The sequence below is a fragment of the Bidens hawaiensis genome, unplaced genomic scaffold (genome assembly GCF_021521415.1).
Source record: "Bidens hawaiensis isolate Kalapana, Puna unplaced genomic scaffold, B.hawaiensis_p1.1 tig00066628_1, whole genome shotgun sequence".
In the NCBI taxonomy this organism is placed as follows: Eukaryota; Viridiplantae; Streptophyta; class Magnoliopsida; order Asterales; family Asteraceae; genus Bidens; species Bidens hawaiensis.
Window position 1 is genome coordinate 1 of NW_027501849.1, and position 57,170 is coordinate 57,170.

Sequence of the window (57,170 nt, forward strand, 5' to 3'; positions counted from 1 at the left end):
TTTGACTTTTGAAAACTAAGTCGGTCAAACCCTTTTTCAATCGTCAAATTGCTAACTAATTGATCTTCTGATGCTGACTTATCAGGATGGTCAACTTTTACATTGTTTTTATCACACCAATTTGAAATCAAACCTTTGACTGTGTAATTCGGGATTAGGTTTGTGTGTGAAAGTGTTTGACGGGTGACCGGGCATCTCAAAAGCCCATTATCAAGCCATTTCTGGATCGAATCCCGTTCATAAGTTTGACCAGTTGACACGATCACAGGGTCAAACATGAGCTGCAGGGTTAACAGGCAGATGAAATATGCAGGGACTGGAACACCATTAATGGTTTTAAAGCTTTCAAGATTTACCATGGTTTCCCTTATATGAAAAACAAGATCAGAAATATAACTGATTTGACTCGGTTGGTCAACGTTAATATACTCCTTTTCAACTGCAATGCTTTCTTTTAGCAGTTCTTGACTTGATGATAACCAAAACAATTCTATAATTTCCAATATTAGTTCTAAAGGTGGAACCTTTTGTTCTTTTATGAATGTTAGGGCATTTTCTAACTTCTCGGCTGTGGTTTCCGACTTTAAATTGTTTAATTCGTCCATGAAATGCTGAAAATGAATTATATGATGTTGTTATGCACTTTGAACCAAACCGACATAATTAAACAGTACAAAAATTAATAATTATTTTCCGGGTAGGCATAAACGAACCGAATTTTCAGTGAACCTTTCAGCAGGAAATTTGTTTATTTAAAAAAACGAACAAAAAATTAATAAAAGTTGTTTTTCTTTCAGTTGAACGAATGAACATGAACGTGTGTATCATTTGTTCATTTATGTTTGTGAACATTGGATCAAATTTCGTTTATGTTCATTGATTCATTTATTGATGTTTGCTACCTTACATTTGTTTAAGTTCGTTTGTTTGCTCCGTTAGCATATTCATTTAAACTTTGTGGGCCCATTACAATTTAATCTAGCTTTAGTAAAATTTTAGGCTTACTTTTAATTGATTTTAGCTCGATTATGTTATATTTGTTCATTTATGCTCGTGAACCACCGTCCGTTTAAAGAACGAACATAATCGAACATTTACACTTTCATTTTCTTAATGAACAAACACGAACAAGAAACCCACATTCATTTAGCTGTTCGTGTTTGATCTTTGCTCCGTTAAAGTTAAAAGAGCGAACAAGAACATGCTCCATTCGTGTTTGTTCGGTTTGTTTTCAAGCCTACCGGTCCTAATTAAAAATTATAAAGCCAGTAAAATATATTATTTTCATCTAAAGATGTGTGCTTTTTGTCAATCAACGTGATTCCAAGTTCACGCATACCTTAATATCGGCTAAAATGGAAGTAGATGAAGTTGATGATGAAGACTCTATTAACCCGTATACAGTTTCACAAATCTTGATAGAGTCTCTTTGAATTTTTGAAATAAGGTGTTTGCTTTGCACGACCTGAAAATATATTCAAGAGACAAAAGACATTTGTTGTCACTTTTAAATAATCCACCATAATTATGTAACAACGGATATAAACGCACCCCATAAATTTTGCTCATGTGAAAATTTCAATTTTCAATGAACTCCCGGGCCTCGTTTACAGCTACATCAAGTTCTTCTAACTCCTTACACAAAACTTCATCTGAGTGCATGCAGGATTGATCAACATTATCAAGTGCCTGTTTGAATAGCTTCAGTGAATTAGCAACATATTTGTAGTCGTGCTGACTTGGCAGGTTCGTGGATGCCCCAAACGTGACAAGATGAATGAATCGAGAAAAGCTGTTGGTTAGACATTTCAAAACCTTCTCTATATCCATCACTGTTACAGAAACACATCAAGTGGTAAAAGATGGTTATGTATCCAAATTCAAAGGTACATGAATAACAATTCAAACTGGTTTATGAATTACTAGCCTCTAAAGCTACAAACTTTATAATATGTATGTAAATTATGTAAAGTCAGCAAAACTTGTTATTTATTCTATCGTTAATATACAAACAAAATGGGGAATTGCATGAGTATCCGAGTATCAGACAATTAATCGAAGAACTGGTATGCAACAAAAACAAACCACTTTTTAGATACCAAATTTTGTAAGAAACCACTCGCAAATCAATGTTTATGATCAAAACTCACCCATTAATCACATAATAAACAAAATTCTGTTCTTCCAAGTTATAATTACATGAATTACATGAAAATTAAAATAACCGACAATTAGTCAAACAACTGGTGTGCAACAAAATAAACCACTTCTTAGATGCCAAATATTGTATAAAAACAGTCACAAATCAATGTTTGTGATCAACACTCTCCAATTAATCACATAATAAACAAAATTCTGTGCTTCCAAGTTATAATTACATTAATACACGAGAATCGGAGTATCAGACAATTAGTCGAACAACTGGTGTGCAACAAAAACAATCCATTCTTAGATGCCAAACTTTGTATAAAAACACTCACAAATCAAAGTTTATGATCAATTAATAACATAATAAACAAAATTCCGTGCTTCCAAGTTATAATTACATGAATTACACGAAAAATAAACTACCAGACAATTAGTCGAACACCTGGTGTGCACCAAAAAAAAACCCAAAATTCACACAAACCCAATAAAACATTTTAACAAATTCAACCACACAAACTAATTCCAATCATATTCTACAGAACCCCCAGCAATTATCAATTCAATTCCATACAAAACGACAAAATTATTAACAACAAACAAACCTAATGGTTGCAATGGTGCGAGTACAGCGATAATAAACAGATCTGAATGAAACCCACAAAGGAATTAAGACGAAACAGAAACACCCATCTGGGTAATTGAATTAGAGAGTGATTCATGAGAAGAATCAATGGGTGAAAGAAAAAGAACAAGGGGTTAAATTGGTGGGTCAATATAGTTGCAGGGTTTGTTTGTTGGTCTTATTATTATTATTATTATTATTATTATTATTATTATTATTATTAATTAAGTATATAATATAATATAATATAATATAAAGTCAGGTTGTCGTACAATAATATTTAACGCACAAAACCGTACGCGAATCAAGCTCAAGATAAAAACAAAACGCTCAAAGCCAGGATACAAAAACGCTCAAGAAAAATCATAATACGCTCAAAACAGGTTTCGTGAAGAAAAGTAAAAATGGTCGATTAACGATCTAAATATTTTTTTTTCAGTGAATCGATGATGAATTTGGTATGTATTGATGAGTCCGAGATGTTGGAATGCGATTTCATGGATTAATTTCGTGAATATATATATTCCGTACGCTAAGTTACGTTAAGGATTATTGTATTTTATCCTTTATAATATAATATAATTAAATTATTATATGATTAAAGATTGCAAAAAGTTTGATGGCTTTTAATTATGTAACGTAAGAAATAGACGTCCAACAAGATTCCATTTCAGATAAATACAATTATTTTTGACGTCTTATGTTGTTTGTTTGTATATATATATATATATAGGTCGACAAAGAATATGTGATTCTCGACTTTCGGCCAGCTTGTCCATAATTAACTTATTTGAATCTTGATGAGATTATGTTTAAGCTTAATTGGTACGAGTTTGTTGCTTCATTTAAATGTTAAAGTTCGTCAAGATAACTAAAATTTCATTTTAAATAAAGATGATTCAATTACAATAAATAGACAGGTAAGCGGGCAACAAGTTGCGACGTCACCTCCTTTTGAATGGCAAAATCGATCATACTGAAAACAAAATTATCGTTCTTCGACGTCGTTGAGTTACTGTGCACGACCCGCTGAACTCTTTTCAGAAACTTAGCAGCATATGGGGCAAGAGACCCAAATGTAAATGTCATATCCGAAAAAACCTTGTATGCGCACTTTTTGTTCATGTAACAATAGAAATTATACGTTTAGATGGCAAAATTCCATATATGTAAGAGAAACAAATTCGCATGGTGGGTATACTATTAACGTATTTGGTATTGTTATTAATTTATGCATAAAGTTAAACATGTATACACATAGATCAATATGTATTTTATCGATGATGGTGACCAAACATATTAAAGGACTAGAAAATCACAAGATTAATTGTCAAAAGCAAAAGGAATAAATACATGTTGATTGTTAAAACACGCATGTTTAGTCACATTGCATGAAGCAACTTAACCAGTTGTGAAACCACTACTTCCTAAGCCCACCAGAGGGGAAATCCATGTTAGATCCATACACGAATGTTTTCCTCCGATCTATCCAAACACTAAAATGTTAGTCAGCCGAATAGATGATCTTCCCTCCAACGAGTCAGCCAGGAAATTCACAGGTACTTTTTTAACAGAAGTTCCGACCCACCTGAATATGTCAAAGAACACATCTCGTGTCGTTACTTGAACTCCGAGGGCTCTTCACAAGTTTTAATAATATTTGTGTCTACACACATGGAATTTGACGAGATAAATAAGCATGGGTGAAGAACGTGATTGAATCAAAGTTGCTTAAAGTGAATTAACGAAGGACATGTACAATTAAAATTTGGGTAGAATTAGAATTAAGGATTTCCCGAATGGATCAATCATTTAATCAATTAAAAAATGTTGTAACATTTTAATACAAATCCCATCGATCTCAAGCATGTTCAGAGTAGTCTAGTCATCGTCTCTTATTAAAGAAACAAATCTATGGTCAATAATTAATATTTGGTAAAACAAGTTCGATTAGTCTTTGCATCTAATGTAACATATACAGACAATCATAGTTATTTTGGTATCTGTTACAAGTCAAGGCACTAGAGTTTTACATGGATATCAAACAACATTGATCAGCTTAAAATATTACATATTCATTCAGAGACCAAACAACAAATCATTGACTATAAAGTTTTGGGCAACTAATAATGACATGTTCTTCTTAACTCTAGTCTTATCCTTAAATTTTACTATTTCTTTTTTATTCTTTTAATTTTCACATCTCATCCGTGAAAATTAGGTACCGACTGATTGTTATTATTATATTAATTAATATAACAGTTACCTCTAAATTTGGTAACTCAAAACATATCATAAATCATAAAATAAAACTATACTAATTTTCACTTGTGGCCTACTGGTAGACGTAGGTGTCTTGGGTTATTAATTGAAGACTCAAGTTTAATATTTATTTATGTTATTTTTGATTGGTTATGGCAATAAAGAATTAGAGTTAGGACTGTATAGGATGCTAGAGAGTTTTAATTGACACTACAAATAAAATTAAAAAAATAATTAATACAAGGGTAAAGTTAAAATAAAAAGGGAGACAAAAATTAGAAGTGTCAGCAGGGTCGTCTTCGATAATTTATATACCACGGTCGAGCCAAAATAAAAAGGCCCGTAGGCCTTGATGAAAATTTTTTATTCGTTAATGTACATGGATAAAACTTTTATCGACCGATTTATTATAAGCAAAAACCATTATGAGCATGTAATTATCCCATAAACTATTGCAAATAACCTTATTTTTAACACCAAAAAACATATATATGTAATACGTATAAAAAAGTTTGTGCCCTCGAAACTTATGTGCCCCGGCCGATTGTGCGGCTTGCACACCCACCGAGCCACCCCTGAGTGTGAGAGCGAATTCTCGTCACACAAAAAACTCCTCAACAAAAAATTCAAAAGAAAAATAATAATAATTCAATATATAAAAAACTGAAAAAAATTAAAAAACAAAAATGTTTCCCCCGTCATTCTAGTTCAAAAAAAACTCCAATGAAAAGACACAATGTCGAGAAAAAAGACGCAATGCCGAAAATGAACAAACAACATAATGATAAATCAAAAAAGACACAATTGGTCGCAAAATTTAACACCATGCCGAATAAAATATAACATAATTAAAAGAAAAAAAGACATAATGTAAAGTAAAAAAGACACAATTAACGACTAAATAAACACAACGATGATAAATAAAAAAAAATATTGTTTGTTTTATCCTAAACATCGTGTCTTTTTTTTAAAAGACGAAGAAGACGGTGGAAACATTTTTACGTTTTTACATTTTTTAATTTTTATTAAATTTTAAGTTATGATATTTTTTATTAATTTTCATAACTTTTAGTGAGTTTTTTGTAACTAAAAATCCTTCTCGTTATCATTATTCTCATTTTTAATTTTTTATCCTATTTTGTATAATAACTTAACATTTAATATTGTTACCTCTAAACTTGGTAACTGAAAAGTGAAAACATTAAACATATAATAAAAAAACATGTACTTTTCCTCAGTAGTTTCGTAATATCTTTAGTCAACATATGTTCCCAAAGACCGACAACACATCACTTTGATCCACCACCACCACCACCACCACCACCACCACCACCAACAACCTCTTATAATTATCATTAATAATAATAATATTATTATTAGGGTTTGAAGTTTGAACTCCAATCTTCACCATGGACAAACTCAAACTGGCTTCATCCTCCTTCGGCGAACGCCTACTCACCGGCAGCCGTCTCGTCGGCACCAAACTCCACCAAATCCTCCAAACTCCAACACCAGAGTCCAAAACAGTCGACGATGCCACGTCAGACACTCTAGAGTCACCCAACTGGGGGCTTAATATGCGAATATGCGCCATGATTAACGCGGAACAGTATAACGGGACCGAGATCGTGAAGGCGATTAAAAGGAAGATATTGTTGAGTAAGAATGTTGTGGGACAGAGGCTGAGTTTGGATTTGTTGGAGACGTGTACGTCGAATTGCGATAAGGTGTTTTCGGAAGTGGCGTCGGAGAAGGTGCTTGAGGATATGGTGGCTATTGTTAAGGATGAGAAGACGGATGAACGGAATAGGGTGAAAGCGGTTAGGTTGATTCGGGCGTGGGGCGAGTCGGACGAGCTTGCGTATTTGCCTGTTTTTCGACAGACTTATTTGGTCAGTCAGTGAATTGTTTTTTCTTATGTTGTTTGTTGTTGTGTTGTGTTGTGTTGCATATGTTATGTTTGCTAGTTGTTTGAGTAGATGAAGACAAATTAAGCGCGATAAGTGTTAAAAGTTTTAGGATTTATTTAATTAATGTTACAAGCCAAACAGAAGAACTCAACCCTTAATTAATGTTACAAGCCAAACAGAAGAACTCAACCCAAAAGACTAGTCTGATAGGTTAGGGAACTCATTTGGCTTATAAACCCCACATCGGTTGCCCATACAAACGAACGAACGAACGAACGAGGGTTTTATAATTGGAATGAAATTAGGGATATATAGCCGGCAGGCGGGTCCGCCGCCGTTTGCCCGGACCTAGGCAACATGCAGCCAAACAGGGTGGGAAAGCCCTGAGAGGCGATGAGGTTGTCGAGAGATCGGCCTGCTTCAATTTAGCCTACTCATCTAAAATTAGTAGGCTGGTAAACGAATCGAGGGAAGTTCATTTATGTTCATTTATCTAAAAACGAACGAACGTGAACACATTTTCGTTCGTTTATTTATGTTCGTGAACGTGTCTGTTTATGAATGTTCGTTTACATATCAATAGAAAATAATTAAACATTATCTGGAAGAGTTATCTACTTAGTGGTTTTATATTTGTTCATTTGTGTTCATATATGTTCTTTCATGTTTGTTTGGTTTCATTTGCATTTGTTCGTATATATGCTCATTTCTGTTGTTTATCTTTGTTCAAATATGTTCATTTATGTTCGTTTAGATTTTAAACAAAAGAACATAAATGAACACAAACATGTTCATTTTTTAACTGAACGAACGCGGACACAAAATATGGGTTCGATTAAGTGTTCGCTCGGTTTGTTTTCAGGCTTAAAAGTTAGCGTATAGTTGTAAGAATTGTGCCTAGGTCCCCGAGTACTTGGCGAGTCATCCTTGAGTACTACCTAACTAAGGTTGAGTATTCGCAGCTCCCCAGTCGACCGAGTTGGCAGCGCCTAGCGACTTTTGCAACCTTGAAAGTTAGGACGTGAAATTGAAATATTTAGATATTTGTCTGTTTGCCTTACCGTTAATATTCTGCATAATATAGCTAAGGTTAATGATAGTGTTGTAGAACTTGCTAAGCGCTAGTTAGGTGGTGGAGTATTGCAGTGGGGTACCGACTATCGATTAATAGGGATTAATATGGAATTTTATACGCACATACGAATTTTCTGAAAATTTTATATATGGGTTTTTAAAATACGTATAAATTTTCAAATACTTCAAAAATTTTGCCCAATTGACTAAATTTCACTGAAAAACCATTCGGCCTCCTAGGAACAATTTGGACTGATTTACGGCAATTAGGTCTGACTAGTGATTATCTTGTCTAATTTGCTGAAATCGCATCGGCTAGCCTCCGATAACCGATTAATTGGCGCCTAGGAACGATTTTTATAACATTGCCTAATCAATCAATCAATCATGCCCAGTAAAATCCCACCGACAGCAAAGCTATAAGTAGGGTCTGGGGAGGGTGGGATGTAGGCACACCGTACCTCTATCCAAAGGAATAAAGAGGTGGCTTCCAGAGAGACCCTCGGCTCTAGGTACATAACATTGCCTAATGACTTTATAAAAGTTTATTAACTGTTTTTCGCATTTAGGTATTGTTTTTTGCATTTAGGTCTTTTCATGTTTGATTAAATTTGTTTTTTCCTAATTGTTTGAATATATGAAGACAAATTAAGCACAAGTGTTATAGGTTTTATGATCTATTTAACATTAGAGGCCATAAATTATCATCTAAACTAAGAATGTGAAGTATTTAGATATTGTTAATGACTTGAGAAGCATTTTTTTTATTTTAGTTTTAACAGTATTATCATTCATTGTTAGTCTTTTAATTTCTTTTTGGTTTTTTGGAGAATCCAATGTTTGTGAAGTTAGAAAACAATCATGGAAATGGAATAAAGGTTTTCTAGTCGATCATTGTTTTTTGTATTATATACCTTTTCGTTATCAAGAAAGCATCTAGTCATCGACGCCATTATTATTTATTAGACTATCACACAATAATTGCAACTTTTGGCCTAATAATTAAATGGATTTGGTCAAATTTAAGCAAGATACCAAGAGCAATAGGAGTATTTTTAATCAAGTTATAATATTTGTTTCCACAAAGATTATTGTGTTGGGCCTTAGGAGTCTAATGGACCAGTTCCAGCCTTTCCCGGGCCCAAATCTGAGCTGCAAGCCTGCAGCATGAAGGTAGCTCGTCAGAACTCAGAATTGACGATATGTATCTGCAATTGTGTGTTTAAACTTTTAAATTATAATATAGAGAGTAATAGATGTAACATTTTGTAGATTTCGTATAGCCCGAATATCTTTGTGAATCATGTGTAGCCACCCATGCCCATACCTTGAGCCCGATCCTGACACGTCTTCTGTGGTCACACTGACTTAAGTAACAATGATGCTTTAAAATGAGGAAGCGGTCTACGCCCTTGTCAAATACTACTTAGATCTTAGAACATCCAGTTTATTATTTATTTATTTATTTATTTTAATATATATGTATTATTACATTAAATACTTAAAATTTCAAATAAAAGGATCCAATTAATAGAGAGGCAGGTAAGCGGGCAACAAGCTGCGCCACCACCCCCTTTTGAATGGCAAAACCGATCCTACTGAAAACAAAGTTATCGTTCTTCGGCATCGTTGAGTTACTATGCACGAACCGCTGAACTCTTTTTAAAAAACGTAGCAGCATCGGGGGCAAGGGACCCAAATGTATCGAAAGCAAAAGGAATGAAGGCGTGTTTATTATTATTATTATTATTATTATTATTATTATGCACTTTCTTATTATTATTATTATTATTATTATTATTTTGCACTTTCTTATTCGAAGAGTTTGCTATATCCCTATGCATGTAGAATAGAAACGTCTACACATTTAATAATAACAGCATCATATGCATGTATATATTGCAGAACCTAAAGGCCGACGGGATCCCAGCAAGATCACAGGGTGGAAATTCAAGCCCCGGGAATCAATCAATGGAATCACAGGTTTATGAACAACCTATACCAGCTCCTGATAGATACCCGTTGCCCGATATTGACTTAATGGGATTAGAAGACGAGACCGCTCCATATACTTACAGTGGTCAATCTGCGGAACAAAAAAAAGAACTGCTGTTGGTTGGTAGAAACAGTCTTGAACTTTTATCAAGCATACTTAATTCAGGAATGGAGCCCATACCGATTAATGTAAGATCTTTGATGACCTTGTCATGTAGACATAATTTATCATGTTTATGTTGGAATTTGCAGTGCATATTATAGATGCTGGGTGGACGGTTCATTTTGTGTACGGGTCGGTTTTGGACTTGAATCGAATCACCGATTCAAAAACCGAAAATTCGGGTTTTGAGTTTTTGTTTTTCAGTTTTTGGTGTGGTTTGAGTTTGGTCTGGTTTCGGTTTTTCCGGTCGTACTATTTGTGTTTAAAATTTTTGGGTTAAAAAGAATATTGGCCCAAAATACTGTAACGGGCCTAAATCGTTTTTGTTAAATAAGTGACATATTGATTACTATACATGTGGGCCTAAAATAGGTTACGCTGTTTATTAAATTCGTATAACTTATTCAAAATAAAAAATGAAACTCCATAAATATGGTTAAGTTCGGTTTTTACGGTTTTAGTTACATGCAAAACCGAACCGAAAGTTCTTACGAAAATATAAAAATCGGATTTTGGGTTCCATGCCCTAATTTATGACGTGAGGTGGCATAATATGCGGGTCAGGCTTGTTGCTTAGTCGATAAAAATGTGTTAGTTTTTGTATGAGTTGGGTCGGGTCAACCTGAAATAAATTCAGTTAATTTTTTTTTTGTTATTATTTTTTTGTTTCATAAGGTGGTTATATGCGCGATAAATACACTTTGGGGCTTGGGCTACATTTGACCCGTTTGGCTCGTTCTGCAGGATGAGTTAACGGTTAGCATGTTGGAAAAGTGCAAGGAATCTCTGCCCGTGGTTCAAAGAATAGCAGAAATTACAACCGATGACGATGCACTCCTTTTCGAAGCTTTAAATCTGCACGATGAGCTTGAACACATCATTGCCAGATGCTCAGAAATCAAAGAGAAAGCGGGACCAGACACATCAGAAACCGACACTATGAAACCAGCAGAAACCACTTTGACTAGTGAGGTCAAAGTCAAAGAAGAAAGTCAAACTTCATCGACTTCACAGGTCGAGAACAATGAGCAGGAAAAAACCGTTTGAAATACGTAGTGATCGGATTAACGTCCACGTATATTCAATAACCAGTAGACTTGAACTTTAAATCCCTACAAATAATTACTTTGAACCTTCTTGTTATTAGTAATGTTAAACTTTTATCCATGAAATGCGTAAACCCGTATATATTGCTTTGGATATGATACATAAACAGTTACATAACCGTCTCCTAGTCTCTACATATGATTATCTTTCATATCTCTACGTGTGATTATCTTTCATATGCACTAAGGTTTTTGTTGAATGACACGTATGAGGGGTTATAGGTTTTTGCTGTTGTCTACTTAAAATTGATTTGTGTGTTAACGTGTCCAGATAGATGGATCGGACAACATTAGGGATGACAATGAGCCGGGTAAAATTTTAAGTTTTGTGAATAGTGTTTTTCTAAATTTAGGTGCACTATTCATCAAACAATATATTTTTGTTAGGTTTAGGAAAGAGAAAAAATAATAAATTCAATGGTTGTGAATGAGATACTATAATATAAAGATGAAGAATGATATGTCGGAGGTTAAACAAAATTTAGAAATCAGTTTAGAGAAATGTGATGTTTAACTAAATATATAGATGAAGATGGAGTCATGGAGATGCTCCTATGAATGATCTTAGGGGGTGTTTGGTACAGAGAATGGAAAAGGAGAGAAAATAGAAATGGAAATGGAATTGTAGAGAAAGAGAATTGGTATGGAGAATGAGAATCATTTCTCTTGTTTGGTACACGAGAAAATAAACAGAGAACTCTACCATACCCAACCCCACCTCCACCCAACCTGACACCACTCACCACTGCAGCCCCACCACCACAGCCCCACACCACCAGCACCACCACCACAGCCCTTTCTTCAACCACAGCCCACCACCATCGGCTGCCGCCACCAAATCCTCTTCTTCAACCACAGTACACAAGAAATTAAAAAGATTCAAATTTTTGGAACATAAGATATAGAAAAAGGAGGCTCAGATCTGTCATCACTGCCTCTTTAGAGATTTTGTGGTGGTGGTTGTGGTGGCGATGATGATGATGATAATCAGATGCCACCTGCGACCACCGCCGATTTCCACCACCACTGTCACCCACCTGCGACCACAATCACCCGACCATCTGAAAACCCTAACCTACCACGAACCACCACTTGAAACCCTAATCTCCGTTCACCCGTACCACCTGCAACCTACAACCGGTTACCATCTCTGTGTTCACCACTGCGGACGGCGGAGACGGGGTGGTGGTTGCAGACTTGGAGACGAGGTGGCGGTTGCAGACTTGGAGACGAGGTGGTGGTCGGAGACGAGGTGGTGGCCGGAGACGAGGTGGTGACATGCTATGAGGAGGCTGCTGAGAAATGGATTTCTCTTTGTTTTAAAGAGAAATTGAATTCTCTAGTTTTAGAGAAATAGAAATGAAAAGTGGAAAACAAACAAAAGAAATATTTCTAATTCCATTTCTCCCTAATCAAATCCCTCTACCAAACACCCCCTTAGTTGTTTACACCCTAGGGCCGCCCCAAAGGGAGGTTGGGGAAGGCGACTACTTCAGGCTCAGTCTCCCAAGAGGCCCATAATTATTTTAAAAAAAATAATATACACTTTATATATAAATTTGTTATAAAACAAATGTATGCAAATTGACTCATTGGTACAATGAAAAACATGATAATCCATAGAACCATAGGTCATGTATGATATTATTTTTTCTTTTTAAGAAGAAAAAAAAAAGCTTTCTTTTGTTTCTTATACGGGTCATTTTATTAAGTTGTTTATTATCTTTATGTTTGTTTTGATCCATATTGAGTTTTGGAAATGCAATTCAATTGGTAAAGTTAGTCGAATTATTTTTAGTGGTTTTTTCTTTTAATAACCCCAAAATTTTAAGGTATTCTCATGGATGACCCTGTTTGCGCCATGAAAATTTTGTAAACTTATATTTTACTCTGATCTTGTCCCGTATAATTCGGGGTTTTTATTCCGTGTATGCATATCTTTTATTTTATTTTTTATTATTTTTTTTTTTTGAACATACAAGCTTTCCTCCTACTATTTACATTATACCGCCAATGCCAGGAATCGAACCCTGGACCTCTCACCAAAAGGCCAAAGCCTTTACCATCCCACCAAAGTGGTGATGGCCCGTGTATGCATATCTAGTTGAGACGTCTTACTCGAAACAACTTTTGTGTAATTATCTTAACAATAAATAGTTTCCCAAAAAACATTATTTATTAATAAATAAGTAGGGCCTCATGGGTAAAGGGCCGTTGGAAAAGTTGAATTTGATGGGACAAAAAACAGATAGATACAATGAATGTATGTATAATTGTAAATGCTTGATCTCATTAACAACATACCACCTTTATGCATTTACTCTATTCCAAAAGTCCAACCAAGCCAAGCCCTAATTTAAGTGATGCATAAAGCTTTGAATGCATTGAGGTCCCAAAGTCAAGTGTGGCCAACATAATGCCTCATTATATAGGTTTCTATTTTGGGACTCATATCAATACTTATCATCTATATTAAGTCTTTTTAATATTTTAATTCATTTTTTCGAGTTTTTCGACGTGCCCTTTGGGGGTAGTAGAGGGATGTTAACATTTCTCGAGTGTGATCGATGTTTAAAGACGGATGGATTTGTGATAAGATGTATATGCATTAATTTCGGCTCATGTGATTTAAAGTGAATCCATTTGTATATTATTAAATTAAATGCGTACTGGTTTTAATAAAATTTGAAGAAAGCTGAAAAATACGTGTTTTCAAGTTTTAATGTAGATATAAACTTAAAATCATGAGATTTGGTAAGACTTCTTGTTATATGCATAACTACGTAGAAAAGATTGACACAACTACTCACTATTTGATTTGAAGTTTTAACAATGTCAACTCATGGCTTTATTAGTTTTGACTTTGACCTTACTTTATACTTTGACTTTTTAACCTAGTAAAAGATTCTTGTAAAGTATAAATTAAATCAATTAACAAAATAATCTTTTGATTCTTCTCTATGAAAATATTACATAAACTTAACAAGTAGTGAAAATTGTTAATTTTCTTATTAAATCGATTACAATTGTTATAGTAAACCATGACGTGTGTTCGATTTTCTTATAAAACATGATGAAACACAACCTAAATAAAATTAAAGAATAACTTAATATCCAATGACACTCCTCAAATTGGCACTACATTACATATATATGTAGGTGGCCTATGCTAGATCTCTGTCAACGATTTGGTTCCTTTGACGGGCATGTGATGTAATTTTCGACATTAAATCTTCTTTTGGGTCAAAGATGATCGACGAGATTAAGGTTAACTCATTCGTATAGATTAATCAGAGCTATTATTGTTAGATTAGCCCGAAATCATAAGTTAGAATTTGAAAACTTTCTTCATCAATGCTATGGTAGGGGTCATACTTTATAGCATGTTCTGTATCCAGTTGGGTACTCTTCGATCATTAATAAATCATTTATTCGATTATTTTAGAATATATAAATAATATTGCATTCTTTAGTGAGTTCTAAGTTATAGAAACATAAATATTTAACATATTTAGAGGCTGAAGAAGAGTAAGAGTAAGATATTACACACCTTTTACTTGGATTATAATATAGAATATCAATATATCATAACAATTTACTCAATAATAATCAAGTTATATGGAGTTTTCTAAACTTTCACATACTATATAGATTATAGACTAAACTTGTAATTTAATCTTATATAGAAATAATAGAAAAAGAAAAAGAAAAAGAAAAAGTAAATATAGGGTGAAGCTAATATTTGTTCATATTCAAGATCCAACTTTTGCCTTTTATTCATGATGTCCTTGGCTACTTTTTTCTTTTAATACTTTTTTCCTTCAAGTTGTACTTCTTTCTAAGCCTTTAAACATTAAAAACTAAAGTATTTCTATTAAATATATCCATATTTTAAGCAGGTTATATTCTTCTTCTTCCTTTTTTATTAACAGCCAACGATTTTTCTAAATGAACAACGGGCTAAACTCATCACATCGGGATACACTAATATTCCAATATGGTAAAACCCTCATATAAGACCAATGCACGTAAACACTCGCCCAAATGCACGATAATGCGGTGAGATAAACCCGTTTAGTTCAAGGTCCAATTAATCAGCGTCACATACTCACCTAATTTTTCATTATACCTGACGCTGTCAAAACTAAATAATAAAAAAACAGAAATCAAACTTAGATCATATAAAACACCAAACACCAAATATCTTTCTCATCACTTCACCACAAACTTATTAACTTATTTTTCTTTTAACAATATATAAATATAACACACTTGATATAAATTAATTCACGTGACTATATTAATAACTCGTCAATGTAAACAGGCGGTGAAAAAATTTAGATTCCATATAATCAATCATATTTTATTATTTTATTAACAAATATAAAAAACCGGCTATAATATAATAAATTATATCATTTTGTATTTAAAAATAAATAATAAAACAACAATTTATTAAAAAATAAAAACACACTTTTGACATCATTTTAGCTAAATATTAAACTAGCCACTCCTTTTAAAACCTCATCAACCACAAACCTTTTGCACCTCACCTATAATAATAATAATAATAATATTATTATTATTATTATTATTATTATTATTATGACCGATCCAACAGTAACCTCATGCGCCGCCGTAAACCCCACCGGAAAACGCCGTAAGCTTTCCGACGACCACCACTCTCTACTACCAGGCCTGCCGGATCACATAGCCCAAATTTGTTTATCTTATATCTCACCTGCCGTCTTATATTACGTTTGCCGGTCATGGCGCCGGCTTATTTATTCCGGCAACTTTCCACCGTTCCGGTCACTTTACACCCTCTCACTACCCACCGCCGCCGCCGTGGACGGTGGCCAAATGATCACAATGTTCTCATTCGATCCGATATGTTCGAAATGGATCGCTATCGACTCGCCACCGTTACCGCCGGATATCCACCACCTTTCGGTCCGGCATCCGTCGTTTATATCGCGTAATTTGCCGATACAAGCGTTGTCGGTCTCGGGCAATCTCGTCGTCCTCGCCGCCACCTCGGTCCACCGGAATTCGCCAATTCCCGCGTTCCCGCATCCTTTGATATTTAATCCGTTGTTAAATGCATGGTTCTCCAGTCCCCCACTTTCCACCCCCAGACGGTGGTGTGCCGCTGGAGTGGTAGGAGATACCGTGGTTGTTGCCAGCGGTATCGGGTCCCACTACACCGAGAAAGTCGCTCGGTCAGTCGAGAAACTGTCGTTTTGTAATAACGAATCCCTGTCTGGGATTTTATTACCAGACATGGAATTCAAAATTAATACAGTCATTAAATCCTCAGCACTGTCTGGTTTTAATATAATATTAAAACCAGACAGGGAAGTGGGAAATAATGACAATATTAAAACTATTAAAACACTGTCTGGTTTTGATATAAAGGCAAAACCAGACAGGAGACTGGGAAACAATGCAATCATTAAAAGTACTTCAAAATGTCAATCAAATGATGAGAAACAACATTCATATGGGAAATGGGAGACAATGCAATCACTAAAACACTCAAAGCTTTGTAGATAAGCAATCGACGCGGTCGGATGGAAAGGGAAGCTTTGTATGGTAAACGTAAAAGGCGATTACGCAAAAGAAGGGTTCATTTACGATCTAAATACCGATGAGTGGGCGGATATGCCCGTGGGGATGTTAGGGGGTTGGAGAGGGCCAACCGCGGCAATGGACGAAGAGACATTGTATGTGGTGGATGAGTCAAGGGGGTGTTGAGAAGATACAATGAAAATGGGGATAATTGGATGGAAATTATTGCGGATAAGCGGTTAAAAAGAGCGGAATATATAGCCGCGGGTGGAGGTAGAGTGTGTGTTGTTGGTGAAAAGGGTGTTGGGATTGTGGTGGTGGATGTTGTGGCGGCACCGCCGCAGTTGTGGGTGGTGGATACGCCGCTGGAACTTGATGTTTTGTCTATTCATAGTTTGCCTAGGATGTGTTTGCCGGAATTTAAGTCTCCGGTTATTGTTACACAATCCAAATAATAACTTTTCAATCTTGTATTATTTTATTTGTTTACTTATTTTTTTTAATTTGTATACGTTTGTTTTTTAGAATATCCAACTTTGTTTGTTACGAACATGGGTTACGAACCAATGGATATTGATGTCATTGACTCGATGACTCATTTGCTTATCTTTTGTTTATTTAAAAAATTTTAAAAATTATGTAGGAAATCTAAACAATAGTTTACACAATGTTTGGGAAATTGAATTGGATCTATTGAAATCTAATAAAATATTGTTTTACTAAAAACTCGGTGTTCATGCTTGAACCGGTGAGTTGAATTATGCGTAGTGGTTTTAACTTTTAAGATATTGTTAGTGTTGAAGTTTACGTTAGTGTTATGTAGAGAGTGACGTTTTAGTTAATCTATACTTATATTTTGGTGTAGTGATTTTAACTAAGAATCAACTGAAGAAAAAAAATGATAAAAATAAATGTGATTGATTGGTTGGGGACGGGCCCCATCTCTCGAACCCTTCATGTTTGTTAAAGCATTGGTGGATACTGGATAGGCCCTTGGCGGCCTCTATTGGCACACGTGTAATGGCGTTGGCTATGTATAATTGTTGAGGTGTAGATGTTGGGCGCCTACTAGGCATAGCCTTATATAAAACTCAGGTTAAGATGAATATTATCGTTGGTTAAAGATGGATTTAGAAAGATAGCATTAGGGAGAATCAGTCATGAACCTCTCGGCACTGAAATAAAGGACGTATAAAGAAAGTAGGATGGGGACATAGACAACGACTGAGAAAACTAGTACTTATAGATAGGTGGACGGTATTGCAATTTGCAAAAGTTGTAGATAGACCGTTATGGCTTTCCCAATCATTTCATCTTCAATGGATTGTAAATTGGTTCCTTTTTAGTAAAGAATACTCAATACTGGTTGTTTAAAGAAAATGGTAAAAGAATACTTAAGACTGGCTGTTTAAAGAAAATGGTAAAGGACAAACTCGATGCAAGAGACTCCTCTATACGTGAAGTGTCCTATGTATCAGACTGGCTTGAGCATGAAGTTTACATCTTTACCCTGAGCTTCTGTAAAAGAATAATGTTTTTATTACTCAATTCATAAACTTTTAAAGGAAGTAAAGAATTCTTAAAAGTAAAAGTAAAGAAATAAAAAGTTTAGATAAATCATAAAAGATAAAATAAATGAGAAGTCATGTGACATAAAGTGTTAGAAAGGTTTTCGTTTTCTAGAGTAAGCTAAAAGTTTCTTTTCTTTCCTTTTTTATTATCATTAACTTTGGTTCAAAAGTTAACTAAGATGACCATCATTTATGTAACATGTGATTAAATTATTTCATTCAAAACGATTATAAAAGAGTGATATGTTAACGGATAACAACCCGTCACATCACTTTTTTATAAATTACATAACCAAGTCTATTCATAACAAAAACTTTAAATCTTAAGATCGAAAAAAAAACTATACACGACTCGCTGAACTTTGTTAAAAAAACCATAGCCTTCGAGACTAGAAAACTAAAGCATGGTTTGACGGCGACAAAAGCTTGTTGGATATTATTTATTTATGTGGTTTAACAAGTAAACACGGAAATGTCAAAATATAAACACATTAAGATAAGGACGTCTACCAATTTTGTAATAACCTTGAATATTATACACAACCCTCAACTTAAATATTATCGCTTACATCACCCACACAATATACCGGATCTATGAACAAATAAAAAAAAATAATAAATATCTCAATACTAATCAATTCAAAATGAGCATATCCCCTCCTCAATATCAAAAACTTTTAAAACAAAATAAAAAGTGAAATTACAATGTTTATTAAGTGTTTTAAAACCGGTTCAACCGGCCGTTAAACCGGATTTCGCATAGCATGCCGGTATTTTGAGTCCGGTATTTTTGGCCGGTTCGCTAGAACATCGTACCGGCGGTTTTTGTCTAAAATACCGGTTTTTACCGGCAAACCTGTTTTAAGTCCCAGAAATATTTGATATTTGCGGCTCATATTTTTTTCAAAATTACTTTTAACCCAACAATTAACATTTAAACGTATAAACTTTAAGGATACTGTTTTAAAAAGTGAGTGTTTTATATAATTTTTTTAATATGGATTAACTTTTGGATTAATTTTTGTTATGAGATCATTTACTTTTGGGTTATTTTTGGATTGAAGTTATATTTATAGGAAATTATAAGATAAACTATTCAACCGATTGAACCTCCCGGTATAACCCGGTTCAACCGGTTGTACCATTTTTAGTCAAATCCGGTACAAGTAAAATACCGGTTTTTAAAACATTGGTTTATTTGGCTCCTAATGACTCAAAAGAAAACTAACACACCATTGCACTAGTTAGATAATAAGGAACACACTATGATGGGCAACACTTGGTTCTTCTTAGGGGGGACGGGGCGGTGCGTGATAAGCCACCCATCACGCGTGATGGGTAATTGAACACCGCCGCCGGTCCTTTCTTCAAGCGTGATGGGTATGGTTGCGTGATGGCCATCACGCAAGTGATGGGTTTGAGTGATGGAAATCTCTCTCTCACACAAAAACCTATATGTATATATATACACCCCAAATACACTCCTTTCACTCACACAAAAACCTATATGTATATATATATATGTATGTATATATACCAAAACCTATCACACCACACCACACCACACCTTCTAAAATCCATCAAATGTGATAGATTTGGAGCTAGTGATGTGGCACACCACCATTGGGTGGTGTGTGTGAGGAAAATGGAACCACCCCTCCCCCCTTATGGCATCTATATAAGTCTTAGTGAAACACCATTGTGGGCACCATTCTTCAATGTTCTTATTAGTAGGTACCGACATTTTTGAGGGACCGATAACCCATCTTAGACATACCCCAGTAGCAAATGTGGTCCTCATTTTTAGAGTGAAAATCGAGTGACTTAATTACTTAAATGATGTATGTGTAGAGTGAATATCCAAACTGGTCAATAGGGATTTCTAAATACCCCAAACCTTGAAGGGTTTTTCATGCGAAGATGGATGAAGGTGAAGAAGTCGTGTTTGGGCTATCAGAGGCGCGCAAAAGCTTGAAGCTTAGTATGGTTTGCAATGTGGAATGTAGGAGACCGAAATTGTAGTGTCTTGCCGAGGCTTCGTACACCTCCTGGCGAATCTCAACATTGATTTCTTCACAAGCGTCCATGGATAAACCGACTCCGATAACATTTGACATGTACCAATTGCATACCATAACTTGAAAGAGAAATATGGTCGTTTTTATAGTCTTAAAAGAAGATAAAACCGATCAACTAATCAATAAACTGAACCCATCACTACACAAGATAATATCGAAAGTAAAGTTTTGTTTTGCATATCACTTTCATAGTTTTGAATTTTTATTCAAATAAATAAGAAAAATATTCAAATAAATAAAAAAGAAAGAATCGCTAGAAGGAGGGCTTGAACCTCCGGCCTTGACTAACAGCCACACGCTCTAAGTCTCTAACCAACTGAGCTATTCTAGCTATAATGCTTAGCTAGTCGACTCGAATATTAAAAATATGTATGTTAACATGTGGATTGGGCTATAACAAGATTTGTATTGGGCCGCTGATAATCTTAACATGGTCATAGAGTGCAAGTGTTAACATACACTCTATGTTAACACTTGCACTCTATGACCATGTTAAGATTATACACAAAATACTTTTTTTTGTGTGCAACTGTTAAGTGAGTATACACAAAATACTTTTTTTTCAACTTTTGAGCAAATATTATAATACAAATATTCACCTGTGAGTTTTATTAATATATATTTAGCATTAATTTGAAAGTTATATAAATGTTATTGTATTTGCTTAACTATTGCTTGTTCTACAGCTTAGTTTAGAGTTCACTTGTATAATTATTGGTTTCTTGAACTAGAAGTGATTAGAATAGAGTATGGAGTATGGACTGTCGAAAATGAAGACGCGAATAAGAACCTGCCCAATATTGGCCTAAATAATCCTAGGTCCGATCCTTTGGCTATTATTTATTTATGTTTTCGGACTGATCTGATCCGAAACACAATCAAGGCAATCCACATTCCCGGTTTAAAAAAATGTGATTTTTTATGTGTTAAGTACATTTATAACAATTAAATTTTAGAAAATTGAAAACTATAGGTTACTACAGTGATGGTAAGTTAAATCCCTGATTAGAAAATATGTCAATTCGGGTTATATCTTTTGTTGCAAATAACCCCTAAATCATTTGCCTTCTACTTCGATAAAAAAATTATATATATGACTCACAATTTATATGTCAATTCGGAATTGAAACTAGCGTGTATATTTTAAATAGTTTATAAGAATTTAATAAATATGTAACTCAAATATTTTTAGTCAAATATATAATAATCTATTAGTTAACAATGAACAAAATTACTTATACTTAAATTCATTATTTTTTGCTAACTTTTTTTTTTGGCCTCAAATTTTCAAGCTAAAATGGTAAAAACCGAACAAACCGAAACACCGAACCAAAACCGAAAACCGAAACCGAACGGTTTCAAAGTATCAAAAACCGAAGTTTCGGTTTTTTTGTTTGATTTTAGCCTAAACCGCACCACGCACACCCCTATTAACACGATACTAGCAAGGTACAATGAGCTTTTTTATTAGACTGGTAAATTTCTCATACATAAAAAAAAGTTAGCTAACATATGTTCCAACTAAAAAACTGTAACTCATTTACATCCTTAGGTTGATGACATTTTGTACATATTAGAAAAACAAAAAACCTTACATGTCTACAAATAAAACAAACATATATAATAAACCAAAATCAACACCAACTCTTGAACACTTACTCAACTTAATATGTGTAAAGCAACAAGCCCATACAAGCCATGCAAGCTGCAACTTGTCTCATTCTTTCTACCACAACTTCCTTATGTGTCAATCTTTAACACTCCCTCAGCTTCTTTATAACCACCATTACCACCACCACCACATCCACCACCATTAGCCACCATGTCTATCCTCTCACTCTCACTAGCCTTCCTCTTATTCTTCCATGCCTGCCTTGCTCTCTGGCCATTCGTGCAACAAACCGAAAACGAGTGTCAGATTCAATCCATCAATGCCCTTGAACCTAATGTACAAGTCACTGCTGAAGCCGGTGTAACCGAGTTCTTTAACTCTGGTGACCAGCAGTTCCAGTGTGCTGGAGTGGAGGTTATTCGCCACCGGATTAAACCACAAGGGCTTCTTTTGCCAACTTACTTAAACTCTCCACTTGTGGTCTATATTATCCAAGGTCATTATATTATTAATTTAATAACTTACTATCGGGTTAAAAGTAAATATTAATTAACAATCTGATATCTAATCCTACACTGTTTCAAATAACTGTTAGATTAGATTATATCTGACAACCGTTTTGACTAAAATAATTCAAAGTTTGACCCCCTAGGTTAAAGTTGTCGTCAAGATATTGACTGATGGCCGTTCTTACCAATATTTTTTAAAGTTTGACCTGACCCCATGTGGTTAGAACGGCTATACAGTCATTCAGACCTAAATTTTCAAAGTTTGACTTTTTGTTGGTTAAAACGGCCGAGTGAATGTTTTTTTGGATGGCCGTTTTGACTAGAAAATTTTGAACTTTTACCCCTATGTTGTAATCCAGGATATTAGTCAAAATGTCATATGGTCGTACCGACCAATAATTTTTAAAGTTTGACAACAGCCGTATGAATATTGTTTGAACAACTTTTAGTACAAAAGTTTGCAAGGTTAAACTTTTGTGGACAATTGTTTTGACAAAATATAATAATAATAATAATAAATAATAATAAAAAGTCAAAGTTTGACCCCAGGTCAAATGACCATTCTAACCAACACATTTCAAAGTTTAATCCACAATTGTCTGAAGTCTGAACAGGGATATTGTTTAAACGGCCATTCTGGTAAAAAATTTGACCAAAAATGTTAAAAGTTTATATTTAAAATTGTTTTAGGGAGGGGATTTCAAGGAGTAATGTTACCCGGGTGTCCGGAAACGTTTCAGTCGTCGCAACAAGTGGAAGAGCACGGATCGTTCCAAGATCGCCACCAAAAGATCCGCAATTTCCAAGAAGGCGATGTGATTGTCATCCCTGCCGGAGCGCCTCACTGGATGTACAACGACGGGCAAGAAGATATCGTTGCGGTTGTCTTGCTTGACTCCACTAGTGCTACTAACCAGCTCGACCAGTTCCATAGGGTAAATGTGTAATTATATAATAAGTTCGTCGCAAATTTGTGACCATTTTGTTATACTTTTGGTCGTTAAACTTTGCTACCATTCTCATGCAAACCGGTTGTTAATTTTGCTACGAAGAAACCAGTCCTGATTTCTGGACTGTTACTATTTCAGTCAAAATCAGTTGTTAATTTTGTAACATTTTTATTCCAGTAGCAAATCGGTCACTATGTAAGTTATATATATGCTACCGTTATTCTTTCGGTCGCTAATTTGGTTAATTAACCTTTCTAATTTTACATGAATACAGTTACAAATTCCGTCCGAATTTTGCTATATTTATGAATACCATCATAATTTGTTACCGTTATTATTTCGGTAACAAATCGATTACTATTTGCTAACATGCAAGCGTTAAACTTTCAGTCGCTAATGTTACTAATATCGTCCTTATCATCTTTGGGTCAATAATTTTACTAATAATCCTTTTGGTCATAATTTTGCTAATTTCTAGCAGTACTAATTAATTGTTACCATTATCATTTATGTCGCGTATAGGTCACTAAATTTGTTACGGTTATCATATCGGTAGCAAATCAGTCACTATATATGCCATTGTTTTCTTTTTCGTCGCTAATTATTTTTTATTGCGGTTGGTTCTAATTTTGAATTTTGATGATTGTTATTTTAGTTGCAAGTTATCAATAGTCGCAAAGTAGCAGCCAATTTGCGACTATTATGTTTTAGTCGCAAATACGCTGCCTGCTGATAATTTTGCGACTGTTTTTCTTTCGCAAATTCTGGTCGCAAATAACCTAAAAGATCATATTTTTATCCCCAAATGTTCAAAACCTATTTTTTGATGGTTACAGAGATTCTTTCTCGCTGGAAACCCGAAAGACGGAGAAGTAATAATGGGACAACAAGGCGGACAAGAGTCACCAGAAGAGGGTTCCGCCAACATTTTGCGAGCATTCGATCTTAAAATGCTCACGGAAGCGTTCAACGAGGACGAAGAAACCGCTTCAAAGCTTCAAAGCCCAGATGACACAAGGGGTCACATTGTGATTGTGGAAAATGGTCTTCAAGTTATCCGACCACCGATCCAAATTCAACAAGACAATGGTTTAGAAGAAACCCTTTGCTCACCTAAACTAACGTTCCACATCAACGATGTTTCGCGTCCGGATTACTTCAACCCGGAAGCCGGTTGGACCACTCAGCTTAACGGTTTCAAATTGCCTATTCTTCAAACGCTTCAACTTAGTGCCGAAAGAGGAGTTCTGCATAACGTAAGTAGTAATTATCGGCTTTCATTCCGTAAGAAAAGAAAACCGTCAGTGAAATGAGTTACCGACGACAATCCGTCGGTGATGCTCTATCAGTAATTTGATTATTGAGTCTTCTCTTTTAGAGACTCACACCGAAAATTCGGTTTTTTAGTTTTTAAAAACCGTTAAGTTTTGGTTTTCTCAGTTTTAGTTTCTGCTAAAAAAAATTGACTTGTGCCTCTTAAACTTTGATCCTAAATATGTTTATTTGTTAATGAGATATTTAACGACAATCTAATCTACTACTAGTTAATTATTAATTAACTGTTATACATTTGAGCTATAATATATAGGCTACACTATTAACATTTTTATAAATTATGTAGCATTTAAATTAAAAATGAAAATAAAATCTATAAATTCAGTTCAGGTCAGTTTTTCAGTTTTAATTACATGTGAAGCCGAACTGAAATTCAACTTTTACGAAAAACTAAAACCAAGTATCCTTTGGTTTTTGTATGGGTCCGGTGATACTTATTTGTTTAGTACTGACATAATCGACTCAAAATGTTCTCTTTGATCCTTTTGAATAACAGAATGCTATGGTATCACCATACTGGATTACAAACGCGCACGATGTCATCTACATTACACACGGATACATGAGGATGCAGATCGTAAGCAACGAGGGAGAAGCGGTATACGACAACGTGATCCAGGAGGGGCAGGTAGTGGTGGTGCCACAGAATTTTGTGGTAGTGAAATATGCCGGAAAACAAGGGTGCGGATGGATATCGTTCAGGACTAATGACAACGCGATGATCAACACCTTGTCGGGGAGTTCATCGGCTGTTAAGGCATTGCCTGTTGGTGTGATCATGAATGCTTACCGGATGTCGCCGGAGGATGCGTGGAGTTTGAAGAATAATAGAAAGGAGTCGTTGATGTTTAAGCCTAGTTTTAATTACTAACTGAGCTAGGAGGTAATGGCAATCCATGTGAGGAATAATAAGATGTTTAAGCTAGTTATGTGTAATGTAACAGTTTTAATCTATCTATGTTGAAGGAAATAAGAGGCTTTTTTTTACAAAAGTAAAACAACCGAACCCAGTAAAATTCACACCAATAGCACACATATTAGCAGGGTCTAGGGAGGGTGAGATGTAGATAAATCGTTTTGTTAATCTAAAAATCAAGCAAAACAGTTTTGTTATAATGCCAAGAACAAACCATCGTTAGTCTTTATCATAGAAGGGGGATTCTGCGATCAGCCTCCAGTGCGAGAATAAGTAGCTGTTCTTAAGGGGTGGAAATGCAAGGATCGATTGGAAATGTAAAGTGTTTTAAGTGGTGAGTATGAGAGTTCGAGTGTGTTTCGCTCGAGAGCTAAGGGCCATATTTAAAGTGGAATTGGATGGGTTCGTCACATCTTCGTCTTTCGTGTATCTGCTACTCGTCTTTCTGCTCGTGCAAGGTCTATCCTTATCCTTTTGGTGTGAGTAGGCCAAGTCGCGGCAATTTACTTATTCCCTAGATGTTGATCCCTTTTTTGTCGGGAAAATGGCCAAAATTGCCCTTTTGATAAGATATATTCCTTGACTAGCCTCCCTTTTTCTAAAATTCCCAAAATAGCCAATCTATAAACTGTCAGTTCAAACTGATTAGAACTGATAGCTGACTGTTTATACAGTCACGTCCAGACAAAAAGGGAGGCTAATCAAGGAATATACCTGTCAATTTGGTCATTTTAATCATTTTGTCAAGTTCCTATTTTCGTGTCTTTGACTTTGGATAAGTTGAAATGCTATATTATACTATACTTTTACGGTTTTCTGTTGACGTGGACCGTAGCGTGTACATTCGGTTTGCTTGTCGAGTAGAAGCGGGATCGTTCCCACGTCATCATGTGACAATAAATAATTATGACTTGATACAATGATACGTGTCTATGTTTCAGTTTGATTCATACACGATGTAATAGCGTCGAGGGTTACATGAATGAATTGATTGCTACATGTATATTAAAGTTATGACTTGATACGTGTCTATATTTCAGTTTGGTTCATACACGATGTAGTAGTGCATATGATTACACATTTACATGGATTGATTGCTACAGATATCACAATAGCGTGTGGTGTTGAAATAGTGTTCTCAAGTTTATTATTAAAATACAAACAAATAAAAAAATATAATATAATACAAATAGAAAAAATCAAATGGTGGGTTCATCAATTTCTTAGACCACGCGTGGTGGCTCGTTTAGGATTCCACAACGAGCCAAACACCGCCCCCGCCCCTCGTTTTCCTCTTCGTTTTGGCCCTGCTCATTTTGTGTAGTCAACGTTCATTTTACACGATGGTGGGGCCAGAGCTTTGAAGAACCAATGAAAAAGAAGGTGCCCACCCCCCCCCCCCCCCCCCAAAAAAAAAAACACAACACCCACACACCCCCCATTATGCATGGTCTTAGCTTTCTTAATTTTCACATTAAGTATTTTGCTTATACTCGAAAACACTAGCTAGATATGGAGGGTTCATAGATTTCTTAGCTTTCTTAATTTTCAGATTAAGTGTTTTGCTTATGCTCGAAAACAATAGCCAGATAGAACAAATAGCTCATATAAGAAAAAAACGAGATGTTTTTCTTTTCGGTTGACAATTAGAATTATTATAATACAACACTTTGGCCTTCGGGGTTTGATGTTGTGGGTCAAACATTCATTACAGTTTTACGGTATTCTCAATAAGACTTAGATCAATGTAAAAAAGCATAGATCTATAATATCTCGAACTTACATAAAAAAATTGTGAAAATAACCTTGAAAACAAAATGTCATTTAAATCTTACTCTAAACCACTAAAAACTTCAAATTATTGACTGAGGTTGTTTGATATTTTTAAATTTTTGCATAGATCTATAATATCTCGAACTTATATAAAAAAAATTTGAAAATAACCTTGAAAAAAACGTCCTTTAATCTTACTCTAAACCATTAAAAACTTCAAATTATTGACTGAGGTTGTTTGATATTTTTAAATTTTCGCATAGATCTCGAACTTATATAAAAAAATTGTGAAAACAACCTTGAAAAAAAAACATCCTTTAAATCTTACTCTAAACCACTAAAAACTTCAAATTATTGACTAAGGTTTTTGGTATTTTTTAAATTTTCGCTTACTTGTTGAGTTTGAAGATTGAAATGATGACATCAAAGAGTACGAAAGGCTTTAAATCCACTTAGATATATTTGACCTAACATCATAAATGGGCATGTAACTTTTTTCAATAATCGAATCCCATCACTTATATATGAAAAAGGTATAACAAGTACCACTTTATACCAAAAACTTGTATTTTTTTCAAATGTGGGTGCAACTGTGGACAATTGATGTCGACTAGAATTGGATCTTAGGAAAATTCACACACTAGAGGAAAAATAAAAAAATATATAATAAATCACAGAGAAATTTGGAGAGGAAACTATTCATTCGTTGGTGATTATCTTAATAATAATACAAACGTCTTATGTATTCAGATACAACTAAGCCCATAAGCATTTGAATTATACACTATTAATATTATATACTAAATAATGTTGGCTCGGTTCTTCTGGACCGATGTTAACTAATACTACTAGATTAGTTATGCTGCCTCACTAAAACCTTACAAAGAAAATCCAGTAAGACAAAACTTAGTTAAGGAAAAAGTGTACATCGTTTGTATTTTTTTCCCTCAATTGAACATAATCTCTAAGTCTTTAAAAGTTAATCTCCTACTATTGTTGCTTGACTTGATTTTGATGTAGTCGTCTCCAATCAGAACTATGCAAGTTACAGTGTCTTCATATATAGTCTTTGGGTACTTCATGATTTGGTCCAAACCGCATGCCTCTTGTAAGTTTTGAATCATTAACTTCATGAGTGAAAGTGTATTTGAATTATAGTCGAGCTCAGTGCAAGTCTAATGGATATCCTGCATAAACATAGCATGGGACTCTGTACTTTGTTTACAGAACAAATCCATGCCTCGAGTCCTTTAAAGATATTAACTTATCATATAATACGCTTAATGATGTCGCCTTATTAAAAAACTCTGTTAAGAAACCCGATGGGACAAAACCATAGCTAAGGGGGGAAACATGCATCATGTATATTAAATAATAAACAACATGTTTCAGGATGATGTTAGATCGATACTTCAGGACATATAAGATAATCTGATATTGATAACCTACAACAAACCAAAGAGAAACTTAAAAGAGGTATCATTCATCCATTAGAGATTATCTTAATAACAATACATCATCTTCATCATCGTTATCATCATATATACACATATACAACTAAGCCCATAAACACTTGAGTCTGACTATAAAACAGTCTGCATTCATAACAAATACAAACTTTTAAAAACAGTAACACGCAAGTTATAAGACTCACCATATATAAATTTTTTGAGAATTATAGACATTTGATGTCTCCTAGTGTATTTATAAGTTATTAAATATGCACGTAAATTTATTAATAAGTAATAACACAAAGCCGAACTTAACTTTTAAATCGAAGCTAGCTTGTGCTTTTGTAAGTCAAAACCAGCCAAGCTCAGGCATGACTCGGCTCGTTTTACACCCTCAACCCTTGGCCTTATCCAGAAATGCGAGGGTAAAATCGTCTAAACAAGGGTAAGATTCTTTTTGAACTAAAGGACGAGAGTTTCAATAAAAAGGAAGACCCACAAACAGCAACTAAAATTCAAACTCACAAAAGAATAAAAATTAAAAAGCACAACTCACGAGACCACGTTACCTGCTGCTGTTACTTAATATTATTATTATTATTAACCATTGCCCAAACATGTTGCCAAACTCAGATCCCAAATCTCACTTATCCTGCAACAACTCCAGTTAACCTTTCGTTAGCAAGCTACACCAAATCCAACAAACAAAATGAACAACAACAACAACAACCACAACCATGGTACATTAATAAGTCTAGTTCTTATACTTGTTATGCTTCCTACTGGTACTGAATCTGCTGGACGGATGGGATTTGTTTACACTAGAAACAGAGGAAGATGCACTCCACAGTATGTTATGTTTTATTGTTTTATTCTCTCTTTGCATAGTTAATAAGTATGGATAGAGTATTATATATAGATGTTGAAAACATGAAATGTGTGACATATTATAAATTTATGAGGTGTACACAAACCATATGACATCTAATCCATTTCAAACGGTTGTCCGAAAGAGGTCGGATATTGTCCAAACGTCTCACCAATAGTTTTTAAAGTAAGACTTTGGTTAGAACGGCTGTCTGGATATTGTCCAAACGGCTGTTCTCACCAATAGTTTTTTAAGTTTGACTCAAGTCAGAATGTCCAAATGGTCGTGTTATAACCAATAATTTTCAAAGTTACTCCGGTTAGAAGGTCGTCCGGATATTGTCTAAACGGTTGTTCTCACCAATAATTTTCGAAGTTTGAGTATTGTCCAAATGGCCGTTCTCACTAGTAAATTTTAAAGCAAAACTTTTGTCCAGATATTGGCTAAACGGCTGTTCTGACCAATATTATTCAGAGTGTGGTATTGGCTAAACGTCTCTGACAAATAATTTTTAAAGTTTGACTCCTGTCAGAACGGTTGTCCGGATATATGCCAAACAACCGTTCTCACAAATAATTTTTAAAGTTTTACTCCTATCAGAACAACCTCCCGGATATTCTCCAAACTTCCGTTCTTGTTGGTAAGATTCAAAATTTGACACTTTGACCCCTGTTAGAAGACTCAGAATGTTTGTCTGGATATTGTCCAAACGGCTGTTTTGACCAGTACTTTTCAAAGTGTGCGGATATTGTCCAAACGTTTTCAAAGTTTGACCCCGGTCAGAACATTCATTCAGATTGTCCGAATGGCAGTTTTGACTAATAATTTTCAAAGCTCGACTCCGTTTGGATATTGTCCAAACGCTGAGTGTTTGCAGGTATTGGAGCAAACACTAATGAAATTCTACATACTGGCTCGAACTCACCTCATTTTGACTTACGAGAGCTCGAGCTCGGCTCGTTTCGAGCTTTCTTTCTAAAGCTCACGCTCGGTTCGTGAATTATTTATTAATTAACTTACAAGCATTTTTAATTATTTTTATATATTTCAAGAAAATTTAAACGAGTTAATGCTTGAGTGGAGATAGCGTGCTGCGTGCATGACCCTAAACGAGCCAAAGATTGGCTCGAGCTTGCATACAAAAGGCTTGGTTATATTAATTAAAAGAAATACTTTTGGGCCAATTTTTTTTCAGCCCAAAATTTTTAAGGCAAAATGACAAAACCGAAACCGAACGCTTTTCAAAGACCGAAGTTTCTTTTTTGGTTAGGTTGTAGTCCAAAACCGACACAAACCGAAACATGCACATCCGTAATATGATGGTGATGGAATATGCAGGTATTGGAGCAGTAGACGAGAAGCGTGGCCGAGGATGATACCACAGGGATCAACGGTGTCTAAGGTGTTCGGATCTAGAGCTTACGAACGCTACCGTTACGATCTCACATTACTAGAGGCGACATCACGAAACGACGACGTAGAAAACGTGTTTGCTCGGCTCGTAAAGGAATCAACGGCGGCGTTGATCAACTCCTACACTAGGAAAGGGTACCCGTACAGCGCTTGGGAGGTGAAGACCGCCGTGATTCAGGGTTTAGTTTCTGATGAAGAGGCGGCAGTGCAAGCGCGACGGTTTTACGATGCCAATCAGGCTTGTAGTTAGTTATTGTGTTTGCTACTTATTGTAAAAGTGTGTTGAAATTGCATTTTGGTCATATTTGTTGTGTTCTAGTTAGTGCAATTGTGGCCTTATTTTGTGATATGTGTGATCTATGCACTTATTATCTATGTGTTTCAATGAATGTATTATAGTTGGTTGTTATGTTTGGTTTGAGTGTATAAACTTGTATCATTAAAGATAATGATTTAGAATATGTATGATGAATTACTTAAGGTTTGGCATGTAAGAAATTCGAATGGGTGAAATTTGACAATTATAATCGGACCAAATTATTTTTTGTATTAATTTCATATATCACCTTAGTCCCTTACAAACATTATAAATATCATATATATACTTATGAAAAACTTAAACTATCATATATATATATATATATATATATATATATATATATATATGTATTTAGGGGAGTGATATTTTGAGAACTTGATGAGTTGTAAGAACTTTAAGAACTCAATTTTGGACCACACATTTAATTAAATGAGTTAAAAAATGTGGCTGAGATTAAATTTGATTAAAAAATGAATCAGGAGAAAGAATAAGTATTTTTGTTAATTACACAAGTTTAAACTTTAGTTACCCATGTGTAAAAAGTCGATTCGGTGTGTAAAAAATTACGGTAATTTTTTATACATTACTTACACTTACGTATTACACATGTGTAAAAAAAATTCAAAACTTTTTTTTGTTACGTTGAGTTCTTTCGAGTTCTTAAAACTCAAAGCGGTTCTCAAAAGAAATCAATCATATATATATATATATGTTTAAGTTCAAGAAAGAAATCAAATTATTGCAAGAAAATGAGAGAAATGAATATGAGCCACTAGTTTTATTTTAGGTTTTAATTATTTAAAAATAAATAAAAAAATGTAAATGCAACAATAAATGAACACTCTCTCTCTCCAATTAATACAACTAATATAACCATAATAAATATCTCTAACTAATATATCTAACTAATTTAACTATAATAGTTAAAAAGATAAAAACACTACTTTAGTTTTATTTTTTATTTGCACATTCTTCAATTTATTCAACATAAATACAATTTATTCATATAATACTATATTTTTAATTATTAAAAATATAATTTCCACTCAATATATTAGCATATATCAACGTATTTAAGTTCAATAAATATACAACCTACACAAAGCTATATAACCTACACTTGTTTTAAGCAATAAAAACGTACAACATACAAAAAGCATATAACTTACATATGTAATTCGACATCAACAATTATACAAACTACACAAAGATACACATACCCTACACATGCGTAGGTCATATGTTTTTCGTATGTAAGCTATATGTTTTCTTATTCTTAGAACAAGTGTAGGTTATATATTTTTGTGTAGGTTGTATATTTTTTTATTGAAATTTAATGCAACCATGTGTAAGATAGTTTTTTGTATTATTCATCAAAGTGTAGGTTGTATATTTTTTTATTGAAATTTAATGCAACTTGAAGAGGTAGGTCCCAGCAGAGACCAGTTGGTCCCGCAAGACTCACCTTGAATAGGGACGTCTGCGCAAAGGCCATCTGCTCCCGCAGGACCCACCATGCTCATAGAATCTTACGCGCAGTACGCAAGCTGTACACGCAGGGAAAGCCTCCCAATGGTGAAGTAGCCCGCCTGTTCCCGCAGTTGCGGATACAAGCCATCAGGGAAGGCTACCCGCAGACAGCAGGGCTACACGCACAAGGCAATAGCTACTTCAGTAGTCACATGAAGGAATGAGCAAGGCGGGAACAATCCCGCCAAAATGAGCCAGTCCGTATGATTCTGAAAGATCTTTTGTACTATACCTACCAAGGTATGGATAGGACAGACGATCTGACCAGAACAACCCATGAGCCAATCACAGGGTGACAGCTCACCGACAACAGTACGAGGAGGAGCACCCTCTAGTACTGTTTGTCACTATTAGCCGCTGCCTACTCACCAACTCTTACTGACGGGCGTGCGTAGCCTACAGTTGGTAGAATAGTGTTACTGTTGGCCGTAACCTATTCACCAACCAGCATGGCCTGCGTATAATCCACAGTAGGTGGGACGTGCATAATCTACAGTTGGTGGAATAGTGCAGCCGACTTTGTTACTGTTGGCCGTAACCTATCCACCAACCAGTATGGCCTGTGCATAATCCACTGTTGGTAGAACAGGAATACTATTCAGCCGGCTGTACCTGCTTGGAAACCTACCTTCGGCTATAAATACTCCAACACCTTGGAATGGTAAGGACATCATCTGATATCTCAATCTTATCTAGCAATCTCTTAATATACTCTTATATTCAGAGCAACCTAGTCTGATTCTCACGCCGGAGGGTGGTCACAAGGAGGAACCCCCCCTTCTCAGTGACGAGCTTACGGTGTCTGTTTTGCAGGTCTCCTGAAGAACAACCTTCTCAGCTAGATCTCATCCGTGGGAAACATTACTTAACCCCCAGATTATCTATAATCTGTCCAGGGTTCACTTGATCTAGTGTTTCTTCATTGGCGCCATCCGTGCATAAAAGCTAGAACTATTTTAGTTTTTTCACAATTTCTGAAAAAATGGTTAACGTTACTCCGGTCCAAAGGCCAGTAACCGACCAAGAAACCCCGGTAACAACCCCAGCAACTGGGGGGAACACCGGCGGTTATACAATCCTTACGAACACTACCCCGACTACCCAAGCCGGGGCAAGTGCAGTAAATATTCCACTGGGGTTCACCGACACCCAGTTGGAAAAACGAAGGGCCCCTCGCCAAACACTAGATCAAGTGAAGGCGTGGGCCGAAGCACGGCAAAGAGAATTCCAAGCCGAATTGGATGAACGTTTGCGTTCAGCTCAACAGGCTGACGAATTCGGCAGTACTCGCCAACACCTCAATATGAGCAGTGACTGCGAGTACTCTGGCGACGAGTTGGAATCCGATACCGACGCAAACCCTCGCCATAAGGCGAAAGGGAAGCGTAAGGAAACGGACGTCCAACCAAAAAGGAATTTTGGGGAAGCTTTTAAACCAATCGCGGAGAGAAACCCGCGTGACTTCTCCAAAACCTTTAGACCAACTGCTACAAATGCAGGAAAGTCAAAATTCGCAAGGGACATTGCGGAAGCAATCGCCCCGAGAAGTGCCAAACAGATGTCCAACATTGGCACTTATGATGGTCTATCCGACCCAGACGACCATTTGAACAGGTTCATTGCGGGGGCTACCGTCAGCAACTGGACGGAACCCACGTGGTGCTACATGTTCCAGATGACTCTGGTCGGAGCGGCCAGGGCATGGTTCGATCGTTTACCGATCCACCACATATATGACTGGGCGGACTTTCAGAACAAGTTCAGCCAGCACTTTAGCCAACAGAGGAAGTACACTGAAGAGCAGTGGATGCTCCTCAACTGCGTGAGAGAGGAGGATGAATCTTTACTAGACTTCATCACCCGCTTCAACTCCAAAAAGCTAAGTCTCGGCAACATAAGTGAGGATCTGGTTCGCGCCGCCTTCATCCAAGGCGCCGAATACCCAGAACTTATCCGCACATTGACGGGTAAGGACGGCATGCCATCCACATGGGATGCCATCATGACGGCAGCCAAGCGCTTTGCCGAGACGGAGAAGCAGCTGGGAAGAGATCTTCCCCAGAGTACACACCTCTACACGCAGAGGACAAGGGAGAACAACGTTAGGACCGCCCGGCAGAACAAAAAGAGGCGGCTAGGTATTTGGCAGTCAAGGGTAAACTTTGACACCTAAACCCAAACCAAAAATGGCTAAACCAACCATCACCGAACCGGAAAAATGGGCATTCAATGGCAAATACCCCGACCAGGCCGTTACCATTGGACCAACAATCGTTGATCCCACCCGCACCCTACTCAAACGCTTACTGCAGAAAAACGCTGACATCTTTGCGTGGGCACCAGCTGACATGACTGGTGTACCCCGAAGTAAGGCGGAGCATAAACTCAAGTGCGATCCGGCTGTTACGCCAGTCGTACAAAAGCGCAGAGTAATGGGGCCTGAACAAACTAACGCGTGTAGAACCCAAGTCAAGGAACTCCTTGACGCAGGCATCATACGCGTTAGTAGATATCAAACATGGGTTGCAAATCCCGTAATGGTACCGAAGAATGACAAACAATGGCGCATGTGCATAGATTTCAAAGATTTGAACAAAGCATGCCCCAAAGATTGTTATCCGTTACCAGAAATTGATCTTAAGGTGGATTCGTTGGCACCATTTCGCCTTAAATGCTTCTTGGATGCGTATAAGGGGTACCATCAAATCCACATGGCCGTAGATGACCAGGACAAAACCGCATTTCGGACGCCCGATGGTACATTTTGTTATAAAATGATGCCATTCGGACTTAAGAATGCAGGGTCCACGTACCAACGACTGATGGACAAAGAGTTTCATGCCCAAATCGGGAGAAACTTGGAAGTCTATATGGATGATTTGGTCATCAAAAGCCCCGAGCCAGAAGCGATGTTGAAAGACATTGAAGAAACTTTCAACACGCTCAGAAAGATAAACATGAAGCTCAACCCGAGCAAGTGTTCATTTGGGATGGAAGAAGGGAAGTTCTTGGGAGTCATTGTTACTAAAGATGGCTTCAGAGCGAACCCTGAAAAGGTCGAAGCCATTGTTAAAATGGAATCACCTACCACCATCAAGCAGGCTCAGACACTGAATGGACGACTAGTTGCACTTAACCGCTTTTTGGCAAACCATGCGGATAAGTCGTTTCCTTTCGTGTCAACATTGAGAAACTGCTTAAAGAAAACGCACTTCCGCTGGACACCAGAAGCGGAAGCAGCTTTTCAGGAGATTCGGTCACGCCTGATCGAACTCCCAACACTTACAGCACCACAAGCGGGAGAGGAGTTAATCCTATACCTTTCCGCAACAGATAGAGCAACCGGGGCAGTCCTGCTAATAGAACGAAAAGGCATCCAGATGCCAATCTATTATGTTAGCCGTGTACTAACAGACGTAGAAACCCGGTACTCTACCCTCGAAAAATTGGTCTTAGCACTTATACACGCTTCACGCAGGTTAAGACGATATTTCCAGGGCCACCCAATCACCATTCTCACCAACTTCAAACTCTCAAACGTTCTAGGCAAACCCGAATTATCGGGACGTCTAGCCAAATGGGCAATTGAATTGGGAGAATATGCAATTAAATACAAGCCAAGACCAGCCATAAAAGGCCAGGTCCTGGCCGATTTTATTGCAGAAGTCCCCGCTTCGCGGGAGAAAGAGTGCCAGGAGGAGGCTCAACCCTCCCCAGCACAGGACATCAATGATGTCTGGCGACTCTACACTGATGGAGCAGCCAGTAACGAGGGTTCAGGCGCAGGGTTAAAATTAACCAACCCAGCAGGCCAAGAATATACTTACGCTATTCGGTTGGATTTTCCAAGTACGAATAACGAAGCCGAATATGAAGCATTCTTGGCCGGATTGAGAATTGCGCGTAAGATGGGAGTGAAAAACTTGGAAGCCCACGTGGATTCCATGCTGGTGGCCAACCAAATAAATGGGACGTACACGGCTGTAAACGACACAATGGCCCTGTACCTCGCCCAGGCAAAAACCCTTATGCATGATTTTAATGATTGTAAAGTCATACACGTCAAGCGCAGCGAAAACAAATCTGCCGATGCGTTAAGCAAGCTTGCATCACTAGACTTCACCCATTTGGGAAAGGACATCCGCATCGAACTCCTCGAAGCACCATCAGTCCCGCACAAGGAAATTTGTGTCATCCAAACCGGTACAGAAACGTGGATGACACCAATAATAAATTACCTTGCAGCAGGAACACTACCAGAGTCAAAAACACAGGCAAGAAAACTACGCTGTAAAGCACTGAATTATCAACTCGTCAATGACATCCTTTACAGACGTAACTTTCTTGGCCCACTCTTAAGATGCGTGGACAACCAAGATGCTGACTACCTCCTAAGGGAAGTACACGAGGGCATCTGTGGGGTACACGCAGGTCTCCGCGCTGTTGTAGCTAAGCTAAACAACGCGGGATACTTTTGGCCGGGGATGCATACGGATGCACTGGCATACATCAGAAAATGCAGGTTTTGCCAGTTTTACGCACCCAACACGCACCGCCCGAAGAATGAACTTGTTCCAGTCACTTCTTCATGGCCATTTCAGAAATGGGCCATCGATGTGACAGGCCCATTTCCTACAGCAGCAGGAAATGTTCAGTTCCTAGTGGTAGCCATCGACTACTTCACCAAGTGGATAGAAGCAAAACCTTTAGCCCAAACAACCGCGAAACATATCAAAAAATTTATTTGGGAATTTATTATTTGTCGTTTTGGACTTCCACAGAATTTGGTGAGCGATAACGACACCAACTTTGCTGACAAAAAGCTACAACAGTGGCTAAAAGAACTTCAAATCACCCACACCTTTACCTCAGTGGCACACCCGCAAGGTAATGGTGAGGTGGAAAGAGCAAATAAGAGCATTGTCGAAGGCATCAAGAAGAGACTATCGGAACACAGATCCGGCTGGGTGGACGAGCTTCCGCACGTCCTTTGGGCAAACAGAACGCTGAAGAAGGCCAGTACGGGAGAAACCCCGTTCAGCCTCACTTATGGCACTGAAGCCATGGTCCCGGTCGAAATTGGTCTGCCCTCACCAAGGGTCTTGAGTCAGCCAGAAGACAATGATGCAGAAAGACGGTTGGATCTTATACTAACCGAGGAACGCAGAGACTTAGCCGCAGTGCGTGAAGAGAACTACAAACGACAAATGCAAAAGTACTACAACACGCGGGTAAAACTCTGCAACTTCAATATAGGAGACTACATACTGCGTAACAACGAGGCTTCAAACCAAGAGCGCCCGGGAAAGCTGGCCCCGGTCTGGGAAGGGCCATACATTATCAAAGAAATCCTGGGAAAGGGCGCATACCGGCTCGAAAGGCTCGATGGCACTCCCATCCCAAGAACATGGAATGGAGCTCAATTACGCAAATGTTATATGTAGATCAATTCCAAAACTTGTAAAGAAAAGGCCTAGAGCCACTTCTAATGGAAATGATTCTCCTTTCATAATGTGTTTACCTTTATACTTATGAACTTCCCACTGATACCGGTATTCACCGCGTAAACGGGAAGAAGTAAGTCGTTACGTGTGGAAGGCGGAAAAAACCCGCATAAACACAACGTTAATAAGGGAAACCTACACGCAGGTATGATGTAAGTAAAGTTTAGCCATCCTTGTAAGTGCAAGTGACGGTCTTACCCGCACAATCACAAACAAGGAAGCAAAACTTCAACCTATCATCTACCACGTTCAAAGGTTATCCTAAAAAAAAAAAAAAAAAAAAAAAAAAAAAAAAAAAAAAAAAAAAAAGATAAGGAAAACCTACACGCAGGTCAGATATGGGTAAAGTTTAGCCATCCTACTAAGTGCAAGTGACGGTCATACCCGCACAATAACGAAGGAGGAAGCAAAACTTCACACCGATTATCTACCACGTTCAAAGGTTAACTTATCCTCAAAGATGAGGAAAACCTACACGCAGGTCAGATATGGGTAAAGTTTAGCCATCCTACTAAGTGCAAGTGACGGTCATACCCGCACAATCACGAAGGAGGAAGCAAAACTTCACACCGATTATCTACCACGTTCAAAGGTTAACTTATCCTCAAAGATGAGGAAAACCTACACGCAGGTCAGATATGGGTAAAGTTTAGCCATCCTACCAAGTGCAAGTGACGGTCATACCCGCACAATCACGAAGGAGGAAGCAAAACTTCACACCTATCTACCACGTTCAAAGGTTAACTTATCCTAAACACTTGGAAAATTGCTAATTTAAACTAAAGAATGCAAGTCATATAAAGTTTATAAAGCCAGGAATCCAATGAATCAAGCGGTCTTAGCCGCACAAAGATTTACATTTCATAAATATTCGTTACAATGGCTGGGTGACTACCCGCCTACAAGAAAGTAAATCTATACAAACTAAATCTATCCTAGCAGCGGGAAGGGATCTTCAGGATCAGGCTTCAGGGCCACTTCCACTTGGACCAGCGCCGTCAGTAGAGCGTGGCTGTTCAAGGAAAGCCTTAAGGATAGGTAGCCCATCATCAGCAGCAGCAATTTCATTCACCTTCTCCACCACCGGATGCGGGAAGGCGGCGTATTGATTTACTGCTTGGTCATATATGGCTTCAGTATCTACATTGTACAAAGGGAAGTTGGATGGCGGGACGCCTTTCTCAACAAACCCTAGACCAAGCAGGAAGCCGACCAGTTCCCCATCCTCGTGAGAAGCGTTGAGGGCTGCGCTCATAGCATCGTCGTAAGATGTCTCTGAGAAGACCCGATGCACAACCTACATAAGAAAATATACAAGTGTCAACACCCTATTTACAAAGAAAAGCGTGAACACATGAAGATAGACATACCTGAGACAACGCTTCTCGAAGAAGCCATTCCTTGGCAACCAGAGCTTCTTTAAGGGCGGCTTGAGCTTGGGTGCAGGCGCGTTCGGCTTCGCTTTTGTTAAGGTTGGCAAGTAGCACTTCCTTTGCGGCAGCCTCTTCGACGCCCTTAAGCTTCCGCTCGGTATGGTCAAGCACGCCCCTCTGGTCCAAGATCTCCTGGAGCTTCTTGGCATCTTCCATCGCCAAGGCATCATGAGCGCGTTGGAGAGCCTCTAATTTGGCCTTGAGCTCCTCGTTCTCCACGCGTAAAGGCTCAGCAACGGCTTCAGCCTTGGTGGCCCTCTCGGTCGCGTTCCTCGCAGTCTCCTTAGCTAGCCGAAGCTGTTCGTTAACAGCTTGGGCGGCCTTGGAGCGGGCCTCGAGTCGCGCTTGAACCTCAACCTCGAGGGCCTTGAAGGCCTTCTCCTTCTCCGCAGCCACTGCGGTTAGTTTTTGGTTCTCCTCCCGGAGAGCACGCGCCTGAGATACTTCTTTAACGCGAGCTGCTTTCAACTTGTCGTTTTCACGACAAAGCAGCTCGACGCGTGGCTGCATCCGGGCCAGGAGAACCCGAAGCTCGTTGGTTAGCCTACCCTCCTGGTAGCTAACCATGGCTTCCCCCAACGCACCATGGGGAGCAGCGTGGCGAGCCCAGTCCACGCACTCCACAGGTGTGCGAAGGGTTGTTCCTCGGCGAATGTTCCATCTTGGAACATACACTTCATTGGAATCCGACACTGCAAAAGAAACAAAGCAGTTAGGAAAAGATGATAAAAAATACATGAAGGCCAAAAGAACCCTACGCACCTGTAGGGTCGATCACAGGCCGATAACCACCGAACCCATCACCTGAACCTAAGGGAAATCCATCCAAAAGGTCAGGCAGATGGGAAGGTAACAAAGATTGGCAAGAAGCCCCGCGCGTACCTGAAGGTTCGGCCGTTGAGGCCGATGGCGGGGGCGGCACGGTTTCCGCCGCAGTCGATGGCGGAGGCATGGTGTCCGCCGCGGTCGCCGCCGCGGATTCAGCAGCAAAAGTAACCGCCGGCTCTGTGAAGGATGCTGTAAAAATCGCACTCACAGCCGGCGGTGACGTCATCCCGGCTGGAACAGTCGGCTCAGAATGAGCAACTGAACCAGCGGTAGCAGGCGCAGGCGCCTGGGTCGACGCCTCAGGTAGGCTGACCAAGCCTACCGTCATTGGCGGAGAGGTAGTACTCGGCCCCTCACCCTGGAATGCGCCAACATCCACACCTGCGTAAAGAAAAAAAGTGTTAAAAGACTTGAAGATTAAACTACGAAAATAAAAGCCAAGAGAGTTGTACTTACGGGTTTTCTTGAGCTTGAACGTACGGACGAGCGGGGACGAACCCGATGGAGCCGGTCTCTTGATGCCGGTCACCGTCGTCGTCATTGGTTCTCCGGAGGTAACAGTCGTAGCCTCCGGAACAGTGGTCTTCTCACCACCGGGGTTCCCCGCCACCTCTTCACTATCTGACTCAGTGTCAGATAGGAGCACTGGATCGGCTGTGGAGGCCGCCTTCTCCTTCCCTTTCCCGCCGGCAGCCCTCTTCTTCCGCACTAACGGAGGACCATCTGCGGATTCCTCAGAAGAAGACAGGTCAGGAATTCCAGCAGCGGGTACAGCACTGAGGGGGGGAGGAGAGAATAACGCCTTACCTGGCCGCCGGTGGCTCAGGATCTCGTGGCCCAGCGGATAGACCTCCACAAACCGATCCGCTGTTTGCTCCAGGATGGGCAACTCATTCTCGTCAAGAGCACGAGTACCCACCCGCACGGGATCGTCAGCTTCCCGCGGGTACAGGAGCGACTCCAAATTGTTCCCCTCTGAAAGAAAAGAAACAGTTAGAAGACAAACTCATATCAGCAAGAAAGACAAGACATACCATAAGGAGTAGAGTTCAAACCGTATTCGAGAAGGATGGGAACCTGAGACGCCTCCTTCCATACCCGGCTCATCCCCAGCATCAACATCCCGGACTCCGCAAACCGGTAAACCGGAGATTGGACCCGGGATATCTTCGCAAACCATTCCGCCTCCTGGTAGTTGGTGGCGTGATGGCTTGGAATTGCCTGGCCATTTTTAAACTTCATGGCAATGGGGATGGCGCGGGCAGAAATGTAGAAGAACTCCCGCTTCCACGATCGGAGACTGCGCTCGGTCGCGCAAATCTTCAAACCTTTGATCCGGGTTGTCAGGGTGTACCACCCCTGGATGCACCTCCAAGTATAGAAGTTCATCAGGCGGTCCACATAGGGCTCAATGCCCAGAATCCGGCACACCCACTCGAAATGGCGAATCTTGGCGATCGCCATGGGGTGCAACTCGGTCAGATGAACACCGTGCCTCTCAAGGACACGGTAAACAAACTTTGTCAATGGGAACCTAAGATTCCCATAGACAAAGAATGCTGCATAAACCCCGATCTTGCCTCTGGGGCATCGTACACGGTCTGATGGGGTTCAGGAAACTCAGGCTCGAAAGGATCGAGCATGAACTTCCTAACAACATACCGGTACTGATCGCCGGGCAGAGCACACTGGCACTCACCAGCAGTACTCCTGTCATCGGTGGTAGACTCGAGATCATGTGAAGACATCTTGCAGAAAGAAAGCGATTTCGGGAAAATGCTTGCCTGAAAAGGGGAGTATTTGCCGGAAATCGCTAAGAAGAAGAAGAGAAGGGTGAAGGTGTGAATTAAAAAGGACCCTCTCCCCCTTTATATACTAATCGCAATTAATGCGGTGAATTTAATGCGGAGGAGAGAGAAATCGAGGGTGCAATGAAACTATGACACGTGGCAAAAAGCAAGCTGGCAACAGCTGTAAAAAGGACGCGTGCCAGAAATTTCGCGGCCACGCGCCCGAAAAATCGCGCCCACGCGCCTGAAAAAGCGTCTGGAATGACCATGTACTGTCACGTCACCATAACTTCCTGCACGTCCTGACACAGTCAGAAGAAACCGTCGCACGACGTTTCAGATGTTTGGACTGTTCTTATCCTCACCAACCTTTCGAATTTCAAAATTCAAAATTCAAAAAGATTCAAAAGTAAGCGGGAAAATACCCCTTACCTTGGCAACCAAGTAACCATAAGACGGATGCGGGTACAGTGTTAAGGCAAAACCCTTCACATACCTAGCACCCGCAGGGAATTGAAGCCAAGAATACCCCGGCAACAAAGTAACTATAAGGCGGGTGCGGGTACAGTGTTAAGGCAAAACCCTTCACATACCTAGCACCCGCAGGGAATTGACGCCAGGGGTACCTTGAAAGTAAAGTAACCGTAAGACGAGCGCGGGTACAGTGTTAAGGCAAAACCCTTCACATACCTAGCGCTCCGCAGGGAATTGAAACCAAGAAGGATCTTCTGGGCAATGCTTGCGGAAACGGAAATAACATCCCCGCATAGCGGGAACGTCGAGAACTACATTGTTTGAGGCTCCAGGATGGAATTGGTGGTTTAAACATAATTGATCACTATGTTCAAAACCACTAAAACCTCAAGGAGAATCCACACAAGTGAGACTCAACGCTCCTGACTTGCGAGAAGGTTACAAACCTACCCGCATCATACCCAAAGATCAAGCAAAAAAATCGGGAATTTTTGCAAGTGACATTAGGAAACCCGCGGAAAAAATCCCCACGGAGAACCTTAAAACTAAAAACCCTTTTCAAAACCCCTTGCTTAAAGTCCAAAAGTTCACCTCACTATATTAAACATTCATGAGAAGAACATTGGACTGGGGGGACTTGAAGAGGTAGGTCCCAGCAGAGACCAGTTGGTCCCGCAAGACTCACCTTGAATAGGGACGTCTGCGCAAAGGCCATCTGCTCCCGCAGGACCCACCATGCTCATAGAATCTTACGCGCAGTACGCAAGCTGTACACGCAGGGAAAGCCTCCCAATGGTGAAGTACCCCGCCTGTTCCCGCAGTTGCGGATACAAGCCATCAGGGAAGGCTACCCTCAGACAGCAGGGCTACACGCACAAGGCAATAGCTACTTCAGTAGTCACATGAAGGAATGAGCAAGGCGGGAACAATCCCGCCAAAATGAGCCAGTCCGTATGATTCTGAAAGATCTTTTGTACTATACCTACCAAGGTATGGATAGGACAGACGATCTGACCAGAACAACCCATGAGCCAATCACAGGGTGACAGCTCACCGACAACAGTACGAGGAGGAGCACCCTCTAGTACTGTTTGTCACTATTAGCCGCTGCCTACTCACCAACTCTTACTGACGGGCGTGCGTAGCCTACAGTTGGTAGAATAGTGTTACTGTTGGCCGTAACCTATTCACCAACCAGCATGGCCTGCGTATAATCCACAGTAGGTGGGACGTGCATAATCTACAGTTGGTGGAATAGTGCAGCCGACTTTGTTACTGTTGGCCGTAACCTATCCACCAACCAGTATGGCCTGTGCATAATCCACTGTTGGTAGAACAGGAATACTATTCAGCCGGCTGTACCTGCTTGGAAACCTACCTTCGGCTATAAATACTCCAACACCTTGGAATGGTAAGGACATCATCTGATATCTCAATCTTATCTAGCAATCTCTTAATATACTCTTATATTCAGAGCAACCTAGTCTGATTCTCACGCCGGAGGGTGGTCACAAGGAGGAACCCCCCCTTCTCAGTGACGAGCTTACGGTGTCTGTTTTGCAGGTCTCCTGAAGAACAACCTTCTCAGCTAGATCTCATCCGTGGGAAACATTACTTAACCCCCAGATTATCTATAATCTGTCCAGGGTTCACTTAGTGTTTCTTCAGTAAGCTATATGTTTTCTTATTCTTAGAACAAGTGTAGGTTATATATTTTTGTGTAGGTTGTATATTTTTTTATTGAAATTTAATGCAACCATGTGTAAGATAGTTTTTTGTATTATTCATCAAAGTGTAACTACGTGTTGATGGATATTTATATGTTGAATTTGAAGAAATTGATTTTTAAAAGAAATTAATGTACGAATAAATTGTATTTGTGTAAGATAAAGTTTTCGTGTGTAGGTTATATATTTTTTGTGTGTAGGTTATATGTTTTCGTGTGCGTGTGTATTTTATTGATGATGAATTTTGTGTGTAGGTTAAATGTTTTTCGTGTGTAGGTTATATGTTGTCGTATTCTTGGAACAAGTGTAGATTATACGCTTTTGTGTAGGTTGTATGTTTTTTGTTGATATCTAATGCAAACACATGTAAAATTGTTTTTTTGGTATTATTCATCATAATGTAAGTATGTGTTGATGGATATTAATATATTGAGTTGAAAGAAATTAGTGTTGGATAGAAAAATTTTTTAATGTATGAATAAATTATACTTGTGTAGGATAAAAATTCAAGAAACAAAAAGTAAGTTATAAAAATAAATGAGTTCTTAATATTTTCTAATTATAATAATTTAATTAGTTATATTAATTAAATAAATAAGTATTATGGTTTATTAGTTATATTAATTGAAGAAATAGAATAATTAATAGTTTCTTTATTTAGCTTTAAGCATTTAAAACTTAAAACAAAACTAGTGGTTCATATTCATTTTTCTTATATTTCTTGCAATAATATCATTTCTCTCTTGAACCATCCCCTATATATATATATATATATATATGTCCTTACAAAACAGTTAAAATATCACATATGCTCTTACAAAATAGTTAAAATTGCCCCTTATTTTTTTATATAGAAGTTCAATAGACGCATTGAACCATCGCAATCCTTCTTGAAACGTCATATACATTGGTTATAATTGTCTTAACCCTTGCGGTGCATCAACTTTTTGTACCGAAGTACAAAGCTAATTTTTGTAAACAACTTTGGTACTTAAGATCGACCAAAGTTGGTTCTGATCTAAAATTTTGACTATGAAGACCAAAGTCAGTTATGATTACGAACTTCAGTCTGAAGATCGAAGTTAACTTTGTTCAACAACGTTCTTGAGACACCACTAACTCGTAGCGCTGCCCAAAAACCCTTTTGTTGAGTGGTTTCACCTACTTATAATTTCTCAAGATGTGTTGGTGTAAAAAATATGCTACAAAATTAATTGCCTTCTTAATTTGTCTACTTATAATAGTGGAAGACTCAAATGCTACTAATAACTAGACAAATTCATTCATATCTTATAGAGAAATTCTTTAGCAGTTTTATATCCGCAAAGTTTGTTTATATTTCTTTAGTTCAGTCATCGTAACGAATGTAATGATAACCGAGCCAACGTCAATTTTTTTGTGTTGTTTTTTTTTTTGTTTTAGTTCCGGGATCGACACCGATCGGCTTTTACCAACGTTCGTGTTTTACCGACTGACGTCACCCTATTGGTCCACCTCAACTTTTATACTTTTTTATTTTATATTTGGTTTTAATTCCGGTACAATTCACATATCACCAAAACCGACCGAATTCGTGTTGACTTACCGGCTCAATGTCTGGGGCTGACAACACTTGGGTTTTACCACCGTCCGAGTTTAATAACCTGCGATGCGCAACGCGCCGGGTAATAAACTAGTTATTTACAACTTTAAATACAAACATGACCAACACAACTCTATATATAATTTTCACTATATCTTGCCACGCATTTTTAAGCACCACCTTGATGGTGAAGTTCAATCTAAAACAAGAACAAAACATATTAGAACATTGCACTTGAAAGCAGGTACTAATTGCTTTTGTTAAGTTGGTTGTTTATCCGTGAATGCAGGGCGTGAGGACATACAAGCTAGGGCTGTTCAAAAACTCGTAGCTCGTTCGATAAGAGCTTAATTAAAGCTAGCTAAAAAAACATGATTTCAATCGACTTTAGCCGAGCCGGCACGTTTTTGTAACCAAGCTGAGCTCGATCCAAGCTAACGTTGAGCTTGAGTTCGAGTTGAGCCGAACTGCCTTGTTTAATTTCGTACTCAAGCGCGAACCCACGCTGGCTTGACTCCGCTTCACTTGTTTGCATCCCTAGGTCAGGCTCATTTCTAACCAATTAAACCACTTTTTCACAATTTAAATATAAAAAAAAATAATAATAATTTTGTTTTTAGTTAAACCATTACACATATTCACATTTTATGAAAAAAGTTAGTGAGAGCGTACGTGCTTACATGATGCTCACGTCTTTTCAACTTTTAATTAAACTAATACACATAATCTATAAGAAATATATTTGTAACACAATACGTACGTGGCAGGGCCGGCCTAGGGGTGTGGCCGGGTAGTCGACGGCCATAGGCCCGACACCCCACTAGGCCCGAAAAAAATTTTAGAATTTTTTTTATGTATTTTTATAAAAAAAAATTATGTATAATTAATGTTTCAATATAATTTCATAACCATTAGCTTGGTCTAGTGGTAAAGAGGCATGACCTCTAACAAAGAAGTTGTGGGTTCAAGTCTTAGTTGAAACATTTTTATGTTTATTTTTATACACAAGTTTATTATACAACTCAAATCATAACTAAGTAGTAAGTAAGCTCACTTAAAATTAAATTTTTTGAACAAAAAAAAATGTTTCTTTTACTTAAGACACAAAAAAAATTTCGCCAATCATAAAAACAAAAAGTTCATGTTTTCGGAGCCGGCCCTAGTACGTGGCAGTGATATGATAGCTGCTGCCTCATTGGTTTGGAAATGATTTTACCGGATTTTATTATAGAGGAAAACAAGGAAATAGTTTTTTGAGAAATGAACTGCATGCAAGTTTATTTTATTATGGTCTTATTATGGTACCTGATTCTAACTATATATTTTATGGTCTTATTTTGGTACCTGATTCTAACTATATATTATGATTTAACTCTTAAAGACAAAGAAAGATATATGTGAACAAGATCCAAAATATTGTCTTTGTGATTTCTTTCGAGCTTTTGAAGGCAAATAAAATCTTGTCTTTTATTTGGTTGTTATTGTTTTTACTAAGGTTTATTATGTTTTTATATTTTATTTGTAGTGTGTAGGTTAGTATGAATTGAAATGCATGGTCCTTTTTTCATGTATGATGGATTATGTTGTTAATTATGTTATCACAATTAGTGTACGAACTCCACTCAAAGAAGATTTTTAGCAACTCGCATGTAGCTGACTAGGCACGGTTTTAGGCGCTTTCAGATCTCTTTATTGCGTATGGTCTTATAGTTAATCGTCAAAGAAATTCATTAAATAGCGGAAGATTCAAATGGTTCAGAAAATAACATATATCAACCTTAGAACCGAACACATTATCTTTATTTTCTAGGACGGCGGATTTTATTAAAAACAACCCGCAAGAACCTAGATCAACAAGTTCCAAGTACAATCAAGAGTAAACGAAAACATTAAACTGAAGATACTATCATGTCCTCTAAGTCCAATCACATTATATTGCAACTTTGTGAACCATTTTCATGTCTTGAATCTTCACCATAAGCAGTAATCCTTTTGGGAATACTAGAAGAGGATTCAACTAAATGATGCCCGTCACAATCTTCTGCATTCCCCGAACATTCAATACGCCCATATGCATAGTTCCTTTCATATCTCGGATAACCATATTCATAACCATAACCATAACCATAACCGTTCCTGTACCCATACCCGTACTCATTATTGACATCTGGATACGAGGGTTTTTCACTGACTTCAAACAAGTTGTTTGAACATTCTCCATATCGCCAATGTACCATCTCCGCCTTTCTTCCGGCTTTCTTCAAACAATTCAGAAACTTGGTCGGATCGACGTAACCGGAAATATGATGTAACATCCCGAAATTTCTAAAGTAATATTTAATATATTATTTTGTCGGGTGAAATAAACGAGTTAGTGGAACGATAATAATAATAGCAAAATTATGAAGACTTAGTAGGATAATTAGATGGGATTAGATATGGACCAAAAGGAAATATGGGCCTTCGGTCCATGGGCTTAAGGGAGTATAAATACCCCCTTAAACCCCAATCATTTCCATTCCATCCATTTATCCATCCTAATCTCTACACACTCCAAAACACACACAACCCGAACCAAGATCCAAAGGCGAGGACCCGAGCTCGTTGGTGCTAGATCGTCGTGACGAACCAAAGCAACAAGACCAGCTCGTGTTCGTAGTTCGACTCATTTACGGTACGTTTATATCGAGAACTTGTCGTTTAGGTTTGGATTAGTATAGAAATGATAGATCTGTGTTTGTGTGGTAAAAACGAATCCAACAAAGCTAAACTTACTGAAAATGGTTACGTTAATCGATTGATAAAAGAACCCGTAACCTATATGCCTAAATCGCACCCTTTAAACATCGATGTTAGGTCGATTTGATGGTTGGGGTTTGTAGGCGCTGGTCAGACGATTCCGTGGATACCTAAATCGAGTTATTTGGTTAAGAAACGAAGACGATTAAGGACGAACAGTAGCTGCAGCCGACAACTTCGCCTGCAAGCTAAGTTCGCCTGATGAACTTCGCCTGCAAAGCTAAGTTAGCCTGATGAACTTCGCCTGCAAAGCTAAGTTCGCCTGATGACAACTTCGCCTAAAAGCTAAGTTCGCCTGATGACAACTTCGCCTAAAAGCTAAGTTCGCCTGATGACAACTTCGCCTAAAGCTAAGTTCGCCTGATGACAACTTCGCCTAAAGCTAAGTTCGCCTAAGGTTTAACTTCACCTAGAGTCAAGTTCGATTAGAAAATAAATTAAAACGATAAGTAAAAGTAATCTAATACTAGGCCACCAGATTAAATCAGGCGAGTATTGATACGTGTAACTTATACAGTCAGCCGAGCTCAGTTAAAGAAGGGATTTACAACTATCGGAGGAAGAAGCAGAGTTCAGGTGAGTTTCTAGCCCCATTTCCTTGTTATGTTTTCGGGGTTGTGTGCATACTCGATGTGAAGTGTGAATACACTTACCTTAAGTGGTAAGTGTATGCTATAGATGTTATACGAGGTATATATTTTATAATGCTTGTCGGTATGTGAACGATCTTCGGATATTGCACGTATCGCCAAGGATAGTAAATTCCAAGTGGTTGATAGTGTGTATGAATGTTATGATGTGACTTGTTTATTACGTAAATACTGAACTGATATGAAGTGTGATATAGGCAGGTAGAGGTAGAGTGTGTTAGAAGTGGCAAGAGTCTAGTAAGGGTGTTAGTGGCATAATGTGAGCGCGTGATAGGGAAAGCCTGTACGTGCCATCGTTAGTATGTGTGTATGAGTGTTGATGTGACTTGCTTATTATGTAAATGATATGAAGCGTGTTGTAGACAGGTAGAGGTAGAGCGTGTTAGAAGTGGCAAGAGTCTAGTAAGAGTGTTAGTGGCATAACGATAGTACGTGGTAGGGTAAGCCTATACGTGCCTTCGTTATTAAAGTGGCAAAGTGGCATAACGTTATACGTTATTAAAGTGGCAAGGTGGCAAAGTGGTAGGCGTAAATAAGAGGCTAAGTGGTAATGTAAGCAGGTTAGATAGTGGACTACGTGTCTTCGGATACGTATATGATGCATGTAGTGGTTGTATGATAAGTTGCTTGATTAACTAGAACTCACTCAGCGTAGCTGATTTTTAGTATGCACGCAGGTGATCAGACCAAAGAACTAGCAAGAGGATGGCACATGGCATGGATTGAACGGCTGGCATCTTAAGACGGAAGAAAAGATGTTTTAAATATAATGATTTGTTTTATAGTATCAAAGAAGAGATTGAATGTTTTGTAACGAATGCTTCAAGTAAACGTTTCCGCGAAAGTTTTAATGAACTCTGATTTGTAAGAACTGTGTTTTTGAGTAAATCCGACGCTAAAGTAAGACAACCGGGTTCGGGGCCTTACATATGAACCTTCCCATCTTTATCCATTTTAAAGGATGTTACTCCTGTTAATTCCCACACAACCAACAAATTCATCAAATCTTTAGAAAAAAAAATTATATACAACTTTTATATATATATATATATATCATGTACATAAGGATGTTACTCCTGTTAATTCCCACACAACCAACAAATTCATCAAATCTTTAGAAAAAAAAATTTATATACAACTTTATATATATATATATCATGTACATAATAATCTTAACATGAGAACGAAGAAAATAATACTAATTTATACAAAAATGAGAACATAAGATACAATGATTTATAATAACAAAGAATAAAACCTAAAAATCACAACAAAATAATCACAATCAAGAACAAAACAATAACAACAAATACCCGCAAATACTTATAACATCAAAAGAAAAAAAAAACTAACAATAACAACGAAACATAAATCGACAAATACTTATAACGTCTCATAATCGAAATTAGCAAATACAAACAAAAAATAACAGCAAACATCTATAAAAATAAACATAATGATAACAGCAAATTGGTTCTCACTGTTTTCATGTTAAGAATAAAATGTATTCGATCCTGTTTCTATATATATATATACCTTCAACACTTCCTATCACCATTTTGACTGTATCTTGCCATGCATTTTTAAGCTCCACCTTGATGGTGAAATTCTGTAACAAGAACAAAACATGTTAGAACATAAATAGCCCTTAAATATAGGTACATGCTTTATGTTAATATTATTGTATAACCGTGAATGCAGGGTATTCATTCTTTTTGGACTTGGATCCCCAAAGTGCCTTCTTCATAACTGGTTTGTGTCAAGAGGTTGGATGTGTTGGTGTTGATATATATAATAGATGATATATATCACACCATAAAAGAGTTATATTTGCAAGTGAATCTTATGTTATATTGTTTTCTTTCTATTCTGATTGTTGATACCACTTTCCAAGTTTTACTAAAGACGTTACAATTAGCATTAACAACTAGTAATACAATATCAGTTTAGTTAAACAAAATCCATAAAAAATCATTTTGATTTGTTTTGTGATTCATTCATTTGAATCCATGAGCTTTTGAAGGTGTGACTAAATGTTGAAAATATAACATGTATCTATCAATTTTATATCTGAATAGCTAGGTTGTTGTGATGTAGGGCTGTAAACAAATTAACCAAACGTTTAGCGAGCAGTTCGTGAACCATTTGGTGAGAAGTTCGTTTATGTTCATTCGTTTAATAAATGAACGAACATGAACAAGAAATTTCGTTCGATTAGTTAAACAAACATGAACAGAGCCCACGTTCGTTCAGTTATGTTCATGAATGTTCGGTAATGTGTTCATGAATGTGTTCGTTCATGTTTGTTTGTATTTGTTGTCCTTGAAAATTTTTATACATTTATTTATTTTATCTAAATTAAATATTTTATATTCTTTAATTTATTACCCATACCATAAAATATGAAACTGTATTCTCACATTGTTTTTTCATTGTTCACATTTCCCTTCTCATTATTCATATCGATAAATACATAGATCTCAATCTATAGGCTCTGCTAATCTTATTTGTGTTCATTTGTGTTTGTGAACAAATTCATTTCGTAAATGAACGAACACGAACATAAATGTTGGTCCGGGTAAGTGTTCGTGAACACATTATTTCCTTAACAAACGAACATAAACAAGGCCTTATTTGTGTTCGTTTTATTCATTTATAGTCCTAGTTTGATGTTTAACGTGTTTCTTGTGTTTCTCACATGTGTTTGGGCTGGTCAGTTGGAGAGCTGGCATGGGCTTGTATTGTTCGTTTGTATAACATTTGTGGTACGTTTATGGGATTAATAATATGAGATTCTATGTTCATGACACTAAAAATCTTGCTACCATGTATAAAGTATAAATTTTGTTTTTGCAACATAACTTTTATAGGAGTGGTTTATTAAAACCACTCCAAGTAATGTATAATGTATAAAAACTTAATATAAATAAATTTGGATGCAAATTGCAAATATAAAAAATCACTAAACATTGTTTTTGCCACTATAATATTTAGTTTTATCATTTCCAGTCTACCAACTTTGATTAAAGTCTTGCCATTTAACATTACGTAAATTGTCAATAATATATAGTTAAAATAAGTTTATAAATTAGTCTTTTTTTATCAAATTATTATATTTATTCTAATTGATTGCACTTTCGATATACTCCGCTAAGCTTAACACGCCAACTAAGCAAACATTAGAGGGAACCAGGTAAGCCGATAGCTTCGGCTAAACCAAAAGAAAAATATAAGGCAGTCAACTAAGCCTGTATTTTGAGGCTAAATTAGCCTGAAAGCTCAGGCAGATCCATCGGCTAATGACATGGACTTAAAGACTAATTCAGCCTGTAACGTTACACGTGTTGCATTTATGAAGCTGTCACAAAGTGGTATCAATTTATTCAATCTTAGTAAGAAGTTTTACAAGAAAATTCTCAAACAACTAACACAAGAAAAATACTTGAAATCAGAAATTGAGAAGAACAGATGGGGTTTAAAACCCTAGATAATTATAAGAGATATGTAATTGTGCGATCGAGTGAGTATTCCAATAGCCACGATCACAGTATATATAGCCAAGAAACAAGTCACCAAATAAGGCAAGGATGAATCAAATCAATTAACCAAAATCACCATAACAAACTCTTGGGATGACAGTATAGATGATCAAATCGGGTTGGTCAAAGGAGTCGGAACCGGTTCAGAACCGGTTCCATTAGGAAGCCGAAGACTTAAAAGCAGAAGCCCATATATCATACTCCAATGATAGCCCAAAATTTTAATAAGTCCAACGTATCCAATATGTAACAAAACAAAGAAATATCCAAGTGAGAAAAAATAACATGAGTTGGATTATAAAATGAAAGAGGAACATGTATTTTTTTTAACAGAAGCTAACATGTTGAACGTAATAATATGAAACATGATTATTTTAAAACGTTTTTTTATCGATTGATCGAGTCGTGCGTAAAACACAACAAGCGTACATGTAGTTGATAACTATATATTATCCTATTATATATTATTCATAAACATATATATTCTAGTACACTTCATATTAAGGAAACAAAAGTTGAGAAACAATTTTGATTTAACTAATCTTTGATTAATTGCAAAATCTAATATTGTATTAGTAAAACTTAATTAGTTGCAATTGTAAAACATGACAATTAACAATTAAAAAAAAGTAAATTGAGTTGCAAATTGCAAAATAAAAAAAGTTTTTAACTTAGTCGTGTTCAACACTAAACAATGTTTTTGCCACTATAAAATTTATTTTATGGACTTCACTTTTTTTTTTCCTTTTATCATTTCCGTCGATCAACTTTGACTACATGCTTTTGGTCAGTAAATTATTAGTTAAAAGTTAAAATATAAAATTCTTTTGGAAAATTTGAGCGTTATAATTATTATTAACATTAGTGTCTTATCTTTTTGTTAAAGTAATCTTAAAATATACGCTTACATAAGTCGATGATATTTGATAGCATGTATTATTTTTTTTTGGAACGACCAACTAAGTAACGCTGGGTATTTCATAGACGACCCTCAATGGTTAAAGGTAGCCCGAGCCGGCCACTAGTCCGGACGAGTTTAACGAACAGAAAGGACAAAACTGCCCCTCATGTGAAGGGTACGCTGATGAGTTTAACGAACAGACTTAACGGGGTTAATAAATTCGGGTTTAATTGCAGGTGAAATGAAACCACATGGACGTAAATTGCAAATTTGTAACTATTGAACTAAAAACCGTAGGTTTGGACAAATCACATGGACGAAAACCGCAGTTTACTCCATACAACTACTTAAGTTAGTGCGAAAACACTCAAAACTACGCCGTTTTAATCAAAAATCCATAATTCATTTAAAATCATTACCATATGTATCCAATGTTTTGAAACCTGGCCCGGCCCTGCCGGTCGGACCGGTCCGACCGGAACCCGTGTCAATACCGGTCCGGTCGTAGTATATAGCCCATTTTCTAATGGACCGGCCGGGTCTCATGGGCGCCGGTTGAACCGGACCCGGTGACCCGGCGGGTCCAACCGGCAGCTTTGTTATTTTCTTTTTTTTTTTTAAGTCAGATCTGAATATATTACCAAACACACAAACTAAACCCTATATTCACTCCATGTAACCCACCAACGCAGCTCCCAAATCAGATTTTCGATCTTGTCTCATCCCAAATCCATTATCAAATCACAGAAGATAAGCAATTGCTCGAGATCTGTGAATTGATAACAAAATGGAAGAGAAAGAAGACATCGCGAGCTAATGCCGGATCTAAGGTGGTTGTTTTCATGGTGGAGATGATCGATGGGGTTGATGATGGCTTTATATCATTTTAGGGTTAGACAGAGATGATGATGATGATGGCGGCTGTTAACTGTTATGTAAATATTTTGGAAAAATGCAGGATTGTTTACAATGTATCATTTGTTATGATATTAGCCCTAAATATAACAAGCTTATTAGAATAATATATGAACTTGGAGTTAACAAGAAACAAGGAAATATGAGAATATGAGAATTTTTACTGGATACATTAAATCGATCAAGATACATTGTATTTATAATATCAAAACACTGTTTATAATCACTATTTAGGGGAACAAGATTATATCATTGGTTTGACAAATGAAAAGTGTGTCATACACAAAAAGTGTCGGTGGTTCACAACACTCCCCCTTGGATGACACCTTTTCAAAAAACTTTGGGGTCTTGAAGTACCGCCTCATTAAAAACCTTGCTAAATGAAAACCCAATGGGAAAAAACTTTAGCTAAGGGAAAAAGAGTGCAGTATATAGCTCCCCCTCAAATTGCAGGTCGTTACATTGTTCGTACATGGCGCATGCCAATATCATGAACATGTTTCCTGAATGTTGCTGTGGGAAGTGATTTTGTGAAAAGATCAGCTGAGTTGTTGCTGGACTGGACATATCTCATTTCAACCTGATTGTCTTTAATAAGTTCTCGAGTATACTCAAAGTATCTTGGTGGTATATGCTTTGTTCTGTCACTTTGGATATATCCTTCCTTCATTTGCGAGACACAAGCTGCATTATCTTCATAGACAGGAGTTGGAATTCGATCTTTCTCTAGTCCACAAGAAATCAATATGTGTCGTGACATAGATCTTAACCATACACATTCTCTTGAAGCTTCATGCAATGCAATGACTTCAGCATGATTTGAAGATGTTGCAATGAGTGTTTGTTTCTGAGAACACCATGAAATCGCAGTTCCTCCATTCTTAAATACGTATCCAGTTTGAGATTTTGCTTTATGGGGATCAGATAAATAACCTGCATCTGCATAACCAACTAACCCTTCTTTTGAATCGTTAGGATAAAATAAACCTAAATCAACAGTTCCTTTTAAATACCGAAAAATATGTTTAATGCCATTCCAATGTCTTTTAGTAGGGGATGAACTGAATATTGCCAATAAATTAACTGCAAAAGAAATGTCAGGTCTTGTACAGTTAGTAAGATAAATAAGTGCTCCAATTGCACTGAGGTATGGTACTTCGGGACCAAGAATCTCTTCATTATCTTCGCAAGGACGAAATGGATCATTGTCAACATTGAGTGATCTAACAACCATCGGTGTGCTTAAAGGATTTGCTTTGTCCATATTGAAACGTTTTAAGAGTTTCTCAGTATAAGTTGACTGATGCACAAGTATCCCATTATGCATATGCTCAATTTGTAAACCAAGACAATATTTGGTTTTTCCAAGGTCTTTCATTTCGAATTCTTTCTTTAAAAGAGCAATTGCTTCATTAATTTCTTTTTGTGTCCCAATTAAATTTAGATCGTCAACATACACAGCTATGATCACATATCCTGATGTTGTCTTCTTGATGAAGACACATGGACAAATAAGATTATTTGTGTATCCTTTGCTTATCAAATAATCACTCAAACGATTGTACCACATCCTTCCAGATTGTTTCAGTCCATACAAGGATCTTTGTAATTTGATAGAATACATTTCCTTAGGCTTTGAGCTTATTGCATCGGGGAGTTTAAATCCTTCGGGAATTTTCATATAAATGTCACTATTTAGTGATCCATACAAGTAAGCTGTGACAACATCCATAAGGCGCATCTCTAAATTTTTAGAGACTGCTAAGCTGATTAATTATCTAAACGTAATAGCATCCATGACAGGAGAATACGTTTCTTCATAGTCAATTCCTGGCCTCTGAGAAAAACCTTG

At 37.3% G+C, this 57,170-nt stretch overlaps 2 protein-coding genes and 2 pseudogenes across 3 annotated transcripts; 3 read left to right on the forward strand and 1 right to left on the reverse strand.

The window, feature by feature from the left end:
• Positions 1–6: 6 nt before the first annotated feature.
• Positions 7–2,933, reverse strand: LOC143604782 (U-box domain-containing protein 3-like; annotated as a pseudogene). Its single transcript, XR_013148355.1, has 4 exons — positions 2,751–2,933; positions 1,552–1,832; positions 1,340–1,465; positions 7–611 (listed from the first exon to the last, which is right to left on the reverse strand). The product of XR_013148355.1 is annotated as a U-box domain-containing protein 3-like (transcript).
• Positions 2,934–6,438: 3,505 nt separating this feature from the next.
• LOC143604781 (TOM1-like protein 2) lies at positions 6,439–11,310 on the forward strand. The gene is made up of 3 exons (XM_077081162.1): positions 6,439–6,924; positions 9,922–10,200; positions 10,919–11,310. The coding sequence occupies exons 1-3, from the start codon at positions 6,442–6,444 to the stop codon at positions 11,219–11,221; spliced, it is 1,065 nt and encodes a 354-aa protein (XP_076937277.1). The 5' UTR covers positions 6,439–6,441; the 3' UTR covers positions 11,222–11,310.
• A 4,570-nt stretch (positions 11,311–15,880) lies between these two features.
• Positions 15,881–17,395, forward strand: LOC143604780 (F-box/kelch-repeat protein SKIP25 pseudogene; annotated as a pseudogene).
• Positions 17,396–22,193: 4,798 nt separating this feature from the next.
• LOC143604779 (cocosin 1-like) lies at positions 22,194–25,878 on the forward strand. Its single transcript, XM_077081161.1, has 4 exons — positions 22,194–22,608; positions 23,312–23,556; positions 24,408–24,827; positions 25,403–25,878. Exons 1-4 carry the CDS (start codon positions 22,323–22,325, stop codon positions 25,775–25,777), a joined length of 1,326 nt encoding a protein of 441 aa, XP_076937276.1. The 5' UTR covers positions 22,194–22,322; the 3' UTR covers positions 25,778–25,878.
• The last annotated feature ends 31,292 nt before the right edge of the window (positions 25,879–57,170 follow it).

Bases quoted from the DNA above. Each gene is read 5' to 3' on its own strand.
- LOC143604781 (XM_077081162.1), top strand. From the start codon at position 6,442: ATGGACAAACTCAAACTGGCTTCATCCTCCTTCGGCGAACGCCTACTC. The intron at 6,925-9,921 runs GTCAGTCAGTGA...TATATATTGCAG, and splicing joins TTTTTCGACAGACTTATTTG to AACCTAAAGGCCGACGGGAT. The intron at 10,201-10,918 runs GTAAGATCTTTG...CTCGTTCTGCAG, and splicing joins TGGAGCCCATACCGATTAAT to GATGAGTTAACGGTTAGCAT.
- LOC143604779 (XM_077081161.1), top strand. From the start codon at position 22,323: ATGTCTATCCTCTCACTCTCACTAGCCTTCCTCTTATTCTTCCATGCC. The intron at 22,609-23,311 runs GTCATTATATTA...AAATTGTTTTAG, and splicing joins TGTGGTCTATATTATCCAAG to GGAGGGGATTTCAAGGAGTA. The intron at 24,828-25,402 runs GTAAGTAGTAAT...TTTGAATAACAG, and splicing joins AAAGAGGAGTTCTGCATAAC to AATGCTATGGTATCACCATA.